At 29.0% G+C, this 72089-nt stretch overlaps 7 protein-coding genes and 1 pseudogene across 7 annotated transcripts in view; 6 read left to right on the plus strand and 2 right to left on the minus strand.

Moving 5' to 3' along the window:
- Positions 1 to 6672: 6672 nt before the first annotated feature.
- Positions 6673 to 10307, plus strand: LOC132927161 (uncharacterized). The gene is made up of 2 exons (XM_060991628.1): positions 6673 to 7210; positions 9647 to 10307. Exons 1-2 carry the CDS (start codon positions 6842 to 6844, stop codon positions 10196 to 10198), a joined length of 921 nt encoding a protein of 306 aa, XP_060847611.1. The 5' UTR covers positions 6673 to 6841; the 3' UTR covers positions 10199 to 10307.
- Positions 8630 to 10951, minus strand: LOC132927160 (uncharacterized). Its single transcript, XM_060991627.1, has 2 exons — positions 10332 to 10951; positions 8630 to 9485 (listed from the first exon to the last, which is right to left on the minus strand). Exons 1-2 carry the CDS (start codon positions 10758 to 10760, stop codon positions 8670 to 8672), a joined length of 1245 nt encoding a protein of 414 aa, XP_060847610.1. The 5' UTR covers positions 10761 to 10951; the 3' UTR covers positions 8630 to 8669.
- Positions 10952 to 22341: 11390 nt separating this feature from the next.
- On the plus strand, positions 22342 to 24157 carry LOC132926068 (uncharacterized; annotated as a pseudogene).
- A 1937-nt stretch (positions 24158 to 26094) lies between these two features.
- Positions 26095 to 30052, plus strand: LOC132926069 (zinc finger BED domain-containing protein 4-like). The gene is made up of 5 exons (XM_060990414.1): positions 26095 to 26289; positions 26619 to 26842; positions 26935 to 28237; positions 29428 to 29754; positions 29834 to 30052. Exons 1-5 carry the CDS (start codon positions 26095 to 26097, stop codon positions 30050 to 30052), a joined length of 2268 nt encoding a protein of 755 aa, XP_060846397.1.
- A 33-nt stretch (positions 30053 to 30085) lies between these two features.
- Positions 30086 to 30643, plus strand: LOC132926070 (uncharacterized). Its single transcript, XM_060990415.1, has one exon. The coding sequence runs from the start codon at positions 30086 to 30088 to the stop codon at positions 30641 to 30643; it is 558 nt and encodes a 185-aa protein (XP_060846398.1).
- Positions 30644 to 43274: 12631 nt separating this feature from the next.
- Positions 43275 to 47508, plus strand: LOC132926071 (uncharacterized). The gene is made up of 4 exons (XM_060990416.1): positions 43275 to 43531; positions 44759 to 46522; positions 46769 to 47206; positions 47288 to 47508. Exons 1-4 carry the CDS (start codon positions 43405 to 43407, stop codon positions 47506 to 47508), a joined length of 2550 nt encoding a protein of 849 aa, XP_060846399.1. The 5' UTR covers positions 43275 to 43404.
- Positions 47509 to 65702: 18194 nt separating this feature from the next.
- Positions 65703 to 67147, minus strand: LOC132926072 (jerky protein homolog-like). Its single transcript, XM_060990417.1, has 2 exons — positions 66493 to 67147; positions 65703 to 66337 (listed from the first exon to the last, which is right to left on the minus strand). The coding sequence occupies exons 1-2, from the start codon at positions 67145 to 67147 to the stop codon at positions 65703 to 65705; spliced, it is 1290 nt and encodes a 429-aa protein (XP_060846400.1).
- A 698-nt stretch (positions 67148 to 67845) lies between these two features.
- The window catches only part of LOC132926073 (E3 SUMO-protein ligase ZBED1-like), a 7289-nt gene continuing 3045 nt past the window's right edge, over positions 67846 to 72089 (plus strand). The window contains exons 1-4 of the mRNA XM_060990419.1: positions 67846 to 67873; positions 70926 to 71258; positions 71430 to 71845; positions 71906 to 72089. The exon at positions 71906 to 72089 is cut by the window's right edge and continues 239 nt beyond it. Coding sequence (XP_060846402.1) covers positions 67846 to 67873; positions 70926 to 71258; positions 71430 to 71845; positions 71906 to 72089 — 961 coding nt within the window. The remainder of the gene's footprint in view (positions 67874 to 70925; positions 71259 to 71429; positions 71846 to 71905) is intronic.

The following is a 72089-nucleotide window of genomic DNA, read 5'->3' on the forward strand; positions in this document are numbered from 1 at the left end:
GAATTACAGTAAAACAGTAATGTTGTATGTTCTGCACCCATTTCTTCACACAGTTTTTGAAAAAATCTTGCTTTAACAGGTCTTGTTTTTACATAGTTGACTACTTTTATAACTATTTCAAGTACACAATTTTAAAGAGCAACTTATATTTTGTGACGCTAAAGCCTCTCGATGAATAAGACAATGAGTCCATACCATTTCTGGAGCTTTTTGTCGAATTAAAGCCTGAAGTCCACCGTACTGACCAGACATAGCTCGAGCTCCATCTGTACACACAAAATAATAATTCTTCTATAATATCTACTCCATTCATAAACCGAACATAATATATTAAATATGCGTCTTTATTATTATCTGTTGCTTCATCAAGCTGAATCGCGAAATTTTTATTTCTTAATTTATCAATAAGCTGATCATTTATATTATCTTGAATTCGCCGACTAATAGTATTATTAGACAAAGGTATATTTTTAAGTTGGTTTTCTACAGATTCTCCTATTAGAGTAGAAACTATATCTATTGCTGATGGTAAAATAAGTTCTTCGGCAATCGTATGAGGTTTTTTGCATTGTGCAATACGAAATGCTACTTTATGTGAAGCCAAAAGAGCTTTAGATGGAACGCTTGTCTGTTTAACGAAACTAAAAGATTGTTTTTCTAATTTTGCAAGTTGTCTTATAAAATAATCCCATTATTATTTAATAATCATATTATTTAATGTATTATGATTAGTCTCTAAATGACGTTTTAATTTGTTGGACCATACTATCAGCAGCTAATACTTTCAAACAAATAATACACTTAGGACGTTCTTCGTTATCTATTGTAATGTAAGTAAACCCAAAATCTAAGTAATTATTATCATATTTTCTAAACTTACGTTTATTTTCTTCTTTACAGTTGTCCTCATTTTGTTTACGTTTCGATTCAATATTAAGAAATTTTTCCATATTAATGATTGAAAAAAATAGCACGAAATAAAATAAAGTATTACGAATAAAGTTAGAAAAATGTGCGCTCATATATTACACACTACGTCACTACGAGAATACGACAGTTATAATACTGAATAACTGTAATTATTTTGTAATAAACGTGTGTCGTGTATGGATAAGATTAGATAATCGTTTCTACAAAATTTTTATCGGACATAAAATTGATCTAAAAATAACAATATGTATAAAATTCCAACCACGCGCCGCGCCGCCCTTGTTAAGTGCTCGCGCCTCCTTTGGGTGGCGCGCCACACAGTTTGGGAACCGCTGACCTAGTACATCACATTTTGAAGAAGAAGTTGAACTCAATTTTCAAATAGAACTTATAGAACATAATGTAAGTACATATTGTGTTGATACCTTAATACTTTAATAGCTACCCATTATTTTCCTTCATTAAAGAAACATAATATTTTATTTTTCCTAACAAATAACAATTTTAATTTTATTTCTTTTGTATATAAATTGCATTTACAAATAATTTTTAAATAATCTCATGTATATGCATATTTGTAATATTAATAATATTTTATTATATTTATCATTTTTATACCAAATATATGTAGTTTTAATCTCAATGACAATAATATAATATTCTGTTATTGTATTATATATAAAGCTATAAAGGTAAAGAATAGTTCAAAGAATGAAACATCTTATTTTTCATTTATTTTTATTTTGAATACCTACTGAAAAATAAAAATTGATAGTAGTTTATAGTACAGTCGACTCTCGGTAACTCGAAGTTCAAGGGGAAAAAAAAAATTCGACTTGCTAAAAATTTCGAGTTATCAAAAACTTTTAAAAAGTATGTTTATTTTTAAATTACATATTATACATTAAAGAAATAAAAAAATGCTTTTTTACATTCCTACTTACATATTATAATTTTAATTTTTCGTAATTATGGAGTTTATGTTTAGTGAAAAGGGAACTAAGTTGTTGATTATTGACAATTACAAGTTTGGATTCCAAAAGAACCTAGCAGATAACATACAGAGGAAGATATGTACAAAATGAAAATGTAAAGCATACGTGAAGATGAACGGAGATTGTTTATGTGAAGAAGTATTAACACATAACCACGAAAGAGAAGGCGATGGTAAACTTGTGCGACAACAATTGACAAATTCACTAAAACGAAAATGTGACGAACTTATTACAGAGCGACCATCTAAAATTATACGTAAGGAGATAGCTACAAACAGTCATAGTGACTCACTACTTCAAAATGATATTAACAGAATCCGTAAAAATTTGAATGCTGCTAAATTAAGAACAATTCCCAAGTTTTAATTTTGAAGAACTGCAAAAAGTGTCAGTGAATATTCGTTAATAACTAATCTCGGAGAAAACTTTATTTATGACAACGATTCTGTCAACAATATAATTACATTTACATGCACGCAGAACTTGGAACAACTCAAGAAAGCCACTACATTATTTGTCGATGGAACATTCAAAAGTTGTCCTAAGCAATTTTACCAATTATTTTCTATTTTTATCAAGGTACAAAATAGCTATGTTCCTGTCGTATTCAGCTTACTCCCGAACAAGACTATGGAATCTTACATACTTGCATTAAATAAGGTCTCAAAATATCTAACAGTTGGCACGGTTTTCGTTGATTTTGAAACAGCTATCCATAGTGCCATTATTTCACAGCTACAGCAAGTTACAGTTAGAGGTTGCAGATTTCATTTATGTCAGTCATGGTAGAGAAAAATTCAACAGTTTGGTCTCTCCAATGAATTTAAAGACAATACTTAAGAAATCGGGCAACTTCTGAAACTATTTTTTGGACTGCCCTTATTATCACCCAATGACGTCGAAGACTGTTTTTATAATGATTTGATGGCCATAAAATTTTGCTGCCAAAATTGGATCAGTTCTTTGACTACGTCCATGATACATATATAATGTTAGACAGTATCTTTCATCCGAAAATTTGGGCTAGATTTGACAAAAATATCGATAGGACTATAGATTGTTGCGAATCGTTCCATTCAAAGCTGAATAAAGAATTTACAAGTGCCCATCCTTATAAATTTTATTTTATGGAAACTTTAAATAGCATTCAAACATTAAATTACATAAAATTTCGAAGTAATAATACTAGAAAACTAACTAGCAAATAACAAAAAAACAAGTACTTGGAAAATTGTATGACTGATTATATTAATAAGAAAATTACGCGAATTGAGTATTTAAAGAAAGTTTGCTTCAAATTTGCAAATCAACGCTTTTAAATAATTGTAGGTACCTATTTATTATATTTTATTATTTGTATTTTGACTATAGTGGACTTCCAAATCAACGATTTAAAATTGTATATATTATTCTATCTTTTTTTTTTTATAACACACATTAACGCACATTTTTAACCAAGCCTACAGTCCTAAGCCTGTAAAATTGAGAAGGAAATGTGCGTAATTAAACAGGAACCAATTCGGCTTAACTTAATAAAATACCTTTTTCAAACGGGAACCAATTCGGCATGTGGGGTTGGAGCTCGGGAACCAATTCGGTACCAGGCGAATTTTTCTTGGTGGTGGCAAATTTAATTCATTGCGTAGTAACATTTTACCAAAATTAGATTCTTTAAATAGACCACTGTCATTAGACCAACCATAATACCCAACATCGATAGTTATAAATTTTGCATGAGCATCGACCACGGCTTAAAGCACAATTGAGTGAAGCCCTTTTAATTAAAATAATCGGAACCAGCACATGGTAGACATTAAATAGAAATGTGCTTACCATCAATCGCTCCTGTGCAATTAGGAAAATTCCAAATTTTATTGAATTCTTTTGAAATTTTAATCCAGTATTTTTCTTTAGGCGTTGGTAAATAAACGGGTGATAATAATTTCCATATAACCGTACATACTTCATTATTAATGAATCATTAATTATCAATCCTATTGTCATAGAACCTAGGCGAAATTGATAATGAAGACGTTGAAATCGCTCTCCCGTTGCCAAATAACTAAAAACATTGTTTTTAAATAAAAGAAAATATAAATGCAATAAAATACGTCATAAATTGTAAATAAAAAAGTTTTACGATCACTACAAATTAAAATTTATTGCATTTTGCATGTTTTTGGGGGTGGGTGGGGGGCTATTAGATTTATTGCTAAAAATTAATTATACAAAACTATGGAATACAATTTTATATTGTATATTTATTTTTAGAGTTTTCTCTACCTTTTTATTGTAATTGGTATAAAATTTGCAAATTACAGCTAGTGAATGCAAGGCAAAATGGACCACGTTTCGAAATTCATTTTCAAGACAGCTGCGTGAACAAAAAAATATGCCATCTGGGTCTGGGGCATCCTCAAAAAAAAAAAATGGTATTTGTTTGATACGGTGCATACTACTTGCGTCCGAGATTATTATTAGTAGGTGAGTTGCGTCCCATCAAAAAAGGTTCAAAAAGGGTCATAGCTTATTTGCGTCCAACAGTATCTTTTTACACAACCTAGTTGTGTCCCAGTTTTTAATAATATAAATTAAATTTTACAAACTAATATAAATCAGAATATTATATTGATTACATTTTCATATGATTCTATTTATATAGTAACTTATATATTCCATAAATATAGGTACATCTGATTATATCGCATTACATTATCACATCACGTTTAATAAGATAAAATTATACAAAATGATGTAAATAAACATATTAAAAAAATATGCATAATTAAAAAATATAAAAATAATAGTTATTAATTTATTTTAATAAAATCGTTAAAATTAACAAAAACATGTATTGTATATAAAGCTCAAAAATATTAAATACATAATTATAAAAATAATTGAAATATAGAAAATATTTTTTTAATAGCATAAATTAAGTATTACAGACTATTATAAAATAGAATATATTAATTAAATATATGATTCCACTATGTACATTTGATTATATTGCATTACGTTACCATATCACATTTAAATAAATACAATTATACATAATTAAAAATATAAAAATAATAATATAGGTAGGTATATAATTAATTTTTATTAATAAAATCGTTAAAATTAACTGCAAAATAAAAAGGGTTAACTAAAAAATGTAGTACGAAAATTATTGAAATATAAAAGTCATTTATTACTTAATTAAAATAATGGCGGCTGTAATTTTAGTGAAACGTTTTTTAAATATATAAAAGCGGAATTTGTTTTTTCTCTTAATTTTTTGATTTCTTTATTTAAATAGTCAATTGTTTGGTATTTATTTGTTCTATAGTCTTTTTTGGGTGTATTTATGCTATTCATTATCACATAAGTATTAATTTGAAATGATTTTTAAACATTTATAAATTGATGTATATTTGGGTGGCTTGAGTAAAAAGATGAATTGAATTTGGAATGAAATGCTTCACATTTAAAGTATATGATAGAGATACTCAGATACAAATGCATGTGGATAACGTCCTCTTATAACTACAATGTTAGGTATAGATATTATATCATTATAGAATCGGCGATAAAATAATTTCTTTAAATATTGAGTATTTATTTCCTCCGTGTACATATTAAAGTAATTTGCCGCCATGCCCAATGACTAATGAGTAATGACATTAAGTACTGCATATGTGGCATGCCACTTTAGGTCACAAATATTAATAATACTTATCTTCAATTACTTATTTAACTACTGACATACTGTGCCTACTACTATAATAAATAATAATATAATGTATTTTACCTACAAATATAATAATAGACTTTTTAACACAGCGTATCGTATAATACATATTATAATATTTGTTTTTGCTTGTACAATTTGAAAATATTCTAACTTTCGATTTTGAAATCCTTCAGATAAACTGGTAGTGCGGTTGCCAGTAGTCGTTACTTACCTATATTGGCTATATTATTTAATTAACTATATATATATATATATATTTGTTGGAAGTCCGCCGAGTGCTGTATGTAAAGTTGGTCGTTATTATACTTCTTCGTGGTGTAAGACGCGTAAGTAATATTCTTGTTATCGTGTCCGTAAGTATATATTAATGTAAATATTTAATATACTAGAATTTTAACTATTGTAAAAAAAAATGTAATATTATAAAAACATGCATGTACCTATATCTATATAATTGATTTAAGTTTGAGTTTGCTGTGCAATTTATTAAATGGTACATTCAATTAAAAATTATATCTTAAATTAATAATGGTACATTTGATATACAATTAAATACCTAATTATATAACTTGTAAGTTATACACGTTTAAAGTAGGCAGGTATTAAATTTAAATAATATATCAATCATAAATTCATAACTGTGGGTAACGCTGTATCCTTTTTATCTGTGATAAAATATACTATATTATACTCTCCTCGCCTGTACATTTTATATATTAATTATATAATAAGATTATACCATTGATTATAAATACTATATAAGTACCATATAAATTGATCGAAATAACCGGGAATATCATACAAATCCGCGTGACAGCGTGTTTTGGTCATCTAATGTTAGACGTCACGTTATAGGAACCGAATACTAAAGCTAGCCATACACGATCCGGTTCGCCGGAGAGGTCGGACTGCGCAGGCGGACTGCACAGTTTTTCCGGAACGTGTATGTTACAAGTTTGCGCAGTTTTCGAAGACTGTGCAGGCGGCCGGAAAAAAATCGAAAAAACGATTCTTTTGGCCTGCACAGTCATGACTGTACAGGCATACCGGATCGTGTATGGCCGTATGTTGGTTTACCGTCATTCGACCGGCTGGTTCACTTTTGCAGCATAGTGCTTTTTATGTTTATTGAAGTTTTATATTATACATGTTTTATTAAATTATATTATATAATATAATAATGAGCCGTAAGAATTTGGAAGAATTTATAGATTTATATAAATCATATCCATGTCTGTGGCAAACAAAATCTAAGCTTTACCATGACCGCCCACTAAGAGAAGCGGCTTACAAAGTATTAGTAGAAAAATTAAAAGAATTTGAACCAGATGCGAACAAGGATTTAGTGGTAAAAAAAATCAACAATTTAAGAAGCAGCGTCCGAAAAGAAAAAAAAAAATATGAAGCTTCTGTCAAGTCAGGAGCTTCTTCTGACGATGTTTATCGGCCAAAATTGTGGTATTATGATATGATGAACTTTCTAAATGACCAAGATACGCCTCGAGAATCAACATCAAATTTGGACACACAAGATGAAAGCATATCTGAGGTTGGTAAAATAATTGAGGTTCTAAAATTTCATGAAATATATTTTTTATATTTTTTTGAAATATTTAAGATAGTTTTAAGATCTTATATTTAGTTATTTTTGTAAAAATAACAAAAATCGAAAATTATTTAGTAGTAAAACATTATTTTACACGTGTATTTTTGATTTCAAATTAAAATTAAAACTTTAAACACTCGTAAAATTTTTTAAATTGAATAATTCTCAAACTTTTTTATAATTATTCTAAGCTTAACTTATGGACAGCATAGTATTAAATCATCAATTCTTAGCTTTTGATAGTAAAATATTCATGATTTTGACGAATTTTTGTCAATATTTGAACTTCAAATGCTAATAAAAAAAAAATTGTGCCTATGTATTTTTATAATTTTTGAATGAGTGTTAGAACAAGTTATGTGGACCTTTCAATTAAATTTTCAAGTAATTTGTCCTAGCTAAATTTTTTTTATCAACATTTATAAAAAAAAAATAAAAAAAAATTGAAAATTTCAACTGTCTATAAATAGCTCAAAAAAATTCAAAATATTTTGAAAATCAAATCACGTAAAGAAAATGGCAATCTAAATAACTGGTAAAATTTTCAAGTATTTACGACTTATACTATTTGAATAACAACAAATATCAAAAACCGTTTGAGGCTAAACCGTTATTTAACGCGGTTTTAAAGATTTTAATTTCAAACACTCATAAAAAATTTTTGTCTCAATCCGGTAGAGTTTTTTTACAGATATTTGAAGAAAAATGTTTGGAGAACCTTGTACCAAATTTTCAAAACTTAGTTATAAAAGAAAAATTTTTTACGATTTTTCAACCACAAAATTACTTACAAATATTTGCAATTTTGACATATTTCGTATAAATTTGAACTTTAAGCACTTAAAAAAAAAAAATTGGGACTAACGATTTCGGATTTTTTTTTATCACTTTAAGAACAACTTATAAGAAACCTTGTATTAAATTTTCAAGATTTTCTGGCCAGCCAAAAAAATTTTATCGTTATTTTAAAAAAAAATACTTATGAAAATTAAAAATTTCAATTGTCTATAAATAGTTCAAAAAAAGTCAAAATTCTTTGAAAATTTAACTGTATTTGGAGAACGGTTATATAAACATTTTGTGAAAATTTCAATATTTTACATCGATTAGTTTTTGAGTTATAGCAAATTAAAAAATTCGATTTTGACGAAAACTGGTTTTGCTTAAAAAATCCCGTTTTTCCGTCATTTTTTTAGGGTTTTTCCCGACTCATTTAAAAAATATTGAAAATTTTTAACTTTTGACCCCCCAAAGTACCAACTAGATTCGATTTCCTTTTCAAAGAGGAGCTGAAGTCAAAAATCGAAGCATTTTTACTGCTCCAAATATTGTCGTCAGACACAAAAAAAAAAAATACAAATATACAAATATATCGTTTATAATAAATATATAATATACTAAATTACGCGATAAACTTATTTTGCCATGGCACGGTGCCTTCATTACAGAAATAATTCATAAAATCTTCTCGTACTTGTTTTGCCCTATTTGCAATATTCCCCGAGTTACGACGATCTAAACTATGCATATTACTATTTTCAACGTTGTATCCAAGCGTAGTTATACTTCCGTTTGCTATGTCTTCTTGGTAAAAACATTTTTGAGGCGCGTATGAAGTAGGAGAATTTACAATGAGAAAGTTATGTAATGCACATGATGCCATTACAATTTTTTCGATTTTTTTTGGTTCAATATTAATTTGTGTATGGAAAATACGAAATCGATTTGCCAATATTCCGAACGCATTTTCCACGATTCGTCGTGCGCGACTTAACCTGTAATTAAATATTTTTTTTTCATAACAATCCAAATGTGATTGTCGAAACGGTTTAAGCATATCAGTTCGTAACGGAAAGGCATCATCGCAAACAAAAACATATGGTAATTGATTGGAACTTCCCTCAATGTTGTCTGCGAAAGGAATGTTTAATTCTTCATTTAGTAGTTTTTCGAAAAACGTTGTATTCTGAAGAACGCCCCCATCAGAATGTCTGCCATTTGTTCCAAAATCTGCCAATAGAAATTGATAATTTGCATTTACTAATCCTAAGAGAACCATACTATGGTGGCCTTTGTAATTGAAAAATTCGGATCCACTTCCAGCTGGTGGAACAATATTTATGTGCTTTCCGTCGAGCGCACCAATACAGTGTGGAAAGTTCCAACGTCCCTCGAATAATTGTGCAATGTCTTTCCATTCTTTTTCAGTTGTAGGAAACTGAAAAAAAATATAATTGAAAATTATATTAAATTAAAATTTTATTTAATTTTAAAATAAAATGAATCTCATTTTTGAAATAATACCTTGTAATAACATGTAATATGTTGACACATTGTAATTTTAAATAAATAATAAAAAAAATCTCATTTTGATTTCAGATTGGAATAGATGAAAATCTGGAAAATGAAGTAGAAGGAATCGACTCGGTAAATTCGACAGTTGAGCGATCAGATATCGTTAATCCACCAAGGGCAGAAAAATCTAAAAAAAACGATGCAAAGTTAACTACTGAGGTGTTGCTGTCGGTGCGTGATCATTTTAAACGACCAAAAATAGAAGAAGATCGGTTTGACGTTATTTCAAAAGGTTTTGCTATGAGATTGAAGGAATTGGAAAAAAGGCAGCGAATCATTGCTGAAAAGTTGATTAATGATATCCTTTTTGAGGCTGAAATGGGTAGCTTGACATTAAACCATAAGTTCACAACAGCAGCAGAAACTACATCAAGCTTTTACTCGCGAAATCATAGTTCAAATTCCAATTTTAGTACAAATTCTAATTTGAGTTCAAATTCCAGTTTTTCTGAAAATGGTGTCTACGTGTATCAAGAAAATGATGATTTTGCTGGCAACACAACTAATCAACATCAAACTCAACCAGAAAATGCTGCTTGTTATATAACTAATTTTATGAACTCGCTTGAAAACTAAACTATGTACCTACATATTATAGATTTTAATAAATATTAATTACATATTTCATAATAATTCATAATATGACTTATAATCAAATAAAAAAAATATGATATATTCATTACAATATTTTGTATCTTTGTATACTTACCCTTAAATATTCCTTACGTAGCACTCGGTACAAAGCATCACAGGTCTCTGGAATAATTTTTCCAAGTGCTTGAGATGAAATAACTGAAGTGTATTTTAAGTCTTCGTAAGTCCTTCCAGTTGCGAGGAACCTTAGGGTAACTGCTAACCTCTCATGCGGAGAAATACTTTTACGCATTACAGTGTCTTGTTTTTGTATTAAAGGCGCAACCATTGACAGAAGATTACGATAAGTATCCTCGTCCATTCGTAAATAATTTTTGAAATCCAGTGGTTCGAATCTCAATTCATTTAATAAATTGACATGGCTGTAGGTTTTTCGTTTTAAGAGCCAATCTTTGGTCCATTTTTCGCGTTTTTTTTGTTTTTTGTTTTTAAGAATTAGAGCTAAGCCTACCAAAGCTATGGCGTCGTCATTTAGGGCTGACATATTGAATGTAAATTTTAAAAAAATAATGTGATAAATATGTTAGAGAATCTGATTGAAAAAAACGGCAAAAAAATATAAATATTTTGAACATTCGACGACTCGCAGCTGAGGACTATTGGTCGGAAAGCGTGTGACTGCGCAGTCCTGCGTATCCGGCAAATCGTGGCGTGTATGTTGTCGTCGGGAATCGTTTAAAACTGTGCAGGTTAAACTGCGCAATCCGACCTCTCCGGCGAACCGGATCGTGTATGGCTAGCTTAACGAAGCTCATCGAAGATCGGCCGACGCGATGCGCTGTCGCCGTGCGCATTAACAAAAGTTAAAATGGACATGTCCGCCGTCTGGTGTATCGTGCATTGTGCAAATACTGTAAATGTTGCATTTTTGTATTAATTTTGGCATCCGGTACTTTCGTTTTTCTTAAGGTACGTACAATTATTAATAATTATTTTATATCATATAATGTTGCTTTCGTTTTTGTGTGCCATTCTCAAGTTATGTGTCGCCTAAATAGTTAAAAACGTACGTCGTTTGGTTTTCGTCTTGTGCTTGTGTCGACACCATCTTCTTATTCGCTGTCACCGTTTTTGACTTTTAATCCAAAATAAAAAATAAGACATATTCATGCCACCATAACGTCATATGTTGACTGTATATTATTCATTATTTCATTATTATTCATTGCTTCTTCGTGTGAATCAGTATTTTTGATTTATCTGTGGCTGTTTTTGAGGTTAGTAGTCGTAATAGTCGTGTACCACTGTTCAATTCACCATAATACAGCATAATATTTCACCAATTAAGTTCGTTTTTGTTGGATCGGTTTTTTGTTTTGTTACACAGCTGCATATTGAGTCATTTTTTACAATATAATATTATAATAACAATACAAGTGTTCATATATATATATATTTATTTATTTATTATAATATTAGTATTATATTATAGATATTATTAACGACATATTTTATAAAAAATGATTCAAAGCAGTGCACGTACAAAACGTAGAAAAATTAAGAATGAGCTTGAAATTATAAATAGTTTATATTATGAAACTGATAATTGTGTAGTTCTAAAGGCTGAAACTGAAATTTATAATAATAATGAAATAAAATCTAATGTAATATATCAACAATCTATTAATAACAACGTGTCATCAACTAACTTCAGTTCAACATCAACAGTTAATGCTAATTTGGCCAATATAATATTATCACAAGATACTACTTTAAGTAAGATTTCAACATCAAATCAAACATTTTCTGAACAAGTTCAAAATAGTATAGATCATAATAGTCCCCCAAGGTCTACTACCTTAGACTTTTTGTCTAACTGGGCTACAACATTTAATATACCACAGAATGCTGTAAGTGGTTTATTAAAAGGTTTAACCCTTTGTAGACCAACCATAAAATAAATATGAATTTTCAAATTTTTTTTACCCAATATTTTTTTTTATACTTACTTAAAAGAGAAAAATTTTTTTTTTTTTTTCAAAACCCAAATTTGACTTACGATGGTGGTACCAGAGCCGGATTAAGGGGGGGGCTAAGAGGGCTATAGCCCAGGGCCTCCAAAAAAATTATAAAATTGTAATTTTTGTACAATTTTAAAAAGAAATTATAACAATTTATATTGTTAGATACATTCATATAAATAATTTAAAATTGCCTACAATAGTAATATTCGAATTACATTATACACAATATACTTCATTATTTCATATGTATTATTTTATAGCTCCAGATATGAGGGTTTTTCGCATAAAAATAAACCTGGAATTACAATCATTTATCGTTAATCATAATCGTATCATTTAAAGATTATATCTAATAATTATATCATATATTTTATGATTAATTTTATTATCTTTTAATTTTCTATTATACATATTATACCAATATACCGTAATTGTATTTACCTACTCAGTAACAGTTTGTCGTTCATGCTCGTAAGTAACGTCGCGTCAATCTGTACACCGTGTTATACGTTTATTTTAAAAGTAAATGTTAATTTAAAAATAATTTAATAAAATAAAATGTCCTCAAGAAAGTATCTTTCTGGTGCAGAGAAACGAAAATTAAAACAACAAAAAGATGACGAAGTAAAGAATCATCCAACTATTTTTAAATTTTTCAAACCACAAAACGATACAATAAGTTATGAAACAATTAATTCTTCTTTTAATAGTAATACTATAGTTAAAGATCTTGAAGTAGAAATTAATTTAAACAATTTAGACGAAATCTCATCAGAATCAATATTAATTAATAACAGTAGTGCTTCCATAAATAATCTATCTATATTGCATTCCAATAAAATAAAAATATCAAAAGATCCTGGTCTTTGGCCTGAAACAATAGATACTAATTTTAGAGAAGAATGCATAACATTAGGATCTGTGTATTTTCAAAACAGAAATAAAGAATATCCGGCTTCGAAACGTTCGAATTTTACATAATCTTCTAATTGTATAGTTATTTGTAATTTTTGTATTATTGCCTTTTTATATATTAACATTTTAATTAAATTTTATTTTTAATAAATAAATAATTTAATATAAATTTACTTTTTAAGGGAGAATGTTTTTTTGTTGTTGTTGAACTACTAAATATTAATAAGTATATGAGTATAAAAATGTATTTTTAAAATTAGGGCCCCTAATAATATGTTAGCCCAGGACCACTCATTTTATTAATCCGGCTCTGGGTGGTACTACAGAGTACCGTCGGTCAAATTCACAATTTTAACATGGTACTCATAAGTACCGTTGGGCCCATCTATGATACATTTTATATATTATTCTTACCTGAGGTTATATTTTGAGTTTAAAAATAAATTTCCATACCTTTTAATAAATTTAAAAAAAGTTCTAGGTCTTCGATAATTAAAATATCGTATAAAATAAATTACACTTAACAAGTTATTAAAAAGTTGCTATTGATGTAGAATTTTTAAGTCCTGTAATTAATTGTAGAAATGTACTTGGTTTTCAATATTTAGAATACCTTATAAAATATGTTATAAAAAAAGTACTATCGTTATAATAATTTATTAACATTGTTAAGAGCATACATGACAAAAAAATATTCATTACAGTTTATGTCATGATATTCAGCAAAACAATATTTCTTGTCATTACAACATAAGAAAACGTTACACGTTAAACATTTTGAGAACGGTCTTGATTGTAGTTGATATTTAAATGAACATAATTCACATCGACCACGACTTTTAGTGAATTTTGGCCAATGAATTCCTCGATTATGCAACCTGACGTCTTTAGAAACTGATAGCTGTTTTCCTCTTCTTTTTTTCGGTACTTCAGTGTTTTCTGTATTCTTACGTTTTTGAAATAAATGTGCTCGAGACGGAGTAATAACTTCTTTTTCAGATAAAAGGCCCTGTACAACTTGACGCCGAAATACCAAAAGTGGTATTTTTCCATGCCGTTCCTTATAAATTACGAATGCGTTTATGAACATTATATCTAGAATACCCCAAAATAATCTGTGCCACCATTTTTTTGACTTCCGATCTACTCCATACGACGTGCGCAATTGATCTGCGTGATCTACGCCACCCATAAAACGATTGTAGTCTTTGACAATTTGCGGACATGTGACATTATTTTTTTCCCCAGTTTTGTTTTTACGTAAAACTGTTGTTACCTCAGATCCATGATAATTTGATGCAAAATGAACAGTTTTTGTGTCTTTCCACTTAAAGACGCTAATACCTAAATCAGATATGCGGTAGTCATAAGTTCCCCTTTTAGATTTTGTATCATCAGCCAATTTTGGTAAACCTTTACGATTTGGTCGAATAGTGCCATAAGCTAAACAACCTTCGAGTTTAAGTTTTTCTAAAAGAGGAATAGACGTAAAATAATTGTCAAAAATGAAGCATCTATTTTTAGATTTTCCACTCACTTTTAGACAGTTGCAGTACAATTCTTTCTCCAAGCCCAAAATGTTTGAATTCGTCAGACACTTGTTCATCTTTACCTTGGTGTATTTTAAAATTGTTTATATAACCATTCTGATCAGACATACACCATATTTTATAACCACGCTTTATCGGCTTCATGGGGTTGTATTGCTTCATACTACTTCTTCCCTTAAAAACTATCATAGACTCGTCTATTGATAATTCCCTCGTGCCATAATATGATTTAGAAAATTTTTCAGTACAATAATCAATCAATGGATTAAGTTTAAAAAGTTTGTCTGTATTATTTGGAGGAATTAAAGTGTTGTCCTGGACATGTAAATTTGATAATATTAGATCAAACCTATTTCGTGGCATTGTACTAGATATTAAATTAACACCAAGATCTGGACAAGTTGACCAATAGTTTTTCCAGCTAGGTAATTTATGATAACCCATAAAAAAATTAATTCCAATAAAATTCAACATTTCGTGTCGTTTTATGTTCAGTATTTTATCTCTTTGAGTACCATATAAATTTGTTTGAAAAACAAGATGATCGAGAAAGCCGTCTAAAAGTTCAAGAAAAACCGATGTAGCCGTTTCACCATGAAAAAGTTCATCTACTGGTCCAGTTGGAAGGCAATAATTTGGTATATCAGTTGTTTTATATTTTTTAGACCATTTTCGATTAGGTTCATAATATGATTCTTCAGTTTCGTCAGTATTTGTAGTTATTGAGAAAGTTATAGAGTCCGAACTTTTATTTTTATTTTTTTTATTTGTCTGTAATAAGTTTTATTAAATTTTTTTTACTGGGGGCAGAAAGTTAGTAGATGGGCCTGGAACCGGAGTCGCAGGTACATTTATAACGACTGGCTCTTGAGTTTCTACAGTGGGTAAATGTGATTGTACGTCAGTATCCAAAACTACTAAATAGTCGTCGAAGGGATTATTTTCCATCGATTCGGCAACTTCATCAACATAGGGTAAACTAAAATCATTACCTGATTCGCAATCAATATAATAATAATATTTTTATTATTATATTCCAGTACCTAAAAAATAACATTTTCACAACAATAAATTTGAAATATTCTTACAATGTTATTTTTAACATTACTATAATGTTGTTATGTAATGTTTATAGAACCTGAAAAAGTTGGCCAAAAAGTTTGCTAATAATGTTATGATAACATTAAATAATTTTCTGTTACTCTGAAATTAATATTATAATAACTTTTTTGTTAATTTAAGAATATTAAAACTACGTTAGATTAACATTATTTTGTTGTCTGGGTATAGATAAATTTGAAAATGATAGTTTCGTGGATGAACCTGTAGTGCCCGATCCTGAAGAAAATCTAGAAAAAAGCTGAACAAGAAGTGCTTTCACGAACAATAGATACTGAAGATTTAGAAAATGAAAAGTAAAGTAATGAACCAATATTTAAAAAAACCGAGAATAAACAGAAAAATGGTACCCAGTGAAAGAGTGGTGGAACCGATGTTGGAATTTATAAAGACAAGAACTCAATCAAAAAAAAATAATGAAGATACACCTGAACTTCCTTTTTTTAAAAGCATTATTCCAGATTATTTAAAATTGAATGATAAAAATCAACGTCAATTCAAAAAAATTGTATGAAATACCACGATACAATAATGCACCACATACTAATATTATACCATTTATACCTCACTTGCCTGATTTATTGTTGATTATTTTTTAAATATGATAAATAAATAGTTGGGAGTTCAAAAATATATTCTATTATTTTTTAGCAATTATTTATTATTTTTATTCACAATAATGTCTGCAAATAGTGCTGTTAGTATGTTTGCAATATTTGATTATTTTAAATCAAATCCCAAACAACTAAAAAAGGGAGAACTTTCATTTAACGCTGGATACATTTGTAAAATAGTATACGACTCAGCCAATGGATTGATACAAGGTGAAGTAAAAGCAAGTATGAAATCAATCCAGTATAAATTAGACCAGCAAAAAAAATAAACAATTTTGCTTTGATTCCAATCAATAGTATTTGAAATATTAATTTATATTAGGTATTTGATATTTTGATATTTATTTAAAATTTAAATATAGGTATTTCAAAGGATTATAACTTGATAAAATATGTATATTGTATAGGTAATATATAATTTTGCTAATTAATGTAATAACTGGTCTTATAATATAATATTATATTTAGTATTTGCATTTATACATAATAGTTACTAACTGCAGGAGTTGATTCTTTAAATCAAGTGTATTTAATTCAACAATTTCTGATGGTGTTTGGGTAATAATTGTGCTACAAATGCTAGTGCTAGTGCTAGGTCCATTGTCATCAGAATGGCAAGCAATTTTAGTTCTTTTTCTTTTTTCTGGCGATTGAAAATTAAAAAATGCATTTTTCCTATGATCTAATATTTCAGGACCATTTTTTTTATCTCCATTTCTGAAATGACAACTACAGATTCTAGCACCAGGTCCAGGTTCAACATCTCTTCTGTACACAAATAATTTTGTTGTTTATATAATACTTATATACTTGAAACTACTGAAACTTTACTACTTTACTACTTTGTTATAAATGTTTACAAGAATTTTATAAAATATAAAATAAAGTTTTATACTTCACTAATTTAATCCATCTACGCCTCTCTTTAGTTTCAACAGGAAATTTAAAGAAACTACATTTATGTTTTTGGTTATTATGAGTACAATTAAATGCCCAACACAGCATGACTAATGGTCAATTTTATTTAAAATAGTAATCAGTAATCACTAATAAAGATTTACAAGTTTTGAAGTTTATGTAAATGTAAATTATCAATACACTGGATTCATTAAAGTTTATTAGTCTGTAGTCACAACTTCATAAGCAACAAAAATGCATTATTTATTTTTAATTTTTATAAATTAATGACAACGTAATAATATTGGTAATCGGTCAAAAAGTCCGGATTCAGTTTTTATAGTCGGACAAAAAGTCCGAGCACATTTTTTATGTCAGACAAAAAGTCCGAAAATACAAAATATTTTATACGGGGTGATTTTTTTATCATAAAACACTCATTATTTCAAAAAGTATTCATGTTTTTGAAAATATTTTTTTACATAGTTTTTACATTATTTTTTAATAAAAATGTTGTTTTTTAACAATTTGATACTATGTAGAAAAATAATTTTAAAATAATGAATACTTTTCAAAGTCGTTCTGCTATTTAGTAGGTGTCGAGTGGGTAGGTCATTATTAGAGCTGAGATTTATATTATATAATAAAAAACCAAAAATATTTATTATAATTTTTGAATGAAAGTTAGAACAAGTTATGTGGACCATTCTATTAAATTTTCAAGTAATTTGTCCCAGCTAAATTTTTTTAATCAACATTTATAAAAAAAAAATAAAAAAAAAATTGATTATTTTAAATGCCTATAAATAGCTCAAAAAAATTCAAAATATCTTGAAAATTTAACAGTGTATAGATAACACTAACATTAACATTCTGTGAAAACTGCAAGTATTTACAGTGATTAGTTTTTGAATTACAACCATATAAAAAAATCGATTTAGTCGAAAACTGGTTTTGCGTAAAAATCCCCGTTTTTCTGTCACTTTTTTTTTGTTTTTCTCGATTTTTTTGAAAACTGTTGGAAAATGTTTACTTTTAACTTCTATAATACAGCAAGGATATCACTTTGCCATCGGAAACCACCCCCAAAGTTTGAAATTGAAGCATTATTTCGACTATTAATGCTGTACACAGACACAAAAAAAACACACATCATTGTAAAATCAATACATTCATTACTCCGTTCAGAATCTAAAATATGTAACAAGAAAAATTTAAAATTATGTTAACGTGTAAAATTAAAATAAAATATAAAGATATTTTCATAACCATGGGAACGCAAGTACTGACACAGTTGAAAAATATTTGTCCACTACTACGCTTGTCTAAACTTTAAATACGTATAATTCATAAACTACTCGTCCTAAATTCGATTTTTTGTATCAAAATGCTCAGAAAATTATTCTGCTTTGGAATATGAAATTAAAACTATGTTGTCATTCAAAAAACTAAAAAACTTAAAAAAAATATAAGGATAAAAAATATTTAAATATATAATTTTTTAATAAAAACATTGTTTTTCAACAACTTGAAAGTTGAAACTATATGTAAAAAATGTTTTAAAAAAAAAAAATACTTTTTGAAATAACGAGTATTTCATAATAAAAGAATCACCCTGTATAAAATATGATATAATAAACATTCGATTAAGATTCAAGAATTATTCGTTTTTTTCGCCAAAAAAATGTTGTATAATATTTATAATTTCTTATTGTAGCCGATTGTCACGCATATAGAACATGATAAATCATATGAAGACGTTATTGAAATCGAATCTATTGTGGAAGATAATAGTGAACATGACACAAATGAAGAGCAACCTCAAAAACAAAAAGTTTTTGTTTCACCACAAAAACCTAAGGGATTAAAAAGAAAAAAAAATCAGGAAGACTCTAGGATAACTGAAACATATAAATTAATAAAAGAAATTTCCAATAAAAGGCAAACACCTAAAGTGAAAAACGATAGTATTGTTTTCGGTGAGTATGTTGCCAGTAAACTAGAGTTATTTGATCAACGTACAAAAACAATGCTTCAACATCAAATAAGTAGTCTTATTTGCACCACTGAAATAAACTATATTCATAATAATCCTCGTAACCAAAATTTTCAACTTAATATTAATAATCAACCGTTAGCCAGTTCAGCCAATTCAATTTCATTTTCATCTCCACTCTCATCACCAACTGCATCATCTATTCACTCAATGTCTTCCACTCTACCTCAGTCACCATATTACCCTTCTATAGTGCAACAGCCTTCTTATGATATGTCTAACTTTCAACGTACATGCGAGTATCAATATCAGCAAACACCGCCTATTAACTACGACATATCAGCTAATGTCAATACATCAGAAAATATCATTATTGATGACCAAACTACTACGTCAAATTTATAATACAGTTTGGCCTGAAAATTTAAAATTAAAATTTTTTTTTTATTATTATATTATGTTCTATAGCTTATACCTATAATGAGTTTATTACACTGTTATATTATTATATATTGTTATTTGAAAAAAGATATTTTAATTTTGATTTTTAATTTTTAATAATATTGTTATATGGCTTATATTTATGTTTATTACAATGTTATATTATTAGAAAGGATATATTGTTATTTGAAAAAAGATATTTTAATTTTGATTTTTTAATTTTTAATAATACTGTTCTATGGTTTATACATTATACTTATAAGTTTATTACAATGTAAGTATGTAAGCATATATTTATTTTTTATTTTATAATTATAATATATTTTAAAACATTACCTGTATGTTGTCTTGTAGAACTTCAATTATGGCCGTACAGACCTCTGGTATAATGTGTGAAATCGATGATTTTGAAATTTTAAAAACCAATGACAAACTTGCAAATGAATCTCCTGTCGCCAAATACCTTAATGTCAATGCGAGTCTTTCATTAGAGGGTATAGCTTTTCGAAAATGTGTATCTTCTTTTCGAATTTTAGGCTCAACTAATGTCAGTAATTGGTTAAATGTTTCATATGACATTCTACAGCAATTTTTAAAATGATCACCGCCATCTTTTTGTAAATCGCTTAGTAACATTCCACTATATAATTCTCTATTACTATACAACGATGTCATCCACCAGCGACGTTTTCTTCTTGTCTTCGATTTTTTTTTTATCAATGCTTTCATGAGCACAAAACTTGCAGCAGCTAATAATAAATCATTTTCATCACTTGATGACATTTTAATTATAAAAGTTCAAATATTTAAATTGAACACAAATATATTGAGGCTAAAAATCTTTTACTAAAATTTTTTAAAAAATTCAAATTTTTAACAGTCCTTACTCAACACTTCACAGCAGCTTGGTCGATACTGAATGTATAATTTTTTTGGTATTTAGGAACGAATATTTTTGTGAGAGCGAAGACTAGCGAACGCGAACGAGCGAACAATGTAAACGGTCGTGGCCGAATATCTAGCAAATATACGTTCGTATTCGTTTGCTAGCATTCGTTCGCGTTCGGGCTCCAATGTAAACGCACCTTAACAGCTATTAATAGTAATTGTAAACGCGCGTTTGGCTAACGTAATGTCTGTGCGTGTAATGAAATACGAATTAAACGAGTAAAACGACGTACAACGCGAAGTCAGTGACGGTTCGGAAACGGCTCAAGTGCTCGAGATTTGACGTCGATGTTCAACTCGAATTATAGTCGATAGGATTAGGCGTTAGGATAGGATAGGATTAGGCTGGTGTAACAAGATCGAATCCCGCTCCGGCGACATTCCCGGCGGCGCTTTGATTAACACTGCGAATCACTTTTTGCATTTTATTTTATATGATTTTGCTGGCCACGTTGGTATATTTTTTCTATTACTCGACTAATAAAAATCAGTATTTCAATATTTATGTACTAATTTTTTTTTTTGAATATTGCAAGTGTTAAATATATATGTTTTGGTATCATCTTTGTTATTATATTTTTTGTAATAGTACTTATTGACTACCACTGAGTATGTTATATTATATTATTTATTTTTTAAAAAATTTAATTATATTTCTATATAGTATATATTATATAATATTTATTGTATTTTAAAAAAGATTGGTACCTACCTGATGAAACACATTATGTGTATTTATGGAATACTTAGAAAATATTTTAAGAGACTGTGCTATAATGTATTTATTAAAGTTATATAGATCGGGTATATATAATCGGGATACGCAATAAATAGGACGTTATAACACTTCGTTCGACTTAAACTTTTTCCCCTACTATACGACATCAGACTTTCGACGTCAGGAGGTATAACAATCCGCGTAGGCGGATTGCCCAGCACAGGGATCGATTTGCATCGCATGAGGACTGATAGCTAGACACTCTATTACCATTTTTCGTACTTATTTATTTTTTATACATTAAAAAAACAACGCGGATTGTTATACCTCTTGACGACGAAAGTCTGATGTCGTAGAGTAGGTGGAAAAGTTTGAGTCAAACGAAGTGTTATAACGTCCTATCTTTTGGGAAAATCGATTTATACACAACTAAATCGCTTAGGTAGGCGATCCGACTGCGTCTAATTGCAGACTATGTGGGCGCAAATTATGAAATCTGAATTTTTTATTTGCTAAAAATTGAATATACTTTAAGTGTTACCAATCGGGTGTCTAGAAATCTATCACATTATATATAGTTTGTCTCGAGGCTTGCCCGGTTCTTTTTTGAATGTATAAAAAATAAATAAGTACGAAAAATGGTAACTAAGTGTCTAGCTATACTTTAAGTGTTACCAAACCCCTCAGGTAGGCAATCTGACTGCGTCGGATCGCGGACAATGTGAGTATTATGAGTTATTATAAGTGAAATAATCCACAATACATTTATTACATCAGGTTGTAATTAAATATTAGTGTGCATACCCGATCTATATGACTTTAATAAATACATTATAGCACAGTCTCTTAAAATATTTTCTAAGTATTCCATACAGCATAAGTTCAAACATAACTAAATTTAGTATGGCAATTAGGATGATGGCAATAAAATATCGTAAAGAGTTATTAGAAACAGAATCGCAAAAAATAAAAGGTATAGGTATCACTTTTTTTTATAATGTATTTTACAATATAAATTAACAATTTTTTTACTTTAATAAAAAAAAGAACTTAAAGAAGACATACTGAACAGTCCTTACCACATTTTGGGACAGCATGAAAAACGTGCATCTTATTTTTGTAAAAAAAATAATAAAGAAGAAAATCATATTCCCGAAGCAGAAAAGTGTGGTCTAATGAATGAAATTTCAAATATAATAAAACGAGTTGTAGACTATGCAAGCAGTCTTATTCTTGATGTCACCAACAATGTGTGCGAGCAGTTTAATAGTGTAGTAAATAAATATATTGGCGGAAAAAGAATACATTTTTCATTAAAACAGTCGTACAATACGAGAATAAGAGCGGCAATTATTTCATTTAACTCTGGAGGTTATTTTTTAAAAGCGATTCACAAAAATATTATGAAAAAAAGTCTAGGTAATGAATTAAAATTGTTTTGTATTTTTAACAAATGTCAAATTAATAAAACAAATATGAAATAGTCATGCGTGTTTTTCGTTAATACATTATATTTTGAATAGGCGTGGTAGGAAAAAAATTTCTAGCTATGAAAAATAAAAAAAAATTTATACTGTGTTAAAAGAAGACTTAAATTTCTAACGCGGTGTGCAAAAAAAACAAAATGTACCGGTCCCGATGAATTTTATGGTCTTGCAGAACCCTTAGCACCAGAAGAAAGGATGACCACTGAGCTCATGATAAAAAAAAAACAACAATTTATTTAAAATTTAACTTTGACACAAAAAGAAGGAGAAATATTAGAGCTAGAGACACGAGACCAAAGTTGTAGTCAAAAATGGTATTCTGAAAGGCGAAATCGACAAACAGCATCTAATTTTGGAAAAATTATTAAAATGAGACCTACAACATCATGTCGAAACATCGTTTATGAATTACTGTATAATTCATCTACTTTTAATAGTAAAGAGCCAGTACAATGTAGATATGGGAAAAGTTGGCTATTGAAAAATTTGAAGAAGTGACAAATTTAAAAGTAAACCATTGCGGCTTGTTTATAGACAATATATTACCATATCTAGGAGCATCGCCAGGTAGATAAATTTAATTTAATTTTAAAAATGTAATTTATTTCAGATGGAATTATAGATGATAGCACAATTTTAGAAATTAAATCATCTTATTCTGCTAAAGATAGTGCCAGTATACAAGAGGCCATTCACACTGGAAAGGTGAGTATCTATTTTATTTTATATTTATTATAATATCTATAAGTAACTGCTAACTGATATAATAAATTATGTATTTACTAACTAGTACATTCTTTTATAGATAACTTATTTGACTCAAGATGAAAATGGGCAAATATTGTTAAAAAAGAGCACAATTATTTTTATCAAATTATCGGCCAGTTATATGTAACAAAAAAACAGTATTGTTATTTTTTAATATTTACAAAACAATGGATTCATATTGAGAAAATAGAATATGATTCTAACTTTTGGCACGAAAATATGGAACATAAATTTAAAAAGTAAAGATATTATTACACATAAATTACTTAAATAATAATTTATAATTTATATGTTTAATTAACATTAATTCATTCTTTATAAAAAATTATTAAATTTTATACTATAGATTTTACTGTGAATGTATTTTGCCAGAAATCATAGATCCACAATATGGAAAAAGAATTTCAAAAAGTGATATAATTGAACCAGATTTCATTTTAGAACCACAAAAAAAAATTGTATAATGTTAAAAATATTAATCAACGTCATACATAATAATAAATTAATAACTATATCAAAATTATTTTAATTTTATAATACCAATGTCTTTTTAATTTTTATTAATAAATTTGGTAGTGTTTAAATTAATTAATTATAAATTGTTATTAGGGTAATAATAAATACATTGCATTAATATAATAATATATTCCTATATAGTGAACTGAACGAATGCTCCACGTATAACGCATATTGTATTACAATAGTAGTACTATTATATAGTTCGTTCAAAATAAGAAACGTAGACGGCGGCGGACAGATGTTTCTCCCACTGTGCGTCTATTTTACCGACGACGGCCGCTGACATACGACCGTTGTCGACGTACGTTCGTTATGGAATTCGGTCTCAATGACTCCCAATTATCGATATTACCCTTAAATTCAGGAAGCGGAATGGGCGGTAATCTTGACCCATTTCCACCTCCTGAGGACCCAAAGGACTGATTATGGCCTACGGTGCTTGACTCAGTAAAGATGGGCAATACGGGTCAATTGAACGATTCGGTTCGTTTGGATCGGGTCATTGAAAAGACCCGTTCATATGATTCGTTCATTTCGTTCATTTCGTTCGTTGAACGACGAACGTATTATAAACATAACCACTATTACATTAGACAAAGATCCAATCTTATCATACGATTCTCGTTCATTGAATGATGAACGTATTATAAACATAACGACTATTGTGTAAAATAAAGATCTAGTCATATCAGTGATCAGTCATAATATCATAGGTACTATCGCGTTTATTTAGTAAACTTGAACGATTTGGAATATTTTATTGATTTAAAATGTTTCGTGATAATAGTCATAATTCATAATCAAATTTTGAAATGGTTATTGAATTAATTGAATATTATCTAGTTATGAGAATAAAGAGGTTTAAATGCTTTCTGCTCACTAGAAGTCTTTTTATTAAATAATAAATTTATGCTTTCTGGTATTGTTTTTTTTGTGGGATTACATTGTTTAGATGAATAAAGAACTTTGTAAAAAGTTATAACAATAAATCTATAATTATTTTTATATTGTTGTGTTACCCGGAAAATAAGTACTGTAGTACACTCATATTCATATAAGTAAATAATATACAAATCCATACTTGAATATTAATTTAAGTATGTCTGCATAAAAATTAAATATAGGTACTCAGTAAAAAAAATTTAAAATAAGTAATCCATCAAAAATGGAATATATATATATATATAGTCAACTCCAATTATTGTTGTAATACGTTGAATTAAAGTTATTATTTAAATTCAAAAAAGGTAAAATAAGTGTTAAATTACTATAATCATTGATTATAAATACAATTGACTTTTAATATTTACAAACAATGGTATAATGTAAGAACTTGGATGTTGGTATATTGAAATGATGCTGAGTTTACCAACTAAATATTTAAAATACTAAGATTGACATAGATCAAATTAAATATACTTTATTTGAATTAAAACAATAATACTGTAATTTAACATTCAGTATTTAGTGTATATTAAATCCTTTCATAACATAAATCTGCAAAAACAAAAACCAAACTTGCTTCAGCATGTTACAACTTAATACAAAAATGTATTATGCAATATGATTTATTTTTTGTCTCATTAACAAATCAATATTGGCTGAATTCACATGTTAAGATTTTTTCATAAAAATTGAATTGTATTCTGTTTTTATTGATTGGTGATCTTATTTTATTTCAGTGTTTTAAATTATTAAATTATTAGTTATCATTTAAAAAAATTGCTATTCTACAATTCTTTTAAAATTAATTATCTTAATAATTGGTTTATGATAATTAATAAACAGGTAAGTCTTAAATCACTTTAAATTATATAAATACCATCTTTTAAAAATTATTAGAAAATATATTTATTACAATAATTATACAATTAGAATAAACATGGCTTCATCAACAAATCAATTGTACAAAAAACGTAGCAATGTGTGGAATCATTTCACACTTACAAATGGGAATATGGCAAAATGCAACTATTGTAATGAAAAAAAAAGTTTTTCTGGGGGATCAACAGGCAATCTTTTAAGGCACATAAAGACAAAGCATGTCATAGTTCCACTGCAAAGATCAACACCACAGGTACACATTTTATAATTTAATAACACTAAAAATGAATTTTAAGAGTATAAAAAATAATATTCACTGCATAGGTATTAACAATATTTTAATTTTGTCATTCTGTAAATGTGTTAAGTAATGTATAACATTTAATTATTTATAAAATAAACTTAACATTTTAAAAATTGTGGTATAAATTATAATATAAATAAATAATAATAAATAATAACGTAACATTCAAGCTTGTCACGCCTAAATATTATATTTCTTAATAAAAATTCACAAACAAAAAAATTATAAAACTAATAAAATAAAATATAGATATAAAAATTATTGTTGGTTGTTTTTAGGTAGCAGAGGAATCAAACTCTGAGTACCTTGACAATCCACAACCATCGACATCCGCTTCTCAATCTACATCTGCAATAGTTCATTCTTCTACAACATTTTCGTCTTCAATAATTCAAAACAAAAATAGTTATCAATCATCTATAGCAAATTTCATTCATCGACCTCTGCCATTGTGTAAATCTGTATCAATTGACCATCAATTAATAAAAATGATAGTAAAAGAGTATCACCCCTTTAGCATAGTCGAAGATAAAGAGTTCAGAAAATTATTGAATATGCTTATATGCTGTCCCCTAATTACATAATTCCTTCAAGAAAAACAGTTTCTAATAGTTTATTGCCCCAAATGTATGAGATGGTTGTCCAAAGAGTAAAAGATAAATTAAAAAATGTATCTGCAGTATGTCTTCCAACTGATGGATGGACATCAAGGAATAATGAAAATTTTTTGGCAGTAACTGCTCATTTCATAGATCCAGATAATGTCACTGAATTATCTTCAGTTTTGTTAGCATGTACTAGTTTTGAAGATAGTCATACAGCTGATAATTTAGCTTTGTTTTTGAAAAATACCGTAGATGAGTGGGGATTGAGTCAGCGTATAACTGTTGTAGTATCAGACAATGCTGCAAATATTAAAAGTGCAATTGAAAAATGCAATTGGAGACGGTTGTCATGTTTTGCGCATGATATCAATTTGATTGTTCATTGTGGATTGGGTAAAATTGAGCCTGTTGTAACAAAAATTAAAGACATTGTATCTTACTTTAAAAGAAGTTCTCATGCATTAGCTAAATTGCAGGAATATCAAAAACAAACCGGAAATCCAATTTTAAAGTTGAAACAAGATTGCCCAACACGGTGGAACTCAACTTTTGATATGTTCGATAGAATATTGAGAATAAAGGAGCCAATAATTGCAACATTAGCCATTTTAAACAACTCCATTACTCCAAATGAATGGCAAGTTGTAGATAAATCAAAAGAGTTGTTGAAAATTTTTTATGATGCCACTGTTGAAATAAGTGCAGAAAAAAATATTTCAATATCAAAAAAAATAATTATGGTAAGAGCTATGTTTAAAGTTACACAGACATTTATAAATGACACAAATTTACCCAGAGAAGTGCTGAATATGGCCAATACTTTAAAAGAAAAGATGATGATTAGGTTTGACAGAATTGAAGACAATTTACTTAATGCTCAAGCTTCAGTTCTGGATCCTAGATTCAAAAAACATGGATTTATTAATGAGGACAAATATAATAGGACTATATCCCAACTTCGTAATAAATTACAAAGCAGCATAAGAACAGAGCAGTTAGATTTACCTCAACAGTCATCTTCTTCAACACCTCAGTATTCCAACTCGGCCATCTGGGGAGATTTTGACAAGTCTGTGGTTAATGCTATCGGTGGAAATAATTCTACAGCAGCAGGAATTATTGAGCTAGACAAATATTTGAATGAACAAATTATCAGTAGACATGAAAATCCACTACTCTGGTGGTCAGAGCGACAAAAAGTTTACCCACGACTCTATGAAATAGTTAAAACTCGTCTTTGTATCATAGCCACATCCGTTCCATGTGAAAGGTTATTTTCAAAGGCAGGACAGGTAATTACAGACCGTAGAAATAGGCTTGAATCAAAAAAAATATCGAAGATTTTGTTTTTAAACCATAATATGTAATTTTCAACATATAACATATTATTATTATTATTATTACACATAATATTATAATTTGTTTATTAAATATAAGGAAATGTTAAAATGTAAAATGACCACAAATTAAACGTCAATCAGGTAATTTGAAAAGTAAGTATGTACTTAAGCAAAATAAATATTTAACTGTTTATTTTTACCATGAGGTATTTTAATTTTTAGATAAATAAATCAAATTAAAATTATTATATTATACCTATTACTATATCAATCATGTTATACAGTACAAAAATAATTTATATTACCTATATGAATTTTAAAAATTATTTATTATAATATCAATGCTTAAGGCGCGATGTATATTTAATAAATTATAACTTACCTGTTAGTTGTCACATCCAGCTTCAAATTTCAATAAATTGTATTTTATTACTTATTACCACAGAATAGCTTTAATATTTTAATGTATTCTGTGTTATTACAACGCTTTTAAAGGCTAATAGGACAAGTATCACGAATCACTAATAATATCTAGGTACTTATAAAGTAATGGTAAATCCCGAGGTAGGTACCTAAAAGGATATTAGATAATGTTAATGTTTGATTAACTGATTATCGTTTATTAAAGTTTGTGTGTACTGCGTGTGTACTACATATTGTGTCATGGTCATAGACATAAATACAACAACAAAGATAGAAAATTGAGATTCACCAAAGGTATTAGGTAAATAAATAATAATATGTAAAATGTTTTATCAAAAATCCTCATTAGCTGGTCATAGATATGAAGCTTGTATTATTTAATATTCGATATATAATCAATCAATCATTATCATTATTGTTTTTGTGATCACGGACAAGGCTATAGATAAACTAAATCGCGGTTTGAAAATATCATAGAGTGAAATGTGATTACCGATTACCTAATGAGTTCGGATCACTCATTATTAAGAATTTTGAGTTGGTAGCAGTGCAATCCGAACGAGAACGAAATTGAACGAATGAACGGATGAACGACTTTTTATTATTTCACGATCCGGATTGTTTCGTTCACAAGTTTGACCCGTTCAATTTGATCCGTTCGTTCGCGAACGACACATCTCTAATACAAAGATATTTTGATGAAATCATCGGGCATCAAGTACGAAGATATTGTTACTAATTTGTCAGAGGCCTTGGGATTAGGACGTGAGACAATTAGTAAAACTATCGCTGAATACAGACGTACTAATACGGTTACATCTCCCAACAAAAAGCGTATTAAGGCGTCTCTCTTCGACAACATTGATGATTTGGATCGCAATAGATTACGGCAAAAAGTTCATTCATTTTGGTTGCGTCGTGAACTACCTACAATCGACAAAATATTATTTGCAGTGAACGAAGATCCATCGCTTCCTAATTTCAAACGTACTACTTTGTACAGCACCATCAAAAAATTGGATTTCGTGTTCGAAAAAAGAAAAAAGGTGCAGTGTACTAACGGAGAGGGAAGATTTGATTGTTTGGCGCCGCAATTATTTGTACGATATACGTAAGTATCGTCAGGAAGGTCGACAAATTTATTATTTGGACGAGACGTGGTTGAATGCAGGAGATTGTGTGGACTGCGTGTGGAAGGACAATACTGTTCTTTCCAAATACGACGCGTTCAACAAAGGACTAACGACCGGGTCGACCAACTCAACTGGCAAGGGCAAGCGGCTCATAATACTCCATATTGGTTCGGACAAAGGTTTTTTTTCCAGGTGGTTTATTATGCTCTGAATCAAAAAAAATAGCGCCGATTATCATGATTAAATGAATGGTGATAATTTCAAGGAATGGTTTGAGGCTATTCTACCTCGACTTGAGCCTAATGCCATTATTGTTATGGACAACGCACCATACCATTCCGTCAAATTGGAAAAATATCCTAGTACACGTTGGAATAAAGCCCAATTATCGGAGTGGCTTCAATCAAAAGGTGTTATTCTTGACAGACCATTTTTGAAGCATGAACTGATGGCCAAAGTACGCGAAATACCACGTAATAAATCCTATGTAATCGATAAAATTGCAGAAGACGCAGGACACACCGTACTCCGATTACCACCCTATCATTGTGAATTTAATCCAATTGAATTGGCATGGGCTATGGTAAAAGGTTACGCGAAACGCGAAAACACGACGTTTAAGACCGACGACGTTCGCCAACTTCTTCATACGTTAATTGAAAGGGTGACATCAGAAAATTGGCAAAATTTTATCAAACATGTCATCGAAGAAGAAGAGAAAATATGGAAAGTCGACGATATCATGGACGAAATGATTGACCAAATAACAATAACGGGAGACACTGATTCTGATTATGACTAATTTATTTTTTTTATATTTTTTTTCATTACTGACTTTTTTTTAATTTCTGTTTAACCTTTTTATGTACTGCAATAAATAATTATAATGTTTAAATTTGTTTTTATATTTTACGTTTTTACGTAATATACTTGGTAATAACTCGAAAAAAAATTTAGTTTAAAAAAAATGGTTTTATAATAATAAAAAAATGTTGTATGCTAAGCTGACGTATGGTAAATACGGCCCAACGTGCAACGCAGCGCCGTGCCGGTCCCGCGACAAAATAGGAAACAATGCATTTTAAGTTATTTGTTCGCGTCACTGGTCAACAATAGAATGAGGCGAAGCTCTCGCTGGCGACGGTGTCAAAGCTCGATATGCATAGTGAGGCCACGCCCATGCGCAGTAGTCGGCCGCCGTCTACGTTTCTTATTTTGAATGGACTATAGTACCTACATTAGAAATACGCTACTATCAACACGACTGTCTGTATATATATATAACAAATTATATTTTTAGGTGTATTTATTTTAAATGGAGAAATAATACATCCACACAAACAATATATGTTTTTTTTAGAAATTATTATTATTTACATTTGTTTTTTATATTTGTCCACCATAAGTAAATTTACTACAATGTGTATAATCAATAGGATATATTAAAAAATAACAGATTAACGTGAAAGACGAAACACGAAAATTTAATATTAATTAAATTGTGTTATTTTTATTTACTATATTGATTATTATTATTTTATTTTATTTTAATATAGAATAAATAGGTATCTTATTTTATTTGAATTAGAAGTAATAAATGTATAAATACGAATCAAGCTATATTGTATTACAGTTTTTACGATCTATATTTTAGTGTATATACAAACGCTCAAATGCTAGCAGTAACTTAATTTAAAAGTTAGAAGGTGGGTACGCGGCGCGTGGTTATCAAGAAAACAGTACAGCGCGACATATACGTATTCAGAAGAACGTTCATATAATAATAAGCGACGCTCCCGAATGAGCAGCCGTCGACCGGCCGCCGATTGCGAATAGTGGGCGTGGCTTAACGTCGCGTGCTTGCGGATCGCGAAAACACCTAACAGCGCATTCTCTTAGACGTTGTAAACGTTTCGCTTTGGGTGACTCGTCCTCTTAAACCGTTTTCGAACCGTCACCGACTTCGCGTTGTACGTCTTTTTACTCGTTTAATTCGTATTTCATTATACGCACAGAAATTCTTGTTAATTTTCTTTTGAATATATTTGTAATCGATATCCCTTTTATGCGTATTATATTTATATTATGTATTAAACGATTTAAACGACTTTTGTCTTACACCCAACCGCACACGACAGAATTTTGGTACGTATAATAATAATAACGTATACTACGCGAATACGGGAAATGCTGAAAAGTGAAAAGTCACTTATATACATATATATAATAATAATAATATTAATAAAAATAATAGTAATAAACGTATAGTTGTCCAACGTCGGGTTGATAACCGGCCGGGCGCGATAACGGTAGGCCGCGGCGACCGAAGCGCTTTCTTTTTTCAGCGAACGCAACTACGGTCAGTGCAGCAAGAGCTGCAGGCGGGAATCGGGCGAAGCCTCACGCGTTTTATAATATAAGAAGAAGATTATATAAATCTTTGAATTTGTTCAAAAAAAAAAAATGAAATATCTAAATTAATTTACAAGTAAAATAATAACAATTTAAAGCAGTTATTTTTTCTTATTTAGAAATCAATTTATTATATTATAATAAAATAATATTTCACACATTATCTTAATGTACAATATAATCATAATTTAACAATATTATATAATATAAATATAAATATATAAATATAATACATAAATACCAAAAAATAAATTTAAACATAACAATACATTATAATAATAGAAATACAATTTAAAACAATTTTATAATTATCATTTAATACAATATATATTAAGCAGCTGATACAAAATAAAAATGTTATAATAACAGTTCCTATATTGTATATGCGCAGTTGTTTAAAGATTATTATTTTAACAATATACATATTAACCTAACCATAAGTTGTATTTATTTGATTTTACTTAAAATCATAACTATTATGTTACGGGTAAGGTCCAAAAACCTTCATACATTTTATCAAAATACTTTAACCACTCAGTCGTAGATAATGTGTAAAATACCCGAGTAATGTATGAAATAAACGTTTTATAATTAGTATTTTTACTTTATCCGATAGGTATAGGTAGTGTTCACATTACCCGGGTAATATGTACACTAACCGTATTTTGTACTTTACCCGTAACATATATATAATGTAATCTAAGATCGTATGTAGTATCATTGATTATAAATACTAGTATTTATAATCAATGGTAGTATTTTATATTGTTCTGTGATCAGTGCCGCCGAATCCTATGTTTAGGTTACATTTTACATTTTTAAAATGGGGCCGGCGATCAGGGGGGGGGGTTGAAAGTCTTGGGAATATTTTAATGACAATTCAACATAATAAACTATATTTGGTTACTTGATGAAAATAAGAGATTTATACTTATTTATTGAGGTACCTAGTTTGTAGTTCAGATATTTCTCTATCTCAGTTGAATAAAAATAGCTACAGAAATGAAATATAAAAATAATGTATCAAATTAGCCATTAGGTACGTTGAACAAATGGGTACATGACGACACATTGCGTTATCGTCATCATCGATGTTTCTTCGAAACCATATTATTAAATGGATTATGGGTTTTTCGAAGTTGAACATAATTTTCAACGTCGTGATGCGTCGTGTCGAATTGAGACATAAATAGAAATTCCTATTGTTATCAAACTTTAGATATAGCTGTTATTTCTTAATTATTTTTGATCCAACAGAATTTTACAGCTTTTTTACTGTATAGTATATTATTATTATTATTAATAATTAATATTAATTTAATTGTTTTGACGAATAATTAAAAATGTGAACTTTGTTTAATTGTTTGTGACTCCACCAGTCCACCATACATAAGTTAACGGCATCGTCGTGATTACTGTAGTTTTATTTACAGTGTTTTAGGTAAGTAATAAATAATTAAATATTTGAATGTTTTTAAGTATATAAAAGTAATAAAAAAAAGAAAGTATTAAAAATATTTTTATAAACATAAATGTCTATAATTTGTATTTGATCTTAGAGTATTAATGAATTGCATACCAAATTTTATTTATAAATTTAATACAATTCTTTAATGCCTATTGCACCAGGCCTCTTTTTTATCTTTAATGTCATTAATATTTATAATAAAAACGTATTTAAATTAGTAATTATGCAAAACAAATATTTAAGTATAGTTTAAGATATTAAGATAAAATAACTAATATAGGTATTTATTTAGTAAATTTGTTTTTACTTATACCATTTAAAGATTACATCTTATTAAAAATGGAAGGCAAAAGAAAATACTGCGGAGGGGCTGACAAAAATAGAGAGAAACAACGAAAGTTGCTCAAAAAGGAAGCTGGAAAGTGTAAAAACATTTCTGATATGCTTTATCACAAATCTAGAAGTTCTATAGTAAGTATTTTATTTTGTGGGAAATTAAAATTTTAAATATCTAAATATTTATTCTTTTTGTCTAGAAAATTCCAGTATATCAAGTCGTTAAAGCTGTAATAAATGATCCATCTTTTGATGATAATGATCAAGTAATTCAACCAGATAATATTGAGGTAAATAATTCATCAAACATGATAATAATGAATAATTTATTTATTTATAAAAAAAGCTAAGTAATTAAAATTTAAAATTATTATTTAATAACACCGCAGTTTAATTGTTTAATAATACATTTTTATAATATTTAAAATCAAATGATACACACAATACCAATACATTCAGATAATTATAAACTAAATTTACGTATAGCCTGAATAAACAATGGGTAATATTTCATAAATCAAAAGTATTGCTTTTAAAATATATGCCATAACAATTAAATTACAATTGTTTTTACTTTTTTCAGATTGAAACTTTAACGGTTCAAAACAAGTTGTTCGAGGAAAATACTGTATTTGAAAATGATCCTGCTAGGTTATTAAAATTAAATCATGGACCCCAGAGTTACGAAATATGGTTCTAAGGTTAGGACCATGTCAGCCAAATATATATGAATTGGAAAACAAATGTTTTCCTAAAAATACTTCAAACAGAAGTTTTCATTGCTCTTGGTACTCAAGAAAATTAATTGACAATACCTATGTGAATCGGGAATGGCTGACATACTCTCCAAAGCTTGACGACAAAATATTTTACTTGTATTGCATTCTTTATAGTGCCAAATCAAATGATGCTTGGATAAAGAATGGCTTCAACTGCTAGAAAAATGGTTTAATGTCCATAAGCAATCATGAAGCATGTGAAACTCATATTATGGCTTCACTGAAAATTAAACTAAGTACACACATTAGTACCTATTTTACCATCATTAACTGAAGAACATAATCGTCAAGTCTCATTCAACAGCGATGTTGTTAAACAATTAATAGAGATTACTATATTTTTAGCAAAACACAATCTATCTTTTAGAGGACATGATGAATGCTGGAAAAATGAGTTGAAAGGAAATTTTAAAGATATGGTAGTTTTATTAGCACAATATTCATTATCAGTACACATAAGTAATTTGAAAAGCAATGCAAGAAAAGAATATTCTTTTATTTCATGGGAAAGACAAAACTTATTCATTGAATCTGTTACTGAATATGTATTATCAGTAATTAAATCACAAATTAATTCTGCTGAATTTTTTAGTATATCCATAGACTTAACATTTGACGTGTCGCATAAAGAGCAACTTTCGTTCATTGTTAGATACATTTTTGATAGAAAAATCCATGAAAGATTGTTAGCGTTAACCGAGTCATCGAATACTACAGGTGAAGCACTTTTTCAACAGTTTAAATCAGTGATGGAAAGGAATAATTTGGACTGGAAAAATAACCTTGTTGGCCAATCATATGATGGCGTGGCTAACATACGAGGAACATACAACGGATTGCAAGCTCAAATCCTTGAAATGAATCCTAAAGCTTTATATATCTGGTGTTATGCACATAGATTAAATTTAATCATATTGTCTGCTGTTGGTTCATGTACAGAAGTAATTGATTTATTTGGAAATTTGGAAAAATTATATACATTCATAAATTGTAGTAAGAAAAGAGCAGATTTATACAGACTAAAACAATCTCAAATATATCCTCATAAACAAATACGAGCTGTCAAACGGATTGGTACAACTAGGTGGATGTCAACGGCATTCGCTTTAACCACAGTATTAGAGACATTGGAAGCAATTTTGGACATGTTGAGTGAAGTAAAGACACATGAAGGTACCACCGATTATAAAACTGGTTCTGAGTGCAGTGGTTTGCTCGATTATTTTCAGTCATCACGTTTTATAATACCGACATTCATATTTAAGAGTATATTTTATATTGTTGAACCACTCATTTAAGTTTTGCAATCTTGTGACTTGGATATACTAGCTGCTGTAAGTCTTTAAACAAAAACAGAAACCAGGATAAAAAACTTCGTACGGATGATGCTTTTTCTGACATTTTCCAAGATGCTAAGTTATACTCAGAGGAACACTTTGTAGACTTCGAGGTTAACAATGCTAAAACAGGTAGAGTTCGAAAAAGGAAGGTTCCTAAAAGACCAGGTGAACTAGCTGCTGATGAAATATTTCAAGATCCTGTACAGCAGGTCAAAGTAACTGTTTTTTTTAAGATAATTGACATTGTCCTTCAACAATTTCATGACAAATTTCAGAGGCAGTCAATATCTATATTAAAAGATATCGGCCTTCTTTCTTTAAGAAGAATGCAAGACAAAACAGTAGTTCCACAAGATGCTTTTGAGAAATTATGTAAAATGTATGGATTTAGTCAAGAAAAAGTAAGGAGTGAATACATGATGTTCAAACAAATTCTCAACGATTTGGACCACAAATTACTAATAAATTTACCAAAATATTTACACAATACAACAGATGATGAAAACAGCAATTCAGATAAGAGCGATGAAGAAGTTGAATTAGATAGTGCTATAAATGTGGGAAGCTTAATAAATATTTTTCAAATAATCAATAAAACTAATTTAAAACCAGAGTTTGAAAATTTATATTCTATCGTAACTCCCTACATCAAGCTGTTCAGTTGAACGCTCGTTTTCAAAATTAAAGTTTATTAAATCGCGATTGAGGTCAACAATGGATCAAAAACGATTAGAAAATCTTATGGTCATATCACGTGAACATGATGTATCAATTGATATTTATAAGGTAATTATTATTAATTTAACTTGAATAATCATAATTTATTTTTAAATTATGCGTATTCTGTATTAATGAAATAATATTTAATTATGTTTCAGGTCATTGATATATTTGCTTCAAAAAGTTTTGTTCTTGTCAAATTGCTAACTTTTTAATAAATGAATTATTAACTTTTTGTAGCTAATTTATTTTAGATATATATATTTATATATAGTATATCCAAACAGCAATTTCACATACCTAACACTATAACTTAGTATTATATAAAACTTATTTCATAATAAAATCACTAACATGTAAAAACACTTCATTGTTATCAATATTATATATCTATTGCATATACATATACCTACATAACAGCAAATTCTATAGGTGATTTTAACAGTTGTAATATTTATTAATTTATACATTTAGTAACTAATTAGATGTATTAAAATATTGATCAAATTAAATATGATGTTTATGGAATCTAAAAGTATTTGATGGTATTCGTAGATATCCTGTATATATTTAAATAGGTATAAAACAAATACAGAAGAATAATATACATATACATACCAATGTTATGATACCATGAAATATGGTAATGTATAATTTAAAATACTGTGTTAAGCAAACATTTTGGGAGATTCCAGATAAGGAGTTCAGCTAGTGCTCGACTTGGGGGGTTCGCAGGGGGACGGAGTAAGCTTGTGGCCGCTGCGGAGTACATTTTTAGAAGTTCGGCGCCACTGTCTGTGATAATACCTATCATATTATCATAACTTTAAAAATAATAAAGCCGTGAATAAAGCGAATAAACACGACGTCTTACTATAAATTCCAAATTATAGCGGCAACACTGTACAATTCGAATGTCGTATTTGAATAAGACCATTATTGAAATACTGATTACAGACTACTGTTATACTTATGAATATAAAATTAAATCACGTTTAAGATCCAAATTGGCCATTGGGTCTTAAGCATAGCCCTATAAACTAGTTTATAGGCCTATGCTTAAGACACAATTTTTTACATTTCGGTGAGCCACTAGAATTGGTCTCATAACAACTATTAGTTAAATCCCTGAAAACTCCTTAACGGTTAACGCACAGATATATTATATATCTGTGGATTAACGTGTTACAAATATACTACATTTTATTATAAGTTGCAGACAGTTATAAGTAGTGATGGGTCGAACCCTGATTTTTTAAATCGAACCGAACTTGAATCGAACTTTAAATTATTTTTTCGAACTCGAACCGAACCGAACCGTAATATTTTCTACCGAACCGAACCGAACCGAACCTAGAATCATATTAAGTCGAACTCGAACTCGAACTCAATACTTTTTATCATGTACATCGTACCAGCCCACAAATTATATCAACCACAATTATTAATTACTATTGCATTTAAAATGTTTGTATTACCTATTCTACATTTAAACTTTAAAAGTTTTAAGTTTGTGTAATTATATTTATAATAAATTTAGATGATTTTTTATTATTTTTTTTACATAGGTACACAATAAATAATAATAATTTAATAATTAATTATTAAGAAAACAAATACAATTTAAATATACATAATACATATTTATTATTTATTTTAAAAATATTGGTATATAAAATATCATAAATTAATAATTATAAATTATCATGTAGAAATACTAATTGTTCTACTGATCCAGGACTAAGTCTCTGTCTCCGCTTGGTAACAATTTGTCCTGCTTTAGAGAACATGCGCTCAGAGCAAACAGAGGTGGCAGGAATACCTAGATACTTCATTGCAACTGGTAATAAATTTGGGAATGTAGTTTGGTTAGAGCTCCACCAAGTTAAAGGATTTGATGTTGGAGAAATCAGTGGTAGTTTTAAATATTCCTGTATCTAAAAAAAATATTTTAATTTTAAATTAGTCTCATTTCAGTTATCATAAAAATAAATAATTAAGCTCACTTCTCTCAAAACATAATATATCTGGCCCTCCATATGTTTTATAGTGGCTGATCGTACATTAAGAATATCCCATAATGAAGATTTACTTGGCTCCAAAGTATGTTCTGTTGTTTCATTTGTAATTTGTATAGTGGATGGTGGTGTTCTAAGGGTTTCAACTTTTTGTTGTGTTAAGTATTTCCTTTGCTGCATCTACTTCATGTGGTTCCAACATAACAATTTTGAATCTTCGATCTATAATTGTAGCCAACTTAATATCATTAAGCTAATGCTGGCTTCTGAGGTGTTACATATTCGTTCAGGATACTTTGATCCTCTTTTTACAAGAACTTTTTTTTCTTCCCAGGGTTATCTGTTAGGTTGGTCTCATCATAGTTATATATATTTTGTGGATCAACATCAGACAGAGTTATTTTTAAATTATTTATATACTCTGTTTAAGTTTCGGCATTTACAGAGGCCCTTGACCTTTTAATATTAGAAGCTAAGCGAACACTTAAGGTTTTATGACGTTCAATGAAATTATCTGTCCATGTACGACCAGGAAGATTATTTAAAAAAAATTTAACGTGCCTACCATTTGTCTAAATATGACTTAATAATAAATTTAAGATCAGTCTTATCAATGGGAAAGCCATATTCACTCATAACATGAATGTTTCCATGTCTCTGGTACTGTAAATACAATGGGACGTCCCACGGGCTGTACATGGTGGGCTTTTAATTTGTTAATGATTGTTCGCCGAGGAATTTTGAAGGCTTTTTCAGCTTCTCGTTGAGTCATATGTTTGGTCTTCACAGCAAGTAAACAACGTTGTAGTGTGTGCTCTGAATAGTTTTTATAGGGCCTTGAACCCACTGTTCGTTTGTACTTGTTAGGCATGCTAAAATAAAATAAAAAAAATGTTTGGATCAAAGTTACATGAAATTCTATGATTTTTGGTTTATTTATCAAAATCCAGATACATATTTAAAAATAACAATAGAATTGTAATAAACTATACATATTTTTAAAGTTCAGAAGGTATGTTACTAATTAAAATATGTTTTACCTGGATATTAAATTTCAATCTTGTAGATTTTGGACAACTTTTCCGTTGCGATTTTTTTTGTTTTTGATAACAACTCTTATTACGACATACACCTTGGAGGCAAACTGACAGGTTGATGTTTGAAACGTTTCAAAACATTTATAATGAAAATAACAACGAAATAAAAAAAACTGCAATCTCTTATCACAAAATCGTAATGTGCGACGATTAATATCAATACATATTTTTTTTGGAGCGATATTTAACTCTTTCCTGCACAAACATATCAATAAAAAAAGTACCATACTTGCACACAAATTGAAATTTTTAAAAATAATCTTTATTGATATTAAAATTTACTTATTTTACACTTAAAAATATTAAAAGGACAATTAATTATTTTTTGTAACTATTTTTTTACGTTCTGTGGAAGGTGGGATTACTTATGTCCCGCTGTGCATGTAAGGACTACATACCTAAAATAACAAAACAATTTAATTTTTTTTTTATAAATAGAAACTAATTAAATCATACATTTTAAATATTGTGAAATTCGGCAAAACAATTTCTGGCCTTTCCCAAGCATAAAGGAACTTGACAAATTGAACATATCCAGTCCGTTCTAACTTCTTTGTGTTTCGAACTGCAGTTGTTACACCTTCTCCTCGTTGATCTTTGTGGCTGATGAGATGACTGTTCTAAGCGAACTTCTTTAGGTACTGTAGGACTTCCTTTCTTTAAATGTTTTGGTGTGACTGGCGAATCTGTTGAACTACAGCGTTTTTCAACTAAAGTTTTAGCTACCAAATCCCTTAACACATAACGACGAAATTCTTTCATACTCATATTTTCATTAGTGATATCATTATATAGAATACGAGCATTAACAATTGTAGCATCAAAAAAAAAGAAAAAAATACGGTGTCACCATTTTTGACTTTTCCTATCAATTTGATAGGTTTTTTTATTTTGATCGAATTTATCAACACAATTCATGTTGCGATTATAATCATGAAGTACAATTGGGCACGGAATCATAGAGATAGTTCCGTCTTTTGCCTTACGTTTTACATGAGTAACATTTTTAGGATCGTGGAAATTTGATAATAAATTGACAATTTTTTTATCTTTCCACTTTATAATTGAAACATTATTTTGATCGCTCATTTCCCAATCATAATCACCAATTTTTAATTTTGAATCTGGTTTCATTTTTGGTAAATATTTACGTTACGCTTTTATAGTTCCACAGGCATGAATTTTTTTTGTTTTCAAATAATTTAACAAGGGGACACTTGTAAAATAATTATCCATGTATAAACAATGGTTTTTATTTTGTATGGAGGGAGAAATTTTTAACAACACTACCTCCGAGATCTGTTTGAACAACATCGCCAACTTTTCCAATATATATATATCAAATTCCATAGATATCCTTTCTGATCTACTAATGACCAAACTTTATTGCCTCTTTTTATAGGTTTATTGGGCATATACTGTTTTAAAGTAGATCTCCCTTTAAACTTGATCATTGACTCATCGACTGCCACTATACGGTTGGGATTGTAATATTTTTGGAAATTTTGTTTAATTTTTGTTAAAAAAAGGTCTTACTTTATAAAGTTTGTCGTATCCCTTTTCACCTCATTTAGGCATCATCACATTATTATTTATGTGTTATGTCGAAAGTAACCATCCAAAGCGATTTACTGTCATTAAACCACTGATGTAAGAATCGTGGAGATCTAGATGTGATGACCAATAATCCCTATAGCTGGGCATACGTTTAATACCCATCAACAAATTTATACCAAAAAAAGTCTTAACCTCTTGAATATTAGTCTGAGTATAAAGTTTTCCGGTTTTTTGACTTCTTTGGAAGGAATATAAATTTGTTTGTTCAACTAACATGTTCATTATTTCGTCAGAAAATAAATAATTAAAAATTGTAAAAGGTGTATGACATTGAAATGTATCCACAGAATCACTGGGTCCTACTGAACTTTCAAAATCTGGCAATGGAGTTATTGAAGTTATGTTTTTTGACCAATTTGGGGGGGATAAATTCAAATTCTACTGTTTCAGTTATAATTTCGTCAATAATTGGAGTAGTGTTTTTTGAATTATTATTTTCAGTTGTTGTTGGTGGACTGAAAAGGGCACGAGAAATTCTTTTTTTATTTTTATTTTTTTGATTTACAGTACTTGTTTCTGCATTATTTAAAAATACATTCGAGTTTGATTTTAATGAGCTACGAGTTTTTTTTGGACTAGGTAAAGTCAAAAGATTACCGTCATTTAAGCATAAAATGTCTACCAACTCATTACTTTCTTCATTTTCGTCATCAGATGAACTACATTCGACGACTTCCATGGCTTTTTGCTGAGGTGGTAAGTAATCTTGATCATAAAAATCGTCTATATCAGTGAGACTGTTGTCATCAGAAGGTATATCTTCAAAAAGATAGTCCACAATATTATTTTCATTCAAATTAAAACTCATAATTCAAAAAAGTACCCGAAATAAAATAAAACTAATACGACCTAACCGGCACAGTGGGTTAAAATTTAAACCGCTACGATTATCGATTTATCACAAAAACGAATTAAAATTTTTTCATTATTGTTACATACACGCAGTGTCGGCCTGGCCAGGGCCGCGGGGCCGCGAACGCGGCCGAGGCCCTGACCTTTTTTTTTTTTTTTTTTTAGTTTTTAATTAGTGGAACTAAAAAATATAAAAATATGCTGTCATCAGGGCCTGCGAGATGGGACAGAAGAAGGGTCCAGAGTCCCATGGCCTGGATCTCTGGGGCCCCCCAGTCCGGTTAGGTATAAAATAAGTATATATAAGTAAAACTAGTAAAAGAGCCCGGAATTGATCAGCCCTGAGGACTGAGGCCCACCAAAGTTCTCGCGGGCCCTAGTGAGGGAGCCGGCGAGCGTACTACAGGTTTGATCAATATTTTATTATATGACATTACTGCTATATCGAAATGAAGAAGTAAAGTAAGAACTACACCATGATATATATATATGTATACTGTATATATACTCTAGGTACGTGTTGACGGTTGATCGTGTTGTATATTGTATAATGTATATATTATTATTATAATGTGCATTTTAATTTGTACGATTGTACGTTTACCACGATACACGGTTATCTACCGTTAGATAACAGTGATATACTAATATTATTTTGTTCGTGTAACATATGATTAATAAGTATGTATTTCTATTTTTAGTACAAAACACCAATCACCGGTTTATCTGTTATTTGTTTTCATTAGAGTTATATTTTATGTCGTTGCCCGTAACTGTCTATTTCTTATCGTTAACAATCCGCGTACAAAAATATATTAATACAGAATGGAACTTTTATCTTTTAATTAATAATTTGGTTTATACTTTAGTGAGTGAAATATCAAATTATTTTTCTTTTTATTCATTTTAATATTAAGAATCAATATGTATAAAAGAAAGTTTGAAAACGGGCATTCCAAAAGAAAAGCGAAGCAGAGGCAGGCATTATTAGCATGTGCTAATGACAAAAATCAAAAAAAGTTGTTTTTTCCAACTGCCCCAGCAGTTCAAGGTAAGAATCTTAAATAATTAGGTTAATTATTAAGTATTTAAGTTAGTAACTTGTATTATTCAAATTAAGTTTTAGTATTTTAGGCATAAATATTGATAGAATAATTATTGTATTTAAAAAATTGGTAAGAAAATATTTTAAAGAGTTTTGCATATAGTCTATAGATATGTAGGTTCAACTGATTTTTAATTATTTAAGTACCTAATTATCTAATATAGACTAGTTTGGTCCAACCACCCCTGTGTGTGTCTGAAAATGTTTAAAGAGTATTGGATCTGTAGGCTTAACTGATTTTTAATTATTTAAGTAGGTAATACAGTTGTGTTCCACCTATCACTAGTATCACTGCAGTGTGTGTCTAAACATTAAAAAAAATAATGATTATTATAATATTCTGATATATGTTTTTACTTTTTAGTGTTGTTTTTAGTGTGAGTTTATTTAAAATATGCCAACCCTGGTAGGTTCCTATCTAACAAAAATAAATGTTAATTATCCTATGATTATTTTTTTTCTATTATATTGTTTTACAGTTAGTTCCAGTGTTATTAATGATTCAAATTCAAATGCTTTATCTGACATTCAAATTGTACCAGATAATATAGAAGAAAATATTATACATAAAATCACAGAAATTAGTAAATAAATCAAATATTACTTTTTTTTTACTATAATCCAACCAGGGTTTAATTAATACCTAAATTTTAGATGTACAAATTAAAAAAAGTATTGAACCCAAGTTAAGACTAGTATTTGTATTTAAATACTTTCTAAGTATTTGTATTTATTCTTAAATACTTTTGAGATTGATGTATTTGTATCTCTATTTAAATACAAATTAAAAGTATATTTTTACAAGACTGCAAATTATTATAATATAACCAATTGTTTTGATTCCTAAAAAAAAAATAACTACTTTTATTTAAACTAGTTTGAAACATAGTTTCTTAAATTCTTCACCACATTACCAATATAAATATTATATTTATAAGTAATAAATTATTACCTAATATGTTAAAAAAAATCTATTTAATATTGGTTAAAATAGTGATTTTTTTATTATTAAGCTTAGTTTGAATTAAATATTTTAATTCTGTTAAGTTTACTACGTCCTTAGATTATTTAAAGCTTTAACTGTAGGTACCTGCTTCCTACATACCCTACAACTCTAATCAAATATAATTTTTAAATTATTATATTTTTAATCATGGATTTGGTATTTCCCAGATGGAATAAGTGTGGTGCAAGATGACAATGTTCATCAGATTTCTGTCGAATCAAATTCAAAAGAAATTATTAGTGACCTTAGTTTTAGAAATAATGATAAAGAATATGACGACACTGTTCACCAGATTGAATTAAATCCAAAAGAAGAAAAAATTACTAGTGACCTTAGTTTTGGAAATAATGATAAATCACATGACAATATTGTTGACCAGATTTCTGAGGAATCAAATTCAGAAGATGAAACTATTAGTGATTTTAATTTTGAAAATAAAAATAAAGAATATCTTGATTGCCAAAATGTTCCTCAAGGTTCATTCATAGCTAATTTTATCAGGCCATGTAGAACTGATAGTATCACTATTAAAAATCAGTTCTTCAGTAAACATCCTATTCAGCCATTTGTTAAGTCAGGTAATGGGAAACTTGATTTCAAGAGAATATACTTTAAAACATTACCTAATAATAAGACAGTTCAACGAAAATGGATATCATATTGTTCAGAAACAATTTGTTTTTATTGTTCTTCTTGCATGGCTTATGGGCCATTGAAAAAACATGGTGAATTTGAGTCTAAGTTTATTACAGGTTACTCCGCAAATATTAAAATTAACAAAAGTCTGTATAAAGATATTGAAAGACATGAAAATTCCAATGCTCATGAAGAATCTGTATCTACAGCTATACGGTTTTCTCTTAATAAAGATATAGAAAATATAATCAACAGGGACGTCATGGCTAAACGTGCTATTGAAGTTGAAACCCGTAGAAAAGTTTTAGAGAGGTTGATTGATATTATTTTATTCATAGGCCAGCAAGGTATTCCCTATCGAGGGAAGCACGAAGGAGCTTATTCTTTGAATAATGAAAATCTAAACCATGGGAACTTTTTAGAGCTTGTTATTCTAATTTCAAAATACGATGTAATTCTTCAACAACATCTGAATACTTCCATTAAACTTAGTGACAAAAACAAATCCAAAAAAGGCCGTGGATCGTTAGTAACATTTTTGTCAAAGCATTTCATTAACGATAAATTAATAATACCAATAGGAAAAGCTATTCAAAATGCAATTATCAATGAAATCAGAGAATGTCAACATTTTAGCATTATGATTGATTCAACGCAAGATGTCAGTGTTATGGATCAACTGGCAATATGTGTACGTTACATTCATGGAGGAGTGGTCCAAGAACGATTATTGAGCTTGGTTATTTGTCATGATTCCAGTGGTAATGCTCTTTTTGAACTTTTAAATGAAGAATTACAAAATCTACGACTATCGATAAATGACATTGTTGCTTGTTCATTTGATGGTGCTTCAAATATGAAAGGCATTTATAATGGACTACAAGCACACTTGAAAACCAACAATCCTAAAATTGTGTATACCCATTGTATGGGACACGTCCTAAATCTTGTGATGACAGAAAGTACAACCCAAATCTCACTTGCTGAAAATCTATTTGGACTTGTTGAAACATCAGCAGTTTTTTTATCAGATTCTCATAAAAGGATGTCTGCTTGGATGGCCATAACTAAAGTCAAACATGTTGCTCATAACAAGCTTTATCGTCTTCAAAAAATTGGAGTTACACGATGGTGGAGCAAGGACAAAGCTTTGTCATCTATAATAGATATAAACTTAGTCGAGAATAATCAAAATGTGGAAAATAGTAAATTTGTAACATTTTTAGAGTTTCTCATTTCAGTTAATGAAGGAAATTTTAATACCTCATCAAAATACATGGCACGTTCTCTCATTGGTAATTGGTCAAAATTTGAAACAATTTTTATAGCTACTTTGTTCATCGACATATTTTCTGTAACAAGTCCTGTATCTAAATATTTACAAACAAAATCAATTAATTATCTTCAAGCTTGGACTATGATTGATACCTTAAAAAAACAGATCCAAAATAAAAGAAAAGATACTCACATATTATTTTTATTTAAACAATGTCAACTCTTTATAAAAAATGTTAACTCTTATTTTCTTACAAACGAATTAGTTGATATTGAAGAAAATTTTTCTGATAAGCGCATATCCAAAAAAAAGAAAATGCCCGGAGAACATGGCCAAGATGAATCTAGAAGTTTAAGTTCATATGACAGATTTAAATCTGAAGCATTTACTATTTTAGATGTTATTCTGAATAGTATAGAAGCAAGATTCATGCCAAATGAAGGGCTTCTTAAAGATTGTCACTGGTTGGATCCTAAAACGTTTTCATCGATTAATTCTATAAATGTATTTCCTAATAGTGATTTAGAAACCATTTGCGAGTTGGCAGGAGTAGAACGTAAAATATTTTGTAATGAATTGAAGCAGTTTGCTGGTCAGTTTGAAAGTTTTCAACCAAGTATGGCTTCAGAAAGCAAATTAACCGAAAATAGTATCCATGATAGCGAAGATGAAGACAACACTGAATTAGTAGACTGTGATAAATGTAATAAATGCATTGCCTGTGCTTATATTATAATTAAAGAACTTTCATTTCATTCCAACTCATTTCATAATTTATTTACAGTTTATAAATATGTACTCTTGTTACCCTCAACTCAAGTGACCTGTGAAAGGGTATTTTCTAAATTAAAACTTGTAAAGTCTAAAATCAGATCAACAATAAGTCAACAACATTTATCACCTTTAATGCTTATGGCGATTGAAAAAGATATACAAATTCAGAAAACGCAAATTATTGATACTATAGCTAAGTCATCAAAAATGTTACACGAATTACTTATTTAGTATTACTTGTTTTAAAAATAATGTTGTGTCAACTTTTGTTCATTGTTTGTATTATGTTTCTGTAATATATTTTGGGTGATATCTTTTTCATAATTTGTATTATATTATTTGTTTGGTAACTTATTAAAAAATTCCATGTGTCATTAAGCATATCAGAACTCAGAAGTGAATATCAACTTCATACTTGGTTTTAATTAAGAATGGTAAAAGTGAAAAAAGTTTAATCGAGTGACTAGTTGGAAAGTTGGGAAGGGGGGAAGTCAGTGTTTAACGGTCTGCTTCAAATCATACAATTATATAGTTGTTTTTTATTTAATCGTTTTTTTGTTTAATATATAATATTCCAGCAGGAGGATAGACATTAATCCATTATCCTATGAAGAATGTAAAAAAATAAAATTGAGGCCCTAGAGAAAAATTGCGGCCGAGGCCTTTTATGTACCAGGCCGACACTGCATACACGCAGAAAATACAATGTTATCGATGTAATAAAACAAGTCCGGAGTGATTCGACCTTCGGAAACGATTAATATGTACAAATTAATATTTTAGTCAGAAAAACGAATTGTTTACAAAATCGAAATCCCATTATAGTGTAAAATTAGTTGATAAACACATAAATATGTCTTGATGACATCTTTAATGCACCTGATGACGTGAAGCTGTCTGAATTTAACGACTATTTTGTTGAAAACTGTCTGGACTCCGCCACTATTTCTAAGGAAATGTAGAATTGTCACAATGAAAAGCACCGAACCAACAACATCGTCGAAGGATGGAACCATAAATTTAAAACACTGGTGGGAAGATCGCACCCGAGTATTTGGGTTTTAATTGAAAAACTGAAGACAGCAGCAGCAGAAAGTTACCATCGACTTTTACGCACTGAATTGAATTTAGAAGGGACTAAACGTAACAAAAAATATATAAAATTGGACGAGAATCAAACGTATTATTCAAAACTTTTTAGAAAATAACGACTTAGACAATTGCCTCAAAAAATTGTCCATAATCGTCAAATTAGATTAAATTATATTACTGTTATTATTATTATACATTTTACATTGAATATTAATTACCTATAATATTTTATTAAACTATATTTATTACAATGATATTTTATATTTAGGGTTAGCTACACACTGGACGTATTTATTCGTGCGCCCTTATTTTTAAACACGCCAGAGTATTGCAAAATATTCTGCCAGTCATAAACCTGACCAAGTGTGAAGGGAAATGAGTGTGTACGCAAATGACAATTGATGTCATTCTGGGTAATTACATTGTACGCAAGTAAGAACATTTGTAACTAAAAATGGACTGAACGCAAATGAGACGTACGCATCTGCACCGGATCCGTTCACACACCAAATTATGTTTGTGAAAGGTTTCTTCAGTTACCATATCATTAATTTCAATGTCTCCCGGTTGGTTATTTCACTAGAAAAAAGTTGAAAAAGCTATTTAAAACTAATAGATTGTGTTTCATAAAAATCACAGGCGCAATTTCAATTTGTATTATTATTATGTTGGAAGGGGGTTCAGCAGCTTTATTAATTTTAGGGTAATAGTGTGAAATATGAAAATAATAGTTAGGTACTAACTATAAATTTATCAAAAATCAAATACAATATACAAATTAAACTTCATTGAAAAAATAAACAAATAAATATTGTGCAGTCAATATACTTAAACACTATAAACTCAATATTTATCAATATAAATTAAAATTGAATTGCTTTTTACAAAATATTAATAATTATAAAATTATAAAAAAATACTTAGGTAGGCACAATATTTTTTATAAGCATTTAAAGTTAAGGTCCACCCTAGTCCCCTAAACTGCGCCTATATGCATATATTCTATTTAAATAATAAATAATACATAAGAGATTTAAAACTCACATGTTTGTTTCCCTTGACGAACATGGTGGTTGATTATCAGCACCTAATAAAAAGGGTTCCACAACAGGTTCTATTACCTCGGAATTGTTCCTTGAATTAAAATAAAAATGATTTATATTAAATTATATACTTATTTAATTATTAAAAAAATTATTTATGTTTAATACTTAATACTCTTTAAATACTTGTTTTGGTTGCGAATTATAAAATATGCACTCAAAAAAAAAATCACATTCATAGAGATAAAATTCTATGTTAGGTGGACAAAATTCTTGTTGATATAGAGCCAACAAGATACCTTGTTAGGTTGATAGTAGTTGAATTAGTATGATCAATAGAACAAAATCAATTATCATCATGATCATATTTATTGTTATTACAACATATATGTATTGTTGAAATATTTTCACCATAATATTATATTGTTATATTAATAAAACCTATTATTGATTTAATACAACCTTGTTGTTAAAATGATAATACTTATAATTATAATGATAATTGATTTTGATCATACTAATACAACTATTATCAATTTAACAAGGTATTTTGTAGGATCTATATCAATAAGAAGTTTGTTAATCTAACATAGAACTTTACTTTTTTTGTAATTTTTAAAAAATAAACAATTATTCAAACCTTTGTATAGTTCACTCTAAATTTTAAATAATATAGAAATTACATTGTGGGTACCTATAATGTTTAAAATAATAAAACTTTTTTTTTATACTTAAATTATTTATTAGTATTTAATACATATTAGATATTTTAATTATTAAAAAGATAAATAAAAAAATATTAATAACAAAATACAATAATTATTCATTGTTTAAATCAGATAAAATCTGGCCTAATGTATGATAGGCTTTATCATATTTTGTATTGAGCACATAAAATACCTACTTTTGTAAAAAAAGCCATACAATTGATGACTGTGGTGGATATTCTAAATTAAAAATATGAAAAATTTTAAAGCATACGTCAATTGCAGAATATAACATACCTTCACTTCAGATTGAAACATTTTAACAATATCTGATCCAATACTGGAGGCCAAATTTACAGACATTGGAATTTGTTTTGTTATTATATAACTGATAATTACATCAACCAATAAAGTTCTTATACTATTGTTAAATTTTTTATTGATTTTTTAGTAATCAAAGATCATTTTTCCAGTCGTTGTTGAATTTAAGACTTCTTGCAAACATATTTTAATAGACGGCGGTGTTGTAAGCTGAACTGATATAGAAGAAATATTTTTAGCTGGCAAATTTACTATTGAATTGCATTTTTGCCATTCTAGAAGTTAATGAGTAAATTTGGATTTTATACCAATAAGAAACTTTGATATTAATTCATTAATATGATCCTTTTGTATGATTTTTAATACTTCTATATCAATCAATTCATCTAAATATCAAATAATTAGTGACGAAAAAAAAAAAAAATGATTAACTTCATTATAACTTAAATTTATTACCAACTAATGTTTGATATAATAACTCCAACTTCCATGTCTTTAATAAGTCAAGCACAAGTTGAAGATCTTCTACTGGATAATCATAGTCATACAATTGCATCATTACTGCAGGTATATTACTCGTATTTGATTCCTGCATGTTAGAATTCTTATTGTAGCAGGTAAATCTCAATTTAAAAAAAAACTTTCATTAACGTCAATTAAAATTTTTATTTCCGGTTTATCATCAGGCATTAGAATATTATAAACACTATTATCTTCTATTGAAAAATCTGTATTTTCCATAACCTTACTGGTTTGGTCTACCATAGCTTAAATCCAACAGAACATACACTAAGCATAAAAAAAAGCATCAACAGCAAGCACCTGTGTATTCAAAGTTCAAATAATATAATTAAAAATAAACTTAAAAATTAATATGTACAAAAATATAATTAAAAAATTATTAAATTAGGCAAAAATTTCCTTTAAGCGAATCATCAATTTTCCTGTTGCAGTTTTTATGATGTTTATAGGCGGACCACTAAATTCATTGATATTGTGTATATTAAAATCATTGACTATTGTTTTTTTTTTTCATCAATTTCAAAAGTTTCAAAATGTGAATGGAAATCTTAAATTTGGATTTGTTTAGATAATATAAAAATATTGGAATTATTATTTACAACTATTATCTCTGAAATTTCAAACAAACACATTTCATCAATAAATTTTGTTAAACAATAACCTCTTTTATATATTGTTCCCATATATTCAACTTGGCTGTAGCACTTATAAGTTGTTAGTGGAATATGAACTGTGTTTAATATTGCATCAGAATGAAGAGTACAAATACAATATTTTGGATTTATTACAATTTTTGTATTGTTAGACTGCAGAATAAAATATGCAAATTTTAACTGCATTTTTTTTGCTAAAGTTAAAGTAATATTTTTTCTTAAACAAGTAGAACGAGCATACATTTTAATCTCTTTATGTTTGCCTTCAAATCTCATACACCAATAATTTCTTGGGGGGCCAGAATATTGTATTATTGTAGGATAATGGATTAGAAAGTGGTGCTTTGGTTGTCACCAAAAAGTGTTACATACAGAGAGTTATGTTGTGTAATTAGCTGTTTTAAATTTAAAATTGAATTTTCAGTAAATGTATATGCCATAATTAAATCAACTATTTTAAGAAGTGTTAAAAAAAAATTCCATACTTCACAATTATCTGAGATTAAATCTTCAACTATTAGAGAAAAAAAATGAACAAAAGTCATAATTTCCCTAGCTATCTTTTTTAAATGAGATCTGTTTAGATGTGATTCAGTTATATTTGGAGATATATTTCCAACTTCAATAATGCCATAGTTGAAATTAGCTTTTCGATTATTTAGTGGGGTCAAAGAAAATAGTTTAACAGTAGAAGTGTAATATTTTATTATATGGCACATGTCATAATGACAAACTCCTTCAAAAAGATCATGCATACTGTCTACACAAAAATTTTTTGTAACGTGAAAACTGTTTATTGAATTCATAATAGACTGGTTACAAATACCAGTTTCACTAAAACACATTTTAGCCACATCATCAGAATAATTTTGAATATTGCGCATAACTGATGCATCTTCTTCATAAAGCTCATTTGCTACAGATTTATGGATTTTACAAAATCTACAATAATAGTTTGCAGAAAATGACTTGCTGAATTCTAGTAAACTATTTAATCCTAAATTGTCACTCAACACTAGGCCGAGTAGAAAATGTACATGGAAATCACCATGTACAGTAGATATGTTTAATCCTATATTTTCAAGTTCATTTAATTCATTTATTAAAACATTTATCATTTCCAAATTCTTTAATATCAATTGATTTTATTAGTGCTGCTAAAAAAATACTTGAAAGTTTAGAATTATTTGTAGCATGAGGAAAGTTATAATATACAGCAGCAATTGATTGAACATTTGCATGTGAACCCCGGAGATTATTTATTTCAAATTCATCAGCATACAAAAAGTATGGAAATACTAATTTTCGCTCATGTAATACTTTATTTTCTTTCCATAATTTACCTTGTACTAAATTTGAAATTAAGTCATTATCATTGCTCTCATGTTTTAACAGTTCATCATAATGCAATTTAAAATTATTATCATGTTCAAAAAACCATTTGAATTGTTGTTTTATTGGTAGCAAAGAACCTTTAGTTATTTTTTCATCATAAGTGATATTACCAGCATGATCCATAGGCACAATTTCATTATTTATAGTAAATTGATGCAGAGGTGACAGTAAATTACTCTGTTTTAACCAATTATTTAAGCGGTGTTCTGTACCACAGTAAATAAAAGGATCCAATATGACTGTTTCAAATTTTAAAAATTTAGAAAGTTGTGAAAGTTCTGTAATCTCTTTTTCAATTAATTTTTTTTAAAACTGAGCCATAGGTTTTAAAACATTTTCTTTTAATTCAGATTGTATAAATGTTACATCACTATTATTAAAGTTATTACTGTTATGTAAACTTAAAATTAATTTAACAGTAGACTGATATAGAAGCTCAACTGCATTTTCAAAATCAAACGTTTTAATAACTATGTTATCAACACATTTGTTGTTTTTATTCTCATTCAAACAAATATTTATATTTTTGTTTGAAACTTCGTTATTAAGTACATTATGCTGTTCATTATGTAGTAATGTTATATTATCAGGATTTTGAGAAACATGTTTTTTTAATACATGTCTTGAAAAAAGACAGACAATTAAATGATTGAGAGCAGAATGCTTCACAACAAGTATAGGTGCTATTAGATTTTAATAAATGAATTATCTTAAAGTGAGCCACTAAAGCGTGCAAACTATTAACCACTGTTTCGCAAATAAAACAAATCATTTTATTGCTTACCTGTTATGTTTCAAGTCCGGAAAACTGGAGCAATAAACTTAAAAAACCTAAAATGATGATGACGCGTTGACGTTTAAACAAAAAACAACCGGGGGGAAACACGTGTAGCCGGTGCTAGTTAGGTTTGACAGTGAGCCGTACAGTCAATTATCAAAATGACAAAACTTTTATCCTACTGATTACATTATTGTAGAATCAACAGTACTCATGTTTATCCTTATAAATAATTTTATCACACTGATAGTATAATTGTAGAATCAACGGTGCTAAATTATCAGTTTTACAATTTGTATTGTCAATAAAATAACAGTTTATTTTTCGAAATATTATAATTAACAATACACCATAATCATATTTATAAAACTATATTATTATTCCAAATATTTATCTTGTAGAATAAACAAAACTCCTTCTTAGTGTAAAACTTTATACTGTTAAGCATTGACAATTATGTATTGTCAAAATTACCAATCGCATTTCTTTAAGTGTGGAACGCAAATTAATTGCAATTCATTATTTCCACCTACATTTAATTTAGATGGAAATTGGTATGGATTTTTTCCAAATATCCAAGAAATAAAAACGCCACAGAAATTAAAACCAAATACGCCATGGACATGGACACATACAAAAACTTAGATTTTCTTATGAATTGCGGTATTTATATAAAAAATACATTGTAAGCTTTCCAACAACACATCATATATCCCCAAAAAATGGATGCTGTAAAAAGTAATATAATTAGACAATCTATCAACAGTAAGCAAGGCTTTCAATTTAAATATTTGATAGACGAAAATACACTAGGAAAAATGGTAAAAGATGGGTTAATGGGGATACTGTTTGTCGTAAAAGTTACATTAACACTCGTCAATACGGATATTAATATTACTTTTTTGTATAAAACTTTTGGGTAGAGTACGAAGCTTTTAGCGGGTTTTTTTTTTAGCATTATTCATCATTTAATACTTAGGTATAATAAAAATAACTATTTAAAAAATAAAGAGTTTGATGAAGACTCGTTAGAAATAAAAAACGTTCAACGTCAAAAAAATAAAATAAATATTTAACCAAATGTACAGCACGAAATGGTATCGTATAAAGTAAAAAATGAAAAAAATAATTATTTAAAATTTAAGTGATAAAAATCAGTATCAAATGTATTGATTAATAATTAATATATTAATTTGTTTAATTTGTTTGTACATTTAATATTTTTGTGAGTATAAATTATATTGTAATTATATTTGTAACGTATGTTTATATTTTTTGTATTGATGACGGCAATAAGCTATTATATAATCATTAAATTGTTATACATTATAATTTGTTTCATTATTTTACATATAATTATGACCTTTTTACATAATATATAATATGTATATGTACATTATAATGTACATAATTATGACTATAATGATTTTTCATTAAAAAAAATATACATAATAATATTATACGTAAGTTATCCATTATCTGTGAATACTAATATTAATTTAAATTATGAATTATAAAAATTATCTTTAATCTAAATGTTGTATTTCAATTAATTATATTATTACAAATGTATATTATTATCGCAAGTTGAAAACCTAACAAATTGTATTGTCATTTATTAATTAACATACATTTATATGTAATATCTAAAGTAATAATGTAATAAATATAAATTAGAACTATGGTGTATAAGAAGTTTTTTAGTTAATTTATTTCTATACATATTTAGGGAACAGGAGCTTCGATTAATAATTATTTTGTGAACGCGCACGCGTATCATATTCAATTTACGAAAGTGACAGCTGTAAGCGCCCAACACAATGGGCTATCGAAGGACCACTCGGAGAATGTCCGAGAACAATAAGAGCCAAAAAACGGTCAACCCTAAATCACAACGCCGACTTAGTGGCGGGTAGGCAACCAAATATGTTTGCGCCTTATAAATTGCAAGTAGGCAATGTTGCGCACGACGATGACAACTGAGGAACGGGAAGAGATCTATATATTTATAAGGGAAGTAGGATGATGCAAGTTAGTTAAATGGGGCCGAGGGGCCCTGTGGTCGATCCGGTCTGGTGCAATAACCACAGGGGGGAACTACTTAAAACTACTTATAACTAAGGCAGATGCTGCTGGCGGGTTGGTGACTGGTGGGCTGATACTGGTACGACTGGACGACCGGGGCGGCCTCTCACACAACCCACAATGGGTGCTGGCGGACTTACGCGGAAGAACTCTCTCGGTGGTGATGCGGAGTTGAGCACAGCGACACACAGCAATCGGTAGACGCTGGCTATGTTGATCGTAGGTATGAGGTAATATATGAAAAAAGTGACTTACGAGAGACAGTTGTGAAGTATAAAATAGTATTTATTGTCCTTTAACAATATAGGGACTCAGTATAACAATGTGTGAGTATTAAGGCTCACTGCCTTATAATAATACAAACGATTGCGCTCAATGCGATTTAAAAACAGTATAAAAACAAACCGCTGCAATAGCGGGAACAAGAATGTGTGTAAAAACGACAAAGTAGTGAATAATAATAATAATAATAAGGGCGTTGGCCGCAAAACAATAATAATAAGAAAAAAATCAGTAATACGACTGATATGAAAAAATATGATAATAAAACATATGCGACAAAAGGCCGACCAATAATTAAAATAATATAATAGGGAAACAAAGAGAATAAATATATAGATAGTATAATAATATTATAATAATTATAATAATTAGCAGTTTAAAAACATAAAAGACGGAGTGGAGTGAAGGAGACGGGAGAGAAGTAATTAAGACGGTGTCATCGTCGCGCATAAGCGATAAGCAAAATGTTTGGCGCGAACAACAGCATTGATACGAAACGTTCTAGACGGCGGTCCGTGAAATAATAATGTGCCGCTCCCGAGACTATTCCGTGACGTACATGAAGTTGGCCTCTGGCCAAGTTTCACTTTGGAGTAGCGACTTAAAATCTTCACCAATAGTTTGCGAGTTATTTGCGAGAATTTGCGAGTTCACTTTTAGAATTTGCGAGTTAGCCGTTTATGAGCAGTAAGCAAAATATTGATGGGTGGGCCAAATTCACGAAGCCCACCCATGTCACTCTAAAATTTCGAAATATATACCGAAAGATGCGTCATAGTTTGCGAGAATTTGCGAGCCAACTTTCGAAATTTGCGAGTCGACCCTTTACCCACAAAACCCACTTTTTGATAGTGAAGTTGGCCCACCCATGTTGTCCTAAAACTTTGAAATTGGTATCATACCATAGCCTCATATTTGCGAGAATTTGCGAGTCCACTTTCAAAATTTGCGAGTAAGCCGTTTGCAAAATATTGATGGACAGGCCAAATTCATGAAGCCCACCCATGTCACTCTAAAATTTCGAAATTTATACCAAAAGATGCGTCACATTTTACGAGTTCACTTTCAGAATTTGCAATACACCCTTTTCATCACCAAACCCGTTTCCATTATTAAAAATTTAAATTTGGTTCTTTTGCCATTATTTTGCGGGTATTATATTTTTGTTTTTTATAAAAATATTTTGCGAATTCAGAATTTGCGAGTATGTTCTTATGGTTTTTAACTGTTTTTTTTTATTTATTTTTTTAAGTTTTTACGGTTTTTACGATTGTGTATGTTTTTTTTTAAACTGTTGTTCATAATATACCTAAACGTTTTATAGTAAAAAGACTTCGAAGCTTCTCTTGTATTAAATTAGATATAGTCGGAAATTTAAATTTTTATGAAATTGAATATTAAGTAAATTTACAGTTTTAGATATTTTGTTGCAATTTAAAATTTTCCTGGAAAGAAACTTGAAACTTTTAACGTACAAATACTAACATATTTATACACATTTTCAAACTCAATAATTTTGGTGAAAAAAAAGTAGTAGGTAATTAGGCTGAACGACTGTCTTCATTTAGAATAATTTTTGGTCTGCATTAATTTATCATTGGTTTAAAACAGTGTTCCCAACCTTTTTACCACCACGGACCACTTCGACAATATTTTATAGGTCGCGGACCACCTCAATTTTACGCAAACTAGAGACCTTTATTTTTTTTGCTCATTAACAAGAATACACAAAATTTATCGAAAAATGTTTAATTTTTATTTTACTTTACAATTTACATTTTTTTTTACGAAAAAAGGTAGGTACCGCGGACCACCTATGACTGGTCCATGGACCACCGTTAGGGAAACACTGGTTTAAAATTATCACATCTAAAGAGGTGACCTACTTTCAGTGATGAGGTACACTCGACTCGTACTGTATATTAAATTATTTGTTTAATTTGTTTATTTATTCATTTTAATTAGGGATTTTTGAAATTCCAAGATTAAATACTTCAGATCAAGATATTTCTGAAACTGAACATTTTATTGACCAAGAAGAATATATTGACCAGGATTCAAGTTCATATATAAATGATTTATTAACAGATATTGATTTGAAAAGCTCCGCGAGATCATCAGTACGAAGTGATGATTTAAATGCATATTATCATCCTGAATTTTGTAAAAATTTATTACGTATTTCAAAACAGTTATGGTCAAATGTGATGTCAGAATATTTTAAATCTCCTTACTCTACAGCAACTTCCGCATCGGTGGAAGGTGATTTTTCTGAACTTAAAAACAAAATTTTGAGGCATGATTTTAAACCAATGACAGCGGATCGTTTTGTAATTACACATTTAAATAGCTTAAAAAGTTCAATGACAATAGCAAGAAGTGAACAATTATTTTCTAAAACCTCAGAAAAAGAACTCGAAGATAATTATGAGTACCCAAAAAGCGTAAAAATCAGTCAAAAAAGTAGATCTTCGTCTTGTTCATCAGGCAGCACTAACAACACAATACAACCTGATAGTTGGATGGATTTTTGTGATGATCAAATCGTAACGTCAGAACAATATATAACCTATGACAACTCTCAGGATCTGAATTTAGTTTGTGATACAATGACCCAAAACAGCAGATCATCGACATGTTCCTTTGAAAGCGTTGACACATTAAAAGAACAAGAAAGTTGGATGGGCTTAAAAAACAAACCAAACGGACCATTTTCGCCAAAAAAAAAAAAAAATATGAGACCAACTAAGTATATTAAACCATGTCAAGACATCGACCGAATTTTGAATAGTTCAAGAATGAGGTCCCATAAAAAAACATTGCTGCTCAATGGAAACATCTCAAACCAATGCAAAATTAAAAAAGATATTTATATGGTTACAAATACATGTGCATTTGACACCATTGCAGTCGCAATAGCAGTAGCATATAATGATAATAATTCATATAAGCATTATATCAACGAGAGTGAAAACTTATTATTGAAATTTTCAAAAGACTTGGCAATACAAGGACCAAACAAAATTATTTATAGAAGGAGAATAGACTTGTTACTAATGCACTTTGACAAATCAGAGATCTACCCAAAAGTTATAACTATAAATTCAGAATGTAATGTGACAAAAATTATTCAAAGCTATTTAAATGATGAACCCAGTGCCATAGAATATGTTTCTTGTAACAAATGTGGAGATATCACAAGACCATCGCCAACTATAATTTTACCATTAAACAGCGATATTGCACAACTGCAAACATTATTAAATGGATATATAGAAAACAGGAATACTAAATGTTCAAAATGTGGAGGTATTAAAATCTCATCAAGAATATTAGGTGAACATATATTTATCGAGACAGATTTTTTTATTTCACCAATATAATTTCAACATATTCCAAAAACATTAAATAAAAAGTAACTAAAATACACCTTTCTATTATGAATAAATATATTTTTTTAAATACTATGTTTTTATGATTTCAGTTTCTTTCTGACAAGCATTGTTGATTTTGTATCTGGAGGTCACTATATCACGTATGTTAATAGAACACGAAACCTTACATGGGAGCTTCATAACGACCTCGATAAAAAAATAAGTGTTTTGAAAAACGAAAATGTTGTATTAAAACCTCACTTACTTATGTATATAAAAATATAAAAATAAATTATATATAACTACAATGGAAATAAAAAAATTAAAGTGGAAAAAATTTTTTGGAATAAAAACTTGTTTAAAATAAATACAATATTGGTTGAAATTTTTATATCATTGAATACAAATAACTATTTCTTTTCATAGGTAGTTCCATAAACAGTAAGAAGTCCAACTTCAAAAATGAATTAAATTATACGCAAGCTTTAGTAGAAAAAAAACATCGAACGTGGGCCATTTGTTAAGTTAAAAAAAACTGAATCTCTAACCAGGGATAACTGGGAAAATATTTCTTTTGTCTATGAAGATCTAACGAAAAAAGGTTTATTTTTTTATAGCCAGTCAACTATGAACATAACTATCAGGCCTGGCCATTGGGAAATCTTTGGTCGTCCATTGAGCCAGTCCAACATTTATCAATAACAACTCGACTTTAAATTGAAAAAACTAATAAAAAAATGTGGAGCTAAAAATAGATACGTGAAAAAATAATTTAAATAATCATCTGTATTCAGGTATTAGCTCAATGCATAAATAACATTTTAACGTAAAAAAAAGATAAAATCTAGAAAGCAAAAAATACTGTAAATAAACGCAAAATAAAATAAACAATTTTGAATATGAAATAACATAAAAAAACTGGTCCTAAAAACACAGGATAAAAAAGTTTTAAAAAAGGTAAAAATTATAAAACGTTAAAGTTAAGAAGTTTAAAAATAAAAAACGTTGATAAATGCGAAAAAATCTAAAAAATACAAAAACCATTTGGAAATTGTAAAGTGACATTGAAATAAAATAACCAATTTGAAATTTGAAATAACGTTAAAAAACTAAACAAAACTTAAAAAAAATAGAAACCGTAAAAACCGTAAAAACTTAAAAAAATAAATAAAAAAAAACAGTTAAAAACCATAAGAACATACTCGCAAATTCTGAATTAGCAAAATATTTTTATAAAAAACAAAAATATAATACCCGCAAAATAATGGCAAAAGAACCAAATTTAAATTTTTAATTATGGAAACGGGTTTGGTGATGAAAAGGGTGTATTGCAAATTCTGAAAGTGAACTCGTAAAATGTGACGCATCTTTTGGTATAAATTTCGAAATTTTAGAGTGACATGGGTGGGCTTCATGAATTTGGCCTGTCCATCAATATTTTACCTCGACCTCTAAAGGTGGTACTTCAATCTAAGGAAATGGCTCTTAGTTTAGTGTCTGTCTTCAACTCTCATAAGCGAACTCAATCGGTCCCAGCTAACTCAATCTCCATCTCACGTGACTGCACCCTCCTTGAGCGTCAAGAAATTCGTCGTATCTACACAGAGCTTGAGAACCGTAAGAAAAACGGTGAGCACAACATCTCCATCAAGTATAGGAATGGAATTCCACTTATTGTACCTAATGATTCGTCTTCTTCGCTTTCAAAAAACTAGTCACCTGCATGCATTCATTCATCTCCAAGAACTGTCATCATCCTATCTTCACGGTAACCCCTAACTGTACTATTTGTAATAATCTCAATTCTTACATGAATATCTATGTACATGAGTTTCTCTCATTCAAAAATAAATTCTCTAAAGCTAATTATCTATCGTTAAGTAAAGAAATGTATAATTTAAATTTTTATTACCAAAATGTTAGAGGCCTTAGATCAAAATTATTCAATCTACATTCTAACTTTGTTCTTATATCATATGATATTTTTTTACTAACGGAGACATGGCTCTCTGATAATAAAAACAATGCTGAGCTTAACTTTTCCGGTTATACCATATTTAGATGTGATAGAAGCACTCATTCTAGTAACCTCTCTCGTGGTGGTGGAGTTCTTAAAGCAGTTAGGAATAATCTAAGCCCCCAGCTCGTCCCTACTGGTGTACAAAATGTCGAACAATTATTTGTTCGTATTTCTGTAACAAATGAACTCTCTGCTCTCATTAGTGTGGTATACATCCCTCCCAATGCAAACTTGTCACTTTATGATACTTATGCGAAATCTGTTGACCTAACGTGGGAATCGTCTAATTGTGATCTAGGTTTATTTTGTGGTGATTTCAACTTACCAAGTACATCCTGGAGTTCCACTAATCAGGGCCTCATGTTTAGTGGCACAGTCAATGATAAATCTTCTCTAATTGGTGATCAATTTATCAGTATGGACTTCCTCCAATTGAATTCTATATACAACAGTTCTGGTTCCCTTCTTGATTTGATATTCGCTAATAAACAATGTATCTTTGTTGATGTAGCTCCAGTCAGTCTTGTCCCTTGTGACAGCTATCATCCAGCTTTGTCATTTAATTACCAAGTTCCTGTCCCTTTAATTATGCTAGATGATAATCACTCGTTTCGCGATTTTAACAATGCTGACTTTGACTCTATTGCTAAAGCCTTAGCCGACAATGACTGGTCTACTACTTTTAACATACAGCCTGCTGACTTCTGCCACAAGGTTACAGGAATCTATTCTTGACGCCATTCAACGGTTCGTTCCACTTAAATCATTTCGTAGATCAACCTTCCCATCATGGGTTTCCCCCGTTCTCAAATCTCTTCTTTTTAAAAAAAAATCAGCTCATAAAAAATTCAAAAAACGGGCTCGTTTCATAACTACAACTCGTTCTCCAATCTACGTTCTCAATGTAAAGCATTATCTAAGTCATGTTTAAGGACTCATATTAATGTTGCTCAGTCTCGACTTACCTCTAGCCCACGTGATTTTTGGTCTTTCATAAATAAGAGACGTGACTCTTCTTTGATTCCTAACCAAGTATACTTGAATGATATCTCTGCTAATGGTCCCGATGTTGCTCAACTTTTTTCTTCTTTCTTCGCCTCTACCTATAAACAACCTTTTACTACCCCTAACTTAGCTCTAATGAATATTGAAATCCAACAGTTCTCCTTCTTACCTAGCCATTTATCTATTTCCATTGAGGAAGTATCTGATGCTCTCAGGACGTTATCTAATGTCCGTGGGGTGGGCCCTGATGATATTCCAGCTTCTTTACTTTTCAAATGTCATGAGGTGCTATGTTCCCCGCTCTGCACTATTTTCAACAAGTCTCTCACTGAGGGCTTTTTTCCAGATGTTTGGAAAATTAGTCGTGTTACACCGATCCTAAAATCTGGTGATCCAACTCTAGTCACGAATTATAGACCGATATCTAATCTTCCCTTTATTGGCAAACTTTTTGAACTGATAGTTCTTAAAAAAATTGAACGCTCTCTTCATTCTACATTGTCTACGGACCAACATGGCTTTTTTCCTGGTCGTTCCACTATAACCAGTTCTCTAGATTTTTCTTGTTTTATCCGTGATGCTTTTAGAGATAATTCCCAAGTTGACGCTATTTTCACCGACTTTTCAATAGCATTTGATTCAGTTGATCATAATTCTCTCATCTACACTTTGGATAAACTGGGAATTGGTTTTCCTCTTTTATCATGGATTCGCTCATACCTAGTGAATAGATGGCAATATGTTAAGTTGTTCAATATCTCATCAAGTAAATTTAAAGTTTCTTCAGGCGTTCCACAAGGTGGACATTTATCTCCTCTATTATTTAATATTTTTGGTTATTCAGTATTTAGCAATGTCCCGTCGGTACGTTTACTTCTTTTTGCTGATGATGTTAAGCTGTTCTCCAGGATATCTTCCAGTACTGATTGTGACGTCCTTCAATCATCATTCAACAATTTTATGAACTGGTGTCAGGCTATTGGTCTTTGGTTAGAGCTATGCGCAATTTAAATAATATTAATTTTGATATATGGCCTTAATTTTGTATTCACCTAACGTATGTAATTTTCCTATTATAATTATTATTATCCTTATTTCTTAATATATTGTTAACATTATCATTTATGTATATTATTCTTATCACTAACGTTAATTTATGTAATATCGTTATTGCTATATGTAAAAAGCCGTTTAGCGTTTATACAAATAAATAAAAATAAAATAAAATAATAAATAATAAATATATATTATGTAGATAAAATTGTTTTAAAGAAAAATTAATTCCGATAAATTTTAGCCCAATGCATTAGGTATAAATTAATAAAATACAATACATAAATAATAAGATATTAACCTGTTATTTTTTGTTGAATTGATGTTTTTTCATTCAATCGATGTTGGATAGCCTTTGTTACGTCTGTACGAAAACGTAAAATATATGTTGAAATAAATTTACGAATTACAACTGGATACTCAGTTTTTTTGGAAAGAGCCGTCAATTTAATTCCGTAGTTACGCAATAGTTACTAAAATAGTTACCCGAAATCGGGTCCGTAAGGTAAAACTTCATTTAATTTTTTTATGACACTGCTATCACTATCACCTGATACAAAGAGTATCAATATTATATTATGGCATTCAAGTTATGACTATACTACTAATATTGGAAATATTATAAATTATAATAGAAACGTATTATAATTATTTATAATATTCGTTTGTATATTTCAGGTCTTACGAATTACGAATATTTTTTAAGTTTCTATATTTATCTACTATTTATGTTTTATTTCTTACCAATAAGTTTATTATATTTTAATCCGTGCATATTTAAACTATTAGAAAATCTTTCTAATATACCATCTGTCTCCATAGCTGTAGATGACTTTTTCCAATTTAAAAAACAAACGTGAACAGGCGCCTCACATTTTTTATTTAAAGCACGCTGGCAAACAGAACAGTAACTATTTCGTATTCCTACAAATAACACCTTTTTAGTGTTAAATCCTATAATAGTCGCCTGAAAAATAATTCATGTTTTAATTTAAATTATTTTGATCTTTTTATAAATTTTAAACATTTCTTACTGCTCCAGAAAATGAGTTATATTTTGTTTGGTAAGATCTTTTTGACCACTGGCCATCAGCTATAACAGTGCACATTGGTACACCACATTCATCTACATTTCCATTTTGAATTGCTAATTGTCTCTCTTCATCGCCAGCTTTTATCATTTCTTCAATTGCAACATCATTTACTGAATTACTTATAATAGATAGATTATACAGGTATGATGTAGAAGAGAGAGATGGGAGTTCAATCGAAGAAGATAATTCGGAGAGTTGCGTGTGACCTATTCCTATGTATTATTTATATTAATTTTTTAAATAAATTATTAAAAAATATGAACACTAAAAAACATTAAAGATAAATAACTGTAAATGTAAATACCTATTGCCAACCTGCCATTTACTATTGCTTTATTGATGGGCAAATAGACGTTACCATTTTCAGATGTTATAGTAGAAATATCATTACACATTTTACATAGGAATGAAAAAATAGACAATATCCTTTACGAGTTTCGGATAAAAATTCCAAGTCTAAAAATGAGAACTCGAATGGATCATGTCGGATTTTTTGTATTTGATCAAATAAATGCTTTATGTCTACGATTCGCCTACCTTCAAGACATCTATAAAAATATCAATGTAAAGATAATAAACTATATTTCATAAAATATTTTAATTTTCCTTTCTGATGTAGGTATACTGTGTATAGTGATTTACGGAACACGTACAGTAGAACTCCAATTATCCGGACTAATTAATGTAGAGGGTGGTCCGGATAAGCAAATATCCGGATGATTGACATATGATATATCAAAAGTTATATACACACGTAACCATAAACAAATAAGTAATTTTATTAGATATTCAACTGAAACAAAATAAGCTTTAATTAAAGTACACACGTGACATAATTTAAAACCAAAAAAAAAGCTGACTTGGCACATAATTTATTTTATTTTGAAAAATGATGATATTTTAGTTTGCTTCATAGTTGACTTTCTTTTTAGAGCAGCTAGGTCTCTCAATCTTCTTAATTGCAACAATTGAGTGGTGTTTGATTCTTCTTGTCTCTCAAATCATTTAAACGCCAAATCCAATGCATCAAAAGCTTCAGAATGAGAAGGCCCATTTTCACCTTCAGTCAAATCGTCAGTTTCATCTTCTTCAAATAAGTTACGAACTATTTCATCATCCGAAAGTAATTGATATCCAGGATCATTTGTATCCATAAGTAACCACTCACTTATATTCTCTTCATCACAATCGCTAAATACGTGAACTTGGCTTATACACTCTTGTATTTCAGCTATTTCAACATTTGGTTCCACATTTTGGGTATCTTCAACTTGCTTCAGTAACTTATTCCATGACCTTTTTAAAGTACAATTTTGTACACATTTCCATGCTCCAACAAGCATGTAGCAGCAATCCTTCAGATTAATTTTTTTATAAAAAGATAAAAATGATTCCTCGTCATTTTGGTCATCTAATAGTAAGCGACGCATTAATTCTTTTCTGTACAGTCTTTTCAATGTTTCTATAACACTCTGGTCTATAGGTTGAATCAGAAAAGTAACATTGGGAGGAAAAAATTTTACTTCAAATTTATCATTTATGGCATTTAAAGTTTCTGTTGAAGGGTGGGATGGAGCGTTATCTATCAAAAGTAAAACTTTGCCTTCTTTTCCTATATTTTGCTGAAATTGTTTCACTTCAGGAACAAATGTGTGTTAAAACCATTCTACGAACAAATCGACGTTTATTCATGCATTTTTTGACTTTAGTACGTCAATGGAATTTTCACATTTTTAAAGCAACGTGGATTTTTAGACTTTCCAATCAAAAGTAACGGAATTTTATGAGTACCGGTAGCATTTGCGCATACCATAACTGTTACTCGGTCTTTACTTAATTTGTATCCTGGAGCTGCTGCCTCACGTTGAGACACCAAGGACTTCGATGGTAAAGCTTTCCAGTTGAGGCCCGTTTCATCTGCATTGTAGATGAAATCCATGTCAAATTTGTTTTCTTTGATGTATTTCTGGACATTATGAGAAAACGATTCTGCTGCAGTGGTATTTGCACTCAACTTTTCTCCATGAATCTCAATTTGTCGAATCCCATGGCGTGATTTAAAGTTTCTCATCCATCCACTACTTGCCACAAATGATGAATCCCCTCCAAGTTTTTTATTAAAATATAATGCTTTTTCACATAATAAAGGACCTGATATAGGCAGTCCAGATGCTCTATTTTGCATAAACCAAGTAAACACAGCATCTTCTAATAATTCTGTTTTAGGTTTTTTCATTGTTTTACGTGTTAAAGAACCGTTTGCATCATCGAGATTATTCACGTACCTGGTGATAGAGTCCGCATTTTTTTTTATATCTGAAATAGTGGATGTTCCAACACCATACTTTTCGGCCAATGCTCGGCCTGTTTCGCCTTTTTTCAACCGCGCAATGATATCTACTTTTTCTTTCATAGTAAGCACTACACGTTTTCTGTTTGACGACATTGTAACACGACAATTCACTATTTATGTACTATTGTACTATACCGTGCGACGATTATACAACTGACTTACTAAGAATAATATCTATGTATGTGTGGCAATATTGTAAAATGTTATATGTATATGTATTTTATTATCGATAATTTTTAATATACCTACGTTGGAATGACGGATATTATTAATAATAATATATATGTAGTACCTATTCTTTATCTAACCTAAAAACTATTATGAAACACGTGTATGAATAACGGCACGTGCCGTATTTTTCTCGTCCGGATGATTGGCGTTCGGATAATTGGAGTTCTACTGTACTTGGAAGGATTTTGTAACCTTAGATATAAATACTAAAAATGTAATGAATTTTCAACTACAAAATTACTTGAAATTTATCGCAATTTTCATATATTTTGTAAAAATTTGAACTTGTAAAAAGTTGTAAAACGATTTTTGATTTTTTTAACTACAATAATAACAACTTATAAGTTACATTGTATTAAATTTTCAAGTTTTTTTGAGCATCCAAAATTTTTTTTGTCAACATTTCAACAAAAAAAAGGCGGTCAGGTGAGTAACGCTCTGCTGTACAGTATAAGTCACTATTATTAGTATTGTTTATAATAATATGTTAAATTTGAATCCAACGATACGAATCCATTGTATACGTAAAACGATTCTGAACGATGATTTGTCAGCCTAAGATGGCTTATACCTTGGGTGGTGAAGAAGGTAGTTTATGTTTTAAATTTTAATGATCTGAATACCACAAAATTAAATCATGTACACTGTACAGAAAATTATTGTAAGCCAAACTTATGGAAAACCTTGTATTAAATTTTCAATTCTTAGCTACGTATACAAAATTGTTTATAAATTTTTAACTTCAAAATTATTTGCAAATATTCATGATTTTAACGAATATTTTTCAAGATTCAAATTTTTAAATACATATATTAAAAATTTAAGTATTCTTATAATTTTTTAATCAGAATAAGAATAACTCATGAGGAACTTTGTATTAAATTTTTTAGTATTATGACTTAGTCAACAATTTTTTATCGATATTTGTAATAAAAACCTAAACAAAAATGAATATTTCAAATGCCCATAAATAGCCTTAAAATTAGCGAAATATCTTGAAAAATAAATTATGTAAATAAAATGAAAATTCAAATAACTAATGCAATTTTCAAGTATCTACGACTTATACTTTTGAATAACAAAACAAAACAAAACAATAAAACACATAATTGTTAAAAAAAAACAATATATTCATCACTACGTTCGGAATCTAAAAGGTAAGATACTAGGATGAGTGCAGCCACTCTTGTAAGGTGGGAAGTTGGGATGGTAGGATAAGGTTATTTAATTTTTAATTTAAAATTGTCTTCCTTGAATCGGCCAACACACGGTTTTCTAATAGGTAATATGTATAAACAATTTATTTTACTCAGAATTTATAGTTTCTTCATTAGTAGTTGAAGTTGTAGTTGAAGTTGAACAATGCAGTTCATCGCACAAACTATGATTCATAATATCTGTTATACTGTGTTCAGAAATTCCAAATGGACTTTTTTTTATAGTGGTAAAAGGATTTTCAGCCATTGCAGGTGTACTGTTAGAGATAGGAGCAAATGAACTAATGCTACTTTACGTTTCATCAAGGTTCAAGCTTCTAGAATTGATATAACAAAATAAATAAAATTGATTCTTTAACATTTGGGTGTAAAATAAAAATTACTCTATTACCAACCTTTCTGACGCCCGTGGGGGCATATATAAAAATTTTTAAAATTAAAAAATAATATATACATAAGAGTGTTCCTTATTTGATAGAAAAAATGTAATAATTTAGGTGTCTACTTAGTACTTAACTGGTTTTTTTATGTTGTCGTAGCACAAGAGTTTTGGACATTTGTTTTTAGACGATCGTTTTAAAATATTATTTTTATTTGCAATGATAAAATATAATAAGCCTACAATAAAATGAGAAGAGAAATGGTTGATTTTCATACATTTGTTTTTGGATGATTTAAATATTATACTTACTTGAATATTTATTTTTAACATTTCTAATATTTTTATTCGGGGGATTGAACAATATGAAATATTAAATAAATAATATAATATTATTATGTATAGTACCATTATTCATAATTATTATAAATAGTAAAAAATAATTATCTTATCGATAATATTATTTTTATATTCGAGTGCGGGCCGCAGTATAATTTTAAAAATATAAAATATAAATAGTACGGTTTCGTGAAATTTATTCCTAACGCTGCCACTGTAGTGATGGGTCGTTCCTGAACGAATCGTTCCAAATGAACGAGTCCAGTAGAGGAACGATTAGGAACGATTCCACCCGAACGTTCCTACTCGTTCCTTCATTCCATCCGTTAAATATACATCTACCGTGACTGAGACCGAAACAAGACGTAATATTGTACCGAATAGTGAATACTGATAAAAATTACAGATAAGAATCCTTCGTTATCTCGATTGACGATTATCGAATATTGATTAACACCACGAACATAGATAATAAAGAATACAAAAATAAAAACACTAAAACCTCAGATATATTTATTATTTAATAATATATCATATATTATATCTATGACTTAACAGTAATATAGGTAATCATAGATTAAAATATTATGGAACTATAAGTACTTACTACTTTACACATTCAAATTCAACGCCGGCGACGCGTTTACGCGTCATTCAAAATTATATGTGTAATGCCGATTGCCGGCAACGCGTTTACGCGTCATGTCCAATTCTACCGGAGAGCCACTTGTAAAATGCCTCTGACGCGTAAACGCGTCAGAGGCTTAAAAGAAGAAAGTTCTATTTTTTAAATACTGTTTTGTCTAAACTAAATTTATAGTTTTATGTAAAGTACTAATTCAATATCACTCTAGAATAATAATATATTTTAGGGAATATTTAATATCATATGAAACATTAGATACAATATTTTATAAATGAAAATAAAGAATAATACTGTGTACAAATAATGGACAAACGATCAACTTGTAGATAGTGTACGATCACATAATAACAAATATAAAACAGATAACATTATAATATAATCTAGTAAAATAATTAAAAAATATCTATTTTCGTGGATTTAATTTAAACATGTGTTCAAACGCGTCACAGGCATTGAATGTGTTATTAAATATATTCCCCTTAAATATTTGGTCTGTGCTCTTTGGTGACCGTTCCCTGTCGGCGAATTATGCAAAATACACGGTTTATTTATAAAACATATTATTCGTTATTTTTGTTTATTAGTTTATTCAATACACAATAATAATAGGCATTAATTTGGTCATTTTATTTAGTAACACGTTTTACATTTAACATTACTATTACAGTAACTTTTCATTTCACACGTATCACGTTTGTAACATTCTTTGATTATTTTATTATGTTTTTTGTTAATTTTATATATTAACCAGTGAATTAAAGGCTTGGACTTGAATCAAAAGACATTATTTCGGTAATTATAATATTTATATATAGTCAAATAAAACATTTTGAAAGTTTACCTTGTGTGCATAATATTATATTATAATGGATAAGAAAAAAAGTGATGTTTGGAACCATTTTATGATACTCGAAAATGAAAAGGCTAAATGTAGTTATTGTTCTATTGAATATTCATTTAAAGGGGGATCAACAGCTAATTTAAGTCGTCACTTAAAAAGAAAACATATAATACAGTATGAGGCAAAAAAAAAACGATGTGTTGATTTGGTTAGTGCAGAGCAGGACATTGATGAACCGGATTGTACCATTTCAGCCGAATCTACCATATCTCGTCCTTCAACAAGTACATATATTAAAACAAATAAAATTCGAAATTCTATTCCTCAAAATATTCAAACAAAAATTGACTCGTTCGTATCAAAACCAATTTTGCTTACAAAATCAAAACAAATTGATAACCAATTAACTATTGTAATAGCAAAAGAGTTTCAACCGTATAGCTTGGTCGAGAATAAAGAATTCAAAAAATTTGTTAAATTATTAAATCCGGGATACACATTGCCTTCAAGAAAAACCATTTCTAAATGTATTATTCCTCAATTGGTAGAAAGTACAAAACAAAAAATAAAAGTTAATATTAAAAATGCCGAACATATTGCGTTTACCACGGACGGTTGGACTTCGGTTAACAACGATAGTTTTGTAGCAATAACTATTCATTTCATAGACAAGGAAGAATGTATTTTAAAAACACATTTATTAGGTTGTTATAATTTTATAGAATCTCATACAGCTGTAAACTTGTCCGATTTTATGAACAAATGTTTTATTGAATGGGAAATACAAGAAAAAATTAAAGTAGCAGTTAGTGACAACGCAGCAAATATTGTAGCTGCAATTAATTTAAATACAAAGTGGCGTCATTTACCTTGTTTGGCTCATAGTATAAATTTAATAGCACAAAGTGGCTTAGGAGAAATTTCAGAGGTTCACAAAAAGGTAAAAAGTGTGGTAGAATTTTTTAAGCGGTCTTCCCAAGCGTATACTAAATTAAAAAATACGCAAATTCAAATGGGTTATCCCACATTGAAACTAATTCAAGATGTCGCCACGCGCTGGAATTCTACATATGCAATGTTTCAAAGATGTATTGATTTAAAAGAACCTTTAGTTTCAACAATAGCAGTAATGGGCAATGTTAATAATTTATTGCAATCAGATTTTGAAATTATGAAATATTACTGTGATATTTTTAAGCCGTTTAATGAAGTTACCATTGAACTCAGCAGTGAAAAAGAAATATCCATATCAAAAGTTCTTATTTTAGTTAACATGTTAATATCTCATTTAAAAATAAAAAAACAAGAAAAAGATTTGCCTCAAAATATTTATCATATGGTTGAAAAAATGGAATCCAAAGCAGACAGAAAATTTCAAAACA

The sequence above is a fragment of the Rhopalosiphum padi genome, chromosome 3, assembly GCF_020882245.1.
Source record: "Rhopalosiphum padi isolate XX-2018 chromosome 3, ASM2088224v1, whole genome shotgun sequence".
NCBI classification, from domain to species: domain Eukaryota; kingdom Metazoa; phylum Arthropoda; class Insecta; order Hemiptera; family Aphididae; genus Rhopalosiphum; species Rhopalosiphum padi.

Excerpts from the sequence above, each read along its gene's own strand:
- LOC132926071 (XM_060990416.1), top strand. The coding sequence starts at position 43,405 with ATGTATAAAAGAAAGTTTGAAAACGGGCATTCCAAAAGAAAAGCGAAG. Across the intron at positions 46,523-46,768 it reads CATGGCACGTTCTCTCATTG|TTGATATTGAAGAAAATTTT; the intron begins GTAATTGGTCAA and ends CAAACGAATTAG. Across the intron at positions 47,207-47,287 it reads ATTAGTAGACTGTGATAAAT|TTTATAAATATGTACTCTTG; the intron begins GTAATAAATGCA and ends ATTTATTTACAG.
- LOC132927160 (XM_060991627.1), bottom strand. The coding sequence starts at position 10,760 with ATGTCAGCCCTAAATGACGACGCCATAGCTTTGGTAGGCTTAGCTCTA. Across the intron at positions 9,486-10,331 it reads TACGTAAGGAATATTTAAGG|TTTCCTACAACTGAAAAAGA; the intron begins GTAAGTATACAA and ends ATTTTTTTTCAG.
- LOC132926072 (XM_060990417.1), bottom strand. The coding sequence starts at position 67,147 with ATGTCGTCAAACAGAAAACGTGTAGTGCTTACTATGAAAGAAAAAGTA. Across the intron at positions 66,338-66,492 it reads GGTATGCGCAAATGCTACCG|TGAAACAATTTCAGCAAAAT; the intron begins GTACTCATAAAA and ends TTGTTCCTGAAG.
- LOC132926070 (XM_060990415.1), top strand. The coding sequence starts at position 30,086 with ATGAATGGTGATAATTTCAAGGAATGGTTTGAGGCTATTCTACCTCGA.
- LOC132927161 (XM_060991628.1), top strand. The coding sequence starts at position 6,842 with ATGAGCCGTAAGAATTTGGAAGAATTTATAGATTTATATAAATCATAT. Across the intron at positions 7,211-9,646 it reads AAGATGAAAGCATATCTGAG|ATTGGAATAGATGAAAATCT; the intron begins GTTGGTAAAATA and ends TTTTGATTTCAG.
- LOC132926069 (XM_060990414.1), top strand. The coding sequence starts at position 26,095 with ATGGCTTCATCAACAAATCAATTGTACAAAAAACGTAGCAATGTGTGG. Across the intron at positions 28,238-29,427 it reads TATTTTCAAAGGCAGGACAG|TACGAAGATATTGTTACTAA; the intron begins GTAATTACAGAC and ends TCGGGCATCAAG. Across the intron at positions 29,755-29,833 it reads TGTTCGAAAAAAGAAAAAAG|GAAGGTCGACAAATTTATTA; the intron begins GTGCAGTGTACT and ends AAGTATCGTCAG.